The sequence below is a fragment of the Silurus aristotelis genome (assembly GCF_946808225.1).
Source record: "Silurus aristotelis genome assembly, chromosome: 12".
Taxonomy (NCBI): Eukaryota; Metazoa; Chordata; class Actinopteri; order Siluriformes; family Siluridae; genus Silurus; species Silurus aristotelis.
The window spans coordinates 25697218-25769306 of record NC_139585.1 but is presented as its reverse complement, the minus strand read 5'-3'; the positions used below and the strand labels follow the sequence as shown (position 1 = coordinate 25769306).

The following is a 72089-nucleotide window of genomic DNA, read 5'->3' as shown; positions in this document are numbered from 1 at the left end:
AAAGATTGGTGATTGGGGCAAATTGAAATGGCATGTTGGTAAGGAGGTGATCGGTAGGTATGGCTTTAAAGAGAGGAATGTGAAAGGGCAGATGGTGGTAGATTTTGCTAAAAGGATGGAAATGGCAGTCTTAAGTACTTATTTTAAAAAATTAGGAGGAACATAGGTTGAAGAATAAGAGTGGAGAAAGGTGCACACTGGTGGAGTATGTTCTATGTAGGAGATGCAACCTGAAGGAAATTGAAGACTGTAAGGTGTTAGCGGGGGACAGTGTAGCTAGACAGCATCGGATAGTGGTCTTCAGGATGGTTTTGGAGGTGAAGAGGAAGAGGAGAAGAGTGAGGACTGAAAGAAGATGTCAGGGGCACGAGAGGAAGGACCCAAATGCAGGACGTGTGAGAAATTCAAAAGGCAGTCTTTAATTAGGGAAAAAACAAAGAGGCAAAAAACAGCCCGAAAACAAAAGCACTTCCCTTAACAAGAGCATGGAAAAAAAACCAAAGAGCAGAAAAGGGCAAAAAACAAAAACAACAAACCAGAAGCAGGGCAGAAGAGACTGGAAGAACACAGAAAACAATAACAAACAAACGTCCAAAAACCGGCAGAAAAACCGGGGAGAAAAGAGAGACATACAAAGTGAAAGCAAAATAATCCACAGAGAAAAAACGGCAAGAAAGTCCCAAAAAAAAAACCATACACGAAGCCAAAAGACAATCTGGCAAGGGATAACAGGAGCCGGCGTCTATTTATACACACAAAAGATGGCCGTCGCGTTGTGCTGGCGCCGCACCGGAAGCGGAAGTTGGACTACCGGAAGTTGGATTACCGGAAGTGCGCACGCCGTCGGCTGACAGTACCCTCCTCCCCAAGGCGGCTCCGGACGACCGTCCAGGCTGCTCAGGATGGCCCAGATGAAACTGAGAAATGAGACTGCGGTCCAGAACATGCCGCGCAGGAACCCAGGAGCGCTCCTCCGGGCCATAGCCCTCCCAGTCCACAAGATATTGGAGGCCTCTACCTCGACGGCGGGAGCATAGCAAACGACGCACCGTATAGGTGGAACATAGGATGGATCCGAAGGGCCCTGGGCAGCCTGAGGCGCACAGCAACCGGGTTAATGACCTTGGAGATGGGGAATGGTCCCAGAAATCGCGGGGCGAGCTTGCGACACACAGCCTTGAGAGGGAGGTCCCGAGAGGAAAGCCACACCTTTTGACCAACCCGGTAATGAGGTGCAGGACAGGTTGCCGAGAGAGGAGTTGTAGTATTGTATGATGAAGTAAGGTGTGTCAGAGAAGTATGTGAGGGTGGTGCAGGATATGTATGAGGACAGTGTGACAGCAGTGAAGTGTGCAGTAGAAACGACAAGCCCTGCATCAAGCTCTGAGCCCTTTCCTGTTTGCAGTGGTGATGGACAGGTTGACAGACTAGGTCAGACAGGAGTCTCCATGAACTATGATGACTATGTTTGCGGGTGATATTGTGATTTGTGGTGAGAGTATGGAGCAGGTTGAGAAGAGCCTGGAGAGGTGGAGGTACACGCTGGAGAGAAGGGGAATGAAAGTCAGTAGGAGTAAGACAGAGTACATGTGTGTGAATGAGAGGAACGCCATTGGAGTGGTGCGGTTGAATGGAGAAGAGGTGGAGAAGGTGGAGTTCAGGTACCTGGGGAAAACAGTGCAAAGTAATGGAGAGTGTGTTAGAGAAGTAAAGGAAAGAGTTCAGGCAGGGTGGAGTGGATAGAGAAGAGTGACAGGAGTGATTTGTGATAGAAGGGTATCTGCAAGAGTGAAAGGGAAAGTTTATAGGACTGTGATGAGACCTGCTATGTTGTACAGTTTAGAGACAGTGGCAATGACTAAAAGACAGTGGGTAGAGCTAGAGGTAGCAGAGCTGAAGATGTTGAGGTTTTTGTTGGGAGTGACGAGGATAGACAGTATTAGAAATGAGTTTATTAGAGGGACAGAAGGGTTCCCTGGTGGTCTAGTGGTTAGGATGCAGCGCTCTCACCGCTGTGACCCGGGTTAAATCCCTGGTCAGGGAACCAACCCCAGCCATTAGGTTTGCACAAGCCTTAGTGCCAGTCCCAAGCCCGGATAAATGGGGAGGGTTGTGTTAGGAAGGGCATCTAGCGTAAAAACATGTGCCAAATCAAACATGCGGATGATCCGCTGTGGCGACCCCTAATGGGAGAAGCCGAAAGACTCATTATTATGACAGGGACAGCGCATCTAGGACGTTTTAAAAGCAAGATTGAGATGGTTTGGACATGTGCAGAGAAGGGACATGGTGTATATCGGTAGGAGAATGCTGAGGATGGAGCCACTAGGAAGGAGGAAAAAAGGAAGGCCAAGGAGGTGGTTTATGGATGTGGAGAGGGAAGACATGGATGATCCGCTGTGGCGACCCCTAATGGGAGAAGCCAAAAGAAGAAGAAGAAACAGCTTTCGTGAAAGCAAGTTTTATTGTGGCAGAGGAGATAACCAAATCAACGCAGTCATTTACCAAAAAAAACTAACTTGTTGCCAAAAAAGATGCCAAGCATCCAGCTCTGACAAAATGGCTCTGAATGTTTTGATTTGTTGTTATTTTAACTTTAGCTGAAAAGCACACAATTTATTTACATTTCCATGTTTTTTTTGCAGCATGTTCATCTTTTGAATTTGTCTAATTTTGACAGGAGATATTTTTATGGAGAGCAAAATATTTTAAGTTATTTTAAGTTTAGGTTTATTTATTCTGGAATAATATTCCTGTCTGTTTTTATTTAAAAAACATTTGGTTTTAGTGTTTTTTAATAAATGTTTATCCTGTTCAGCCCGTGACCTAAAGTGTGCTTTGAGTTTTGGCCCCTTGTGCAATTGAGTTTTGGCATCAAGAGTTTGATATTTATCTGGTTAAGGACATTTGAAGAAAATGAACTCCAAAAATAAACATGTCCTGTTGCATGGAAGTTAAATGTTCTAGTCTTTCTACTTACATAGTTGTGTTTTTTACATACAATAAATCGTTATCAAGTTTTCATGATAATTGTTAATCTTATATTTTATATTTTTTCATAATTTGTTCATATTCAACTTTTTTATTCTACTGTGTTTTTTTTAAGTTGCTTTGGAGCATTTCTCCAATCAATCTTAATATTTGCATATTTTTAACATATTGCCATCGAATAACAAATCCTTTTGTCACTGTTCATGAACATAAACGTCAAAATGTTTGCTCATGTTGACAGTATGAGGAAGAACAGTTTCAGTATTTCCTGATGTAAACTATGGATTGGATGACAATTATTGAAAATGCACAAGGCTGAATTTCTTCTGTATGACATTTATAAATGTCAACAGCACAAATGTACACATCACTGTATGTGGGATATTGATCGCAAGAGACCACACAGGATTCACACTTTAACTGTACTGACAATTGTTCGTTTATTTCCTGGTTGTTCATCCATTTTAGAAATTGTGATTCTGTGTTTTGCTCTGTTGCCAATCGAAGGTTAACAAGATTCACCTTTGACCTGTTTTAAAATTAATCAAACTATTTTGGTTGATTATTGGTTGATCTGTTGCCATACAATCACCTTCATAAGTGGCATTCAAGATTCATCTGCACAATTCCTAAATTCAAAACACATTTACAAAGATATTTTGAGAGATACAGTTTTTCTCAGCCACTTTGAAGCATTTCTCGAATCATCCTTAATATTTGCAAACCGGTAAGTGTGTTTCTCAAAACACTTTTTGTAAACAGCACAATACATTGGATTTCCTGCAAAAGCCTATACCATTCTCAAAATCCTCAGTTCATCCCTCAAAAGTAATGATTTGTGTCAATTAACATCTCATTCCCATCAGAATAAAATGTCCCTTTGTCATTGTTAACAAACAAAATCATCAAAATGTTGTATAATGATGCAGTTTCAGGATTTCTTGATATAAACTATAGTTTGGATCACAGTCACTGAAAATTCAGAAAATTTGACTTCCTGTTTGGCTTCTATGAATTTCAGCAGCAAAAATTCATTTATTTGATTGCAAGAGACCAAACAGGATTTACAATTTGACTGTACTATACAAGTGTTTGTTTGTTTCCTCAGTTGTTCATCCATTTTCAAAATTTATAATTCTTTGTTTTGCTCTGTCTGTATTCACTCTCCAACTGAAAGTTCACAAGATTCACCTTTGACCTGTTTTAGAGAACTAGTTGTTTATTGGTTGATCTGATGCCGGTCACTTCTCTTCATTAGTGACATTCAAGATTCATCTGCACAATTTATCAATTCAAGTAACATTTCCAAAACAAAGTTCAATAGAAATTTTAGATGACAGATGATGACAACTGGTTTAACCATTTTGCATTCAAAGACCTACAATGAATTGATGCTGAGATGTTTTGTGGGTTAAAACTATTCAGGTGAAACCAGTATAATATATTTTTATCAACACGACATAAACATCTGATAATGTAGGAAACAGCAGACACTTGTACACAATCCATTAAATGAATGTACCAAAGCATTCGCAATTTGATCAAAGCAACGAGAAGTTTTGTTATGATGTGCACAAATGACTAAATGATGTGGAGGTTAAACAAGTAGTTTTGGGAATTTCATTTCTGATATAAGTAACGCTCCAAAGCAACTGAGAAAAAGAATAAGTGGGGCTTAAGTATCTATAAACTAGGTTCATGTTGACTCTAAACAGTCAGTCACCTGAATAAGTTCTGTGAAAGTCACATGGTGGACTATTTGATGTAGATTGACAATGCTGGTAGATTTGAAATGATTGAATGATTGACGTGGAATGAAGTCACATTTTAGATGAAATCTAAATACCTTAACACTGACGCAGTGTGACTGTTTTTTTCTAGAAACAAGCCTTCAGGCCCTCACATCCAGAGTGTGTAACAAGTTTTTTTCCCTCAAGCCGTCAGGAACTGGAACTGCAACTCACACGCACACACTCACTTAACTGTGTGTTACTAAACTGCTACAAATCTTAACTTAAACACACACTCAGTACACAAATATTCATGTCTTTAGCACCACCCGTTTTATATTATTATTTTATTATAACTATATAACTGTTTACATGCTGTTTTGCACATCTACTTGATTGCTGCTGTTGCTGGTTTGCACAACTTTTCATGTTCATATTTACAATGACACTACAGTAACCCACTACAGTTCTCTTTTGCACATTGTACACTTTATGTGGCTAGGAGACCTTACTTTAATCCTAGCTCTGTGTTCTGTTATGTAGCTCTATGTGTCGTTTTATAAAGCACCAGGGATCTGGAGAATCGTTGTCTCATTTCACTGTGTACTGCGTCAGCTATATATGGTTGAAATGACAATAAAGTGTCCTTTTGTAAGTATGTCATTTTTGTATAAAGGAAGACTATGCAACACCCACATCAAATGTGTGAAAATGCCATTTTCACCTTAAATTTAATGCTTGTGCCATTAGCAGGAACAACTGTAAATGTGTCAGGGTTTTCTGGTTTTCTGGTTTCGCAACATGTGTTTCTGGGTCGGCGGCCATCTTGCAATTTTTCCTGCGCCACCCAGTATTTAAGCACACAAAGGACACATACTCGGGCCAAATTATCTCCTTAGTTTGTTTGCTTCTGAGAGTAATCCTGCCACTCTGCCTGTTCCTGTACCGGTTCTTGCTCATGTTCCTGTTCCTGTTCCTGTTCCTGTTCCTGCTCCTGTTCCTGTTCCTGCTCCTGTTCATATTCCCTACTCTGCCCTGCCTCATCTCGTTTTGGATTTTGGACTTTGTTTTTTGTTTGCCGGCTCATGGATTATTGGAATGCTTGTTGATTCCTGATTTTGGTTTTCCCTGCATTGCTCTGTGTCCTAGACTGGTTATCAGACAGTGTTCTTGCATTTGCCCCATTGCTCTGTCTGTCAGCTATTTTTGATCCAATTTGCTTTGAACCTGCTTACTTCATTCCTTAATTATTTTTTTTGTTTGTTTTCACCAAAGCTTTGGACTTAAACTGTCAAATCAAAGACACACTCAAGATGGTCGATATTTTGAAGTTCAGCCCCCAGCAGAGAATGAAGTCCATTAGGGCACGTCATGCCCAATACATAGGCTGGATGACATCTTAAGATGGCTGTCCATCCGGCCCCTGAGCCCTGCTGGGGGGGACTGCCAAAACTTCCTGCCTGCCTGGGGGCGTCGCCCAGCTCTCCTGACCTGCCGAGATCACCACTCTTAAGCACACTCATCATTTCTGACAAAATGAATGCTTACTATATCTGGGAGGGACCTTTGGACTACACAGTGAAAGACCTACAACCATGAACTGCCCATATTAGTCAGTGGGATTTAATTAAGGCGATCTAAAACCTTTCATTCAAAATGTTTTGGTTCTTTTGATTTTGAAGTGGACTTGTGTTTGTGTTTCAGATAATTGGCATTGTTGTATGACCTTGTATGAACTATACCTTTTATTTCATGCATATTTTGTGGTAATTGTAAATCACTAGACCACTGTGAACTGGATGCACCAATCAAGGATGGCAATGCTGTTAGGTTTTTAATAAAAGTGAAGAGTAGCTGTATTGACTGGTTGAATGCAGAATATATAATAGTGACCCATTTCATATTTTAAATGGAATTTGAGATACCTTCAGACCTCGGTAGTTCACCAATGTTTTCTATAAATAATCCAAATGCCCCAGATGTCCAAAACAAGGGTGTGTGTGCTATAAAAAGTGGGTTCTGTTGTGTTCTGCTTGCACTCTGAGACTAAACACACAAAGATGTTTGTAGATTCAATCATTTATAACTTGGAAAGGTGTTCAGGGTGAGATAGAGCGATAATTGTGAATGTAGAGATTATAGAAACAAAGGAAACAATTGATACCAGTGACTAGTTGCTGATGTCACGGTTTCTAGAGTGTTTTGCTCAAATGGGAGTAGCCCTTTATGATAATTTGACTTGTGTGTGTTTGTCTTGCAAGCTCTGCCAGCACTCTTTTTCTGTCTCAGGTTACAGCTATCACTAAAAGCTGTCTTTTTTGATTGAACAGATAAGAGCAATAGCTTGCTGAGGTGGTGGAATGAATTTCCACTAGATGTCCGAATAGCGGAGTCCCTGGCTTCAAGACTTTCAAGACCCACCTCTTCCTGAAATACTTAAACTAGCACTTTTCCAGGTTTGCTTTGCTTTTACAAAAAAAAAAAAAAAAAATCCTTTCAACAGTTTGTAATCTAGTGTACCAGTGTAGATTTATGAATTGATAGAGACTCAAAGCACTTTTATACGTCACTCTGGAAAAGGGCGTTTGCTAAATGATATTAATTAAAATGTAAATGCTATGAAATGAAATAAAGAGAATAGACTACTGGGAATAATTAAATACATATTGTTAGACAAAATATATGAAAACAGAAGTCAGTGATTATCATAGAGATTATACTAGCAGAAAATGCCTTGCTGGCCCTGTTGGCCCTCCACAATGTACATTATCCCTACAAACATAGGTTCTTTAAATATTCTGTATACAGTGATCCATCGCTTTGAAAAAATCTATGGTGCAAATATGATCTGGACAAAGGAACAAAATTATCTAAATGACTCCAATTAAAAAGGATTTTCCTTTACTATGTTGGAGGAAGTGACTGAAGCAATTTAGGATATGCCTGGAAAAAAAAAAAAGTACCCTATGGTGGTGTGGCAGTGAACCTAGCAAACATAGATGTAATCTGAGTGAATTTCCAATCACATGTGGAAACATTGGCGGAAACGCATGCCAAGCAGAACATAGGTGACCTATCAGATCAAATTCTGACACTAATGAATATGCAGATATTTTTCTTTTTTTCCTGTAGAATTCTGTAGAAAGCTCCATGTGCAGCAGATTGAGTAAGTTGATGACAGAAGCCTAACAGCGTGACAGGGTCATTGTGATAATGCACACTGGTGGTTGAAAATAACAATGCTTTCATTCCACATGCTGTACATTGTAGATTATCACCACGATCGCAAAAGCGAAATTTTATTTTCCGGTTGTTTTGAAGTTGAATGCAAGCGAGCCTACGGCACCTGGATCAGGAGAACCAATCACTGCATGAATTATTATTGATCTTGAAATACACACATCACACTGGTGATTCTTAGGTGTCCTTTATTGAAATAATTGTTCATTTTATCATAAAACAAAATAATGCACCCAAAAAATAAATAGTCTAGATTAAATTTGTGATCAAATGTATTTCTGTAAACAAAAAAAAGGTAGCATTTAAACAAACTTCTATTAAAATCTATCCAGCTTTCTCCTGCTACTATGAACGATTAAAGGCCTTGTTTCCATCATTATGCCGGCAATCACCGCTCTGCTGAAGAGCTGAACTTCTGCTGTCCACCACAGGATGGTCTAGGAGGAGATGTCAGATGTCCTCAGAGAAAGGAGGCGATCCTTCTGCAGGGACAGCAAAGCAGGAAATATGATTCATTTCGATGTGTGTTTGTGTGGCTGGTAAAGATGTAAAACTCGGGATCAGCAGAATATGGGTAATATTACTCACTGATACACTGTTCCTGACATTACGTCCACAAAGCCACCTGTGAAAAATGAAAAAGAGATGTGCTCATTTATTTTACTTTCTTTCTATGGATATAGTGGAAGAAACACAGTCATTTAATTAAAACGGGGCAAACATTTACTTTATTGATTCTTGTTTTGCTATCAGCTATAAGATTGAAAAAAAAATGTCTAATCAGGGTGCCATAGGATGAGCTTCATACTACAACAATATGAATGAATGAATAATTGAATGAATACAGTGATAATAATGCTTGTAAGATGAAAAATGTGATACCTGGCTCGCATATTGTCTCACAGATCACAGGGCATATGTAGCAGTAAGAGCATTGCTAGGAGAAAAAACAAAATTCAATTCAGTTTTAACTGTAGTGCACTTCTAACAATGGGTATTGTACCAAAGTAGCTTTACAGAGTTTCTAAAATGTATAAGTTAATGTCTATAAGGTTATGGTGGTGATGGGCATTTGAATGCAGAACTGTTCATGAAAAGAGTAGTTCTAAAATATTAGAGCAGTGATTTTGTGAAAAGGCTGTGAGCTCTATATAGAGGCCATGAATGTGTCTGTTACCTGCTTGGGAAAGGGATGATATAAATTATAAATGGATAGACGGTTGATGGTAAAAAGGGTGGATGGAAAAATTGCTGGATGGTAGAATAAGTGGGTTGATGAATGGATGGAAGGAAAAATGTATGTATAGAAGAATAGCTGGATAGAAGAATTAGTTGATGTATAGATGGATGGAAGAATGGAAAATGGGTGATCAAAAGAATGGGTTGATTGATGGACAGGTCAGGTGGATGGATGGATGGATGGATGGATGGATGGATGGATGGGAAAAGGGCACGATGGGGAAAAAATTGGTGGAAAGAAGGATATATATATATAGGATATATATGGGATATACCACTTTGTATAGACTTACATCACAATGTTGGCAATGTCCTGCCGAGTCTCCTGCGTAACACGGGCACATATCGCAACTACTGCAGTGCTGAGAAAGAAAAGGGAAAAAATAAAAGTCCCTTCTGGGAGTTGCTTTGCATTTTAATTTACATTCCTATGCAAATTCATGGATCTTCAAATCATTTACTGACATCAACTGCTACCAATAAGGAACTTCCTGTTTGCAGAACACCTGGGGCATCTAACAGTATGACAGGTATGAAAACTTACACATCAACATATTACATAAGAAAACACCCCTGAGTGCTCCTGTATGGAGTGGAGGTGGACCAGGGATGCTTTGGGCTTTAGATAGATAGATAGATAGATAGATAGATAGATAGATAGATAGATAGATAGATAGATAGATAGATAGATAGATAGATAGATAGATAGATAGATAGATAGATAGATAGATAGATAGATAGATAGATAGATAGATAGATAGATAGATAGATAGATAGATAGATAGATAGATAGATAGATAGATAGGTCGATAGATGGATGCATGAGGTATGTGTGTTTAATTCATGACAATACCTCACAGATGGAGCACAGGCCACATAGAGATCCCTTGTGATACGATGGGGCAGCGTCTGCCTCAGCTTCTTGAGGGTTTTCATCATCATCAACATCTTCTACTGAGCAAACAACAAACAATTAATCATTTACAACTTCACATGCACTGAAAAGGGTGATGCATGGAAGGTTTGTTTTACAGTGAATAAAAGATAGGACCCACCATTTAGCTATCAAATGAATTTCTGTTGTCATTTCTCTAATTTTGTTCATTTGCACAAACCAAATTCAGTGGCAAACGAATTATATTCAGCATTTATTAATTATATAATTTTGACACTTTGACAGTAAGGAAGAGGAAGAAGCACCACATACTTCGTGATTTTCATCAATGACATACAAATTAATTAAAGCTAATGATTGATTTTGATCCAGAAACAGAAATCTAACCAGTAAACTTGATTATAACGCTCATGTTGTGACGCAGCGGCTTGACCTGCCAAAGCATAAGCTTTGCGCATAAGTGACGATTTATTATGTAGGGGCTTCGTGGGTAGTGTCAGGGTCTTAAGGAAAGAGGCGATCCCGGCAGAAAGATAGCTGGCAAGCGTCTCAACCCGCGGTATTGCTCTGTACCCGTGTTCTTTCCTCCCCATCATGTGAGAATACACATTCGAGACAAGGGGTAAAGGGTGGGCCAAAAAGGCATAGCCCATGATCTGGACACCTCAGTGTGCAGATCGGGAAAGAACGGGAGACCCCGACACGGAGATTGCGACACTGGTGTCATAAAGCGCTCATCTAATTTCCTGGATGAAGGCATTTTCTGCTCATAAACCGCTCAAGTTGTAACGAGCTTGGCAACGACGTGTGTCACAACCTAAATAAGCTCCTTGCAGAGCGCCACCCCGCCCTCTTTGGAGGAAGAGAGGCAGAGCTGCATGCGCTCGTCACAGGGGGAAGAATTCTACCGAGCCTGCAAACGAACGCTAGACTGAGTAGGTGAGGTCGGTGATAGGGACAAGCCCATCTCATAACCCTCTGCATAACCGACTAGCATGCTCTGCTCCCAAGCAAGCCACACACAAGCTGTGCGTATCATAAAACATTATTTTATACAACTTTATAATAGCTTTCTTAAAATATTAGAATAATAGAGCAAAAACTGTCGAAATGTGCTTAATGTTCATGTCCCATTACAAATATCCTTATTTTTTATTAATGGAATGTGGAAGAATAATTGTGCAAATTTTATGGGGTTTTTTTGTTTGTTTATTTTGTTTTCCTCTATTTTCAGTATCATGGGATATCCATGGGGCACATATTTATGCCAGGCACAGTAGAAATGTTAAAACCACACAGATTTATTAATTGATTGACTGATTTAAGCATAAGTATTTACAGTCCAATCTTCTGTTTTGTAGAAGATCTTCTGTAGAACTGATCTGTGCATTAAAAAATAAACCTTTCAGACAAATGCTGAGGAATAAAGATGTTCAGGAGGAGGAGCCAATACGGATCCAGTAACTACATCCTATATATGAATTATTGAAGTTGTTTTTCTTATTAACCTGATTTTATTTCAGCTTTACGGTCATTTGGTGCAATTGGAGGTAGTTATTTTATTATTATTATTATTATTATTATTATTATTATTATTATTATTATTATTATTATTATTATTATTATTATTATTATGTTATCAGAGACATACTATTTCATTTCGTCAAATCCTTCCTCTAACATTTGATTCAAAACATCCTGCTTTTCTGGAAACGTCTACACTAGGATGCACTCTGGGAATGCATGGTAATGCTCTGGGCCATGTTCTACTGGAAAACCTTTTGGATCCTGGCGTTTATGTAAATGTTGCATTGATGCTACCTTCCACCTATCTAAACATCACTGCAGACCACACCCATTCCAAACCAGTTTTCCCAAGTGGCAGTTTGAGGTGTTGACTTGGCTTCCAAATTTCCCACATCTCAATCTGATCAACAATCTGTGGAACCTTCTGGACAAACAATCGGACCACTGCACAACTTAAAGGAGCTGCTGTTAACATCTTAGTCCCAAAAACTTTACCAGATACATTCAGATGGCTTGTGAACATCTACTCCATCTTGCTAATGATCAGATTAAGCAGGGTATTTCAGAACTTGTATGCAAACACACACTGTTCTAAACTACAGAATTATAATGAAAGGCTTTTTAATGGTTGATTTAAAAGTGAAGGTATTAGAAATAACTTATGGTAATTTAGTTGAAATCAATCCACTGTCTTTGAAATATAATCTATTCACTGATCTTGTGTTAAATGTAGCATGGATAAGGGTAAAAGTTCCCTTTTAGACACCTTGTGTCTGTAAATACTGTAAAAAGATATCTTCTGATCTTTTTTTAGTATCATCTGCATTTTCTTTATTATAATAGAGCACTGAATCTGCTTTGAAATATCCAACAAAACCAAACTTGGTTATGATGTGAAGCATATAATACTACTGAATTTGTCAGCATAGAGAACTAGGTCACCTCAAATAAGAAAATTCTGTGCTATTTCTAAGAAGCAAACATTACTATCCTAATGAGAGAATATTCTTAAATCACATCCCAGTCACCAGGTTGCAATTTGCATGAATGTAAAAGCACAGAAACACTGAAGCTCATGAACAATGAACTTTAGTAAGACCATATATTCAACATCCAGACTTCGTATTAAATTCACTAAATTCTAAAATAATAAACGGTGAAATTATTAACTTTTTACAGTGGTGGGGTCAGATACATTAGGCAGCAAATAAACGGTCATTTCTTGATGTGTTGTGTTGGATGCATGCAGGAAAAATGGGCAATTGTAAGGGTCGGGGTGATTCTGACAAGGGTGGAATTGGGATGTCTAAATTCTGATCCAATGTCCACTGTCAAAAGAGCATACAATGGCATGTGAGCATCAGAACTGCACCAAGGAGCAATAAAACAAGGAGGCCTGGTGTAATATATCACAGGTGGTAGAGCAGAGGTTACCGATCGGCTGGTCACAGGTTGAAGCCCCAGTATCTCCAAGCTGCCACTCTTGTGACATTTAACAAGGGGTGCTGTATTATGGCTGACCCCCAGTTTTTTAACCTTGCTGGGATATATGAAGTAAGAACTTTCCTGTGCTGCAATGTACATTTGACAAGTCAAAAGCACATTTTATTGTCTTTTACATCATATGTATGAAGGCTGCTTAACCAGAAAAAAGGCAAGTGCCAAGTGCACCTCTTTATTGAAGCAGTATTCCCTAATTATGAGTGGCCTCTTTCAGCAGGAGAACCCTCCCAAAAAGTTTTTATTTGAGAACATGACAAAAAGTTTTTGACTTGGCCTCAAATTTTCCAGATCCTAAATCTGATCAAGCATCTCTAGGAACATTCTGAACAATTATTAGGACCACCTCACAACTTACACAACTTACAGGAGCTACTATTAAGGTATTGATACCTGATACTGCATCAGATACCTTTAAATGTCTTGTGGATTTCAGACCTTGACGGTTCAAAGCTGTGACACAATATTAGGCATTTGTTTTAAAGTTATGGGAGTGCTTTCCTTTAGTTGTTTAAGTTATATAATTATTGTTTGTCTGCTGATTTCTAACCAATAATAGGTGTCAATAAGCTTGTGTATGGAGGTGGAGGTCAGGTGTTATCACCCAGCTCTCTGTATCAGCACGTAAGGGTACATTAAAAAGCAATATATGCACTTTAAACACCAAAAACACACCAATAATCTCAGCAGCCATGACAAAGCTTTCAGCAACTATTAATTTTATGTTTGTGTCGAGGGGAAACACCCGCTGAGGTTCCTAAAATGTTCCGAACGGTTTCAGTGCTTGCTTTTTGTACAGAAATGGGAGGCTATTTTTAAACCGTGCATGTCTATAATGAGACAACCAAAGCACCAACTGAAAAAAGGTTTTCTGATTATAATAAATTTTATCTTCCGGCTGGTGGTAATTTAGTTGAAATCCACACACTGCTTTTAAAATATGAGCTACTCACTAAACTATGGATAAGCGTGAGGTCTAAAATGTAAAACTGTAAATAGATACCTTCAGCTTCACCGTCTGTGTCTGTTTGTTCTTGCTCATCTTCATCGTCTTTCCCCTTATCCTCATCAGTGTCTTCCGCTGAAGAATGTGGTTCATCAACACCCTCCTCGCTTTCATCGTTGTCCTCAGGCTTGGTAGCTTGCTCCTCTTCTTCCTCTTCCTCGGCTTCTTCTTCGTCTGCTTCATTTACTGCATCTTCCACCTCAGTTTCGTCTTCCTCCACATCTTCAGTTGGATCCTCCTCTGTACCTTCAACGTCATGTTCTGAAGTGGCCTCGACCTCAGCCTCTTCCTCCTCTACATCAGCATCACCCTCCTCGTCGGTGTCCTCTTCCTCAGCAGATTCTTCCTCCTTCGCCTGTTCATCTTCATCATCTTTTGATACTTCTCCGTCCTCGTCATCATCTCCCTCAGTTTCTTCATTTCCCTCATCATCACTCTCTCCTCCTAGATCCTGTGCACCCTCATCAGCTGCTTCTTCACCTTTCTCCTCAGTTTCTTCTGTACTCCAGTCCCCTATCTCCTCTGCTTTATCCAGGTTCTCGTCCTCTACCTCCGTTGTGTCCTGAGTCCAGACTCCTGCACTCAGCAGAGCCAGCAGCAGCCACACTAGGCCATGACGCAGAGCTGCCATTTTCAACCCTTTACACAGGAAAGAACAGGATATTTGTCTGCACCCACACCCTAACGTTATTTCTTTGCACTAGATAGCAGAAAGCAAACAAGTTCTGGCAGCTGAGAACCTGCGGTAGGGCTGCTTTTTTTTTTTTACTCTGGTTCCTTTGCAGGCAGTGACCACTGCAGATCATTCGCATGTACACGTGCACGCTTATGCAAATACACTAGCGCGCACAATTCGGAGAACAAAATGGAGAAAGGAAGCACATGGAGATGACTGACAAGACCACATGTCTGTTGTCCTCTATTCAACCTGAGTGAGAATGATAGCAAACATAGGAATGTTGTGCATGCTAGCACAAGAGAAAAGGGCATGCACACATACACACACACTCACAGAATCACACACCCCACCCAGTCTCCAAAGCCTGTCGCAAGGCTTCAGTGAGCCTGACAGGTGATTGGGACGCTATATAAAGCAGCTCTCGATACACACCACAATCTAACCTTGACCTCTGAAACCGAAGCCAGGTTTCTCTGATCTACTGCTTTATTTCTTATTCAAATGGCATCTGTAGCATTTAATCACTTGCCAGGGCTGTAAAAAAAAAAAAACTCCTTTTCCCATGTGCCTTGCCACCTGTGTTGATAATAAAGATGATAATGATAATAATATTCTTTTTCATAAAATCTAATTGAATAATAAAACGAAAAAGAAAAGACATGTAAAAAGAACAAAATATAGTGATATATATATATATATATATATATATGGGACGGTGCTGAGAGGATTGGGCATCAGTCGAAGGCGGGGGCCTGCTTAGACTGCTGCCCCCGCGACCCGAATTACGGATAAGCGGGAGAAAATGAATGAATGAATATATATATATATATATATATATATATATATATATATATATATATATATATATATATATATATATATAGAGAGAGAGAGAGAGAGAGAGAGAGAGAGAGAGAGAGAGAGACTATATTCTATATATATAGAATTTATAATAAAATTTAAAATAGAATTATATTATTATTATTTGTGTATTTTATATATATTATATATAAATATTATTTGTGTATCTAGCAGACATATCAACCTGAAAAAAAAAGTGTGTTACAGTTTTCCTGGGGATTTGAAATGAAGGTCAATTGTGTGTTTTCAGCGACAGAAAAAGTTTAAACCATTCACGCAAAAGCTTTACAATTGTTTTCAACTGTTTTGGCCGACCCATCTGTCCTTCCAAATCACTTTCATCCTCTCCTTTGTCAGCAATTGTGAAATAAAAAAACAGTTATTTATTCCTAATACACCACCAGGCATAGCATTATGACCACCTGCCTAATATTGTGTTGGTCCCCCTTTTACTGCTCCCCATGTGCATCAATGAGCCTTGTCCGCACATGACCCTGTCGCCGGTTCACCACTGTTCCTTCCGTGGAGCACTTTTCATAGATACTGACCACTGCAGCCTGGTAACATCCTACAAGAGCTGCAGTTTTGGAGATGCTCTGACTCAGTCGTCTAGCAATCACTATTGGTCAAACTCGCTCTTTAAGGACAAAATGTTTACTTACTGCCTAATATATCCCACCCACTAACAGGTGCCATGATGAAGAGAAAGTGCAGTTTGAAATCTGATTGGATAGAAACTCCAACCCAGGAGAAACGCTATAAAATGAAGAGAGTAGACTATCGGGAATAATTGAATACATCTTCATGGACAAAAATATATTAAAAAGTAAGTTATTAATTCTGTTACAGTTTAGGCCAGCAGAGAAAGCCTTGTCGGCCACTGGTTTTACAAAAGTGTATCTCTTGCCATAATGTCTCCTAAGTTGCATTAAAGATAAACCTACCAACCTACTAAAAGCTTGATCTCTGTATCTTTGTCATCAACCACTTCTGAACTCTAATCCATTTGATTGTGAGCATGTTTGTTCATGTGTACAGATTAAGGAGATTAATGCTTCAAGCTAAACATGTTTATTTCTAACATCATTAAGGGAGGAAGGGAGGGAGGGGGAGAGGGAGGGGCATGACCTAGCTAACAGGTTGGAACTAAACAGGAGAAAAACAATGGAAAAAATGTTCCAATCTGTGAAATTACAGTCCAAGTCAATCCTCAATGTTCTTGAGTCTTTCTCCACAGTAGCTTCTTGGATCTAATGTGGAAATGTGGGGTTGAAACAGGTCAATTTGAGATAATCAAACAAAGTGTAATGTAATGTGCTTTAATGTAATGAAAGCATGTGTCTCTGTGATCAGTACATGTGATTATCTGATGACAAAGGGGATCATCATTCAGAGCTATCATCACCATCATCATCCTCATGCTCTTGAGATATGTTACAGCCGAGATGAATTCTTGATATTATTATTATTATGAATTTAATTCAAAGAAAGTTCTTCTCTAGTTCTTGTCTTTAGTTCTTTCTAAAGAGCTTTTTACAATGGACATTGTCTCAAAGCAGCTTTACACAATGTAAGATTTATAGAACGAAATACACATTTAAGTTAATGTGTCCGAAGTGGTAAACTGGTTCTGTTCTGTTTTTTTTTATCTACGTTTACACTCTACCACCTTCAAAATAGTCCCCTTGCACAGCAATACAGCACTCGAAGCGTTCTTCTGGAATGTGTCCTGGAAGTCTTCTTTTTGAAACATTCCAAGCTGGATCACCACAATGGTGTCAAAACGGCAACCTTTGAGCTGAGTCTTTATCTTTGGTAGGAGGGTAGGAGCCAAATCTGGCGAGTAAGGTGGGTGAGGAAGTGAGATTGTGTGGATTGTTCTCCGATGATCATCTTGCATGGGTTGCCGAATGGTTTAGACATTTTTGGGGTTTGAGTTAGTTAAAGGTCTTCCTGATTTCTCGTCTTTCAGTAATGTTCTTCCACTCTTGAAGCACGTGTGCCACACAGAACACCTTGAACGACTCTGCGTATGTCAAACGTATGTCATGTCAAACGTCTGTGTGGCAGACTTGCCTAGTTTCACACACAATTTCACATTTGCTCTTTGTTCTAACTTGTTGTCCATGATGAAATCGTTGACATGGTAACGCGCAACAGCACCAGTTAGAACCATTAGTCTCGAAACCTTTTGATGCCACCTGGTACTTATATCTGATGAGCAAGCCTGAAACAATTGAAGCAAGGAAAAAAACTCTTAGATGGTATGAGGAAAAAACCTCGGGAGGAACCAGACTTCAAACCCACCCTTATTTCCAAGAGTGTGATTTATAAACAAAGATTGTTGAGACCTACCCATAAGATTTTATATGTACTTATTGAACATCTCATTCCAAATTCAGTCTCCATTTGCTCTTATAAGAACCTCCACTCCTATAGCAAGATGTTCCACAAGATTTTGTGGACATTTATTTAACAGGATTTGTCTTTGTTTGGAAGCTGCAGTGTTAAATATATTTTAATAAATTGTTACCTCATGTTAGTGCATCTAAATTCTACATCCTGTACAAGTGTGTGTTTGTGGTAACGGTTTGCAGAGGAACCACATATCGACTGGAAATGTCAGGTATTCCAATACATTTCTCTAATTCTCCTATTTATAGTGACTTTTGGGAGGCCCTGTGCAATCTTTTTTATGTTTAAATAGGATTTTTGTTATTTTTTTGGAAGAAAGTTATATGGAGCCCAAATGTGACTTGACAGAAAAACTTGTGTAAGATAGAGACCAAGAGAGATGTTAACAGACCACCTCACCCCCACAGTCAAACATAGTGGAGGAAGCAGGGAAGGTTGGAGACTTATTCCAAAAAATGAAAGAAATTCTGAACCAGCATGGCCACCATTCCATACTTCAACATACACCATGCAATTCCGACTGGACTGCGGTTTATTGGAACCGACTTGACCATATGAGAAGATGACGAGCCAAAGAGTAGGTCCATGATCTGTAAGAGGTACTATCATGGAAAGGCCTGTCCAGTCACAGCAACTAAATCCTATTGAACTGCCCTTGGAAAAACTGCATCATAAAAAAACCTCCAACTAGCGAAGAACACCTTTGGCAAGTTTCACAATGATAAAGACTAACTGTCCAGGTGCTGAAACTGTGTAAGCTGTTCTTCATGCTAAGGGAGGATTTTTTAATGCAAATAAATTGGAACATCTGGACATTTATAGATTTGTTTGGACAAAGTAAATGGTTTTGCATAGAAACAAAAGGAATATGTAAATGTCTGTAAAAAAACACAAAAGTCTTTAAGTTTCCAAACTTCTGCAGGCACTATAATTTAAATAAGTCAGTGACAAAACTATTGGAACAGCAGGGCTAATTCATTTCTTTTTGTAGTAGACAAGGAAACATTAGGGTTTTGAGATCAACACATGAATATTAGAAGAAAGTTTTAAAGTTTAGCTTTTATTTCCTGGTTTTATATGTAAATTATATTTTTTATATTAAAAGATTTCAACAAAAGCAACTACGATCAAAAGAGAACCATCATTGAGGGATGACGAGCCGTTTTGAAGTTGACGAAAGATGAAAAATCGATCACAGGAGAAATTAAACACTGAATGGTTGGCCAAAAAATGAAAACCGAGAACTACGGTGAAAAAGCCAAAAATAGCATCAATAGCATCATGACATCAGTAACAACCGCAAGAAGGCAAGAGAGAAGGTATCACAGTCGGCTGTTCAAAGATAACTTTGAGAGCAGAAATATAGTGGGTAAACCAGAAAATTTTGAGAAACCAACATTAAGCTCAACCAAAGTGATGGAAAAACAAAAGTATGGAAAAGGAAAGAACAGTCTCAATCCAGCACAGTGGAGGGTGAAGGTTGGCATTTGGGGTAGAGTGTCATGGCTTCTGGAACAGAAACACTAATAGGTCTTATTAAAGTAACTAATAATCATAGCTGCAGAATGAATTCTGAAGTCTTTAGAAGAGATCTGTCTGGCAATTTACAAAGAAATATATCCAAATTAATCAAGAGGAACGTTATCCTGCAGCAGGAAAATTATCCCTGCCAAATAAGAGTGGAAACAGTGGTAGGTGTTAGACTAGACCTTAACTTTATTCAAGTAGAATTTCACCTCCTGGAAAGAGGATTGCAACGTGAACCCCGTCCACCCCACCACACATAAATAAAGTACAGCTGAAAGAACCTTTGGTAAAAGTCTAAAAAAGCATCACAAAAAGTCAATGCGTCGCAGGTTATTACACTCAAGAAATTTACACCCCTACATTACATGAAATTTATATTCATTTACTTGCTCAGCCCAAAATCAGGTTACCAGATACAAAAGTTTCTATGTTCTATGTTGTGTAACACATCTAGATATAAATACCAGGAAATAAATGATGACATTTAAACCTCTCCTCTCATATTCATCTTTTGATCTTGAACCCAAAATGTCTTTACAGGCAAAAATAATAATAATAAATAAAAAACATAAAATAATAAAAATCATGTATAAATGTAATTCAATTCAATTCATTTTTATTTGTATAGCGCTTTTAACAATGAACATTGTCTCAAAGCAGCTTTACACAGATAATGTGGTGATACAAATGAATAAGATGTTCTTTATAAGTAAGTTTGTCCATGATGAGCGTGCCGGTGGCGACTGTGGCAAGGAAAAACTCCCCCCGAGACGGCATAAGGAAGAAACCTTGAGAGGAACCAGACTCATGAGGGAACCCATCCTCATCTGGGTTGCACCGAATGTCCATTTATAGCAGATATACGATGTTGCGGGGTGCAGTGATGATGATCAGAAGCCAAAAGTAGTCCTGAGTCAATGTAAAGTCTGTTGAAATTAACTACAGTCCAAATTCATCCTCAAAGCTCCCGTTCTTACTCCGGAATTTCATGGAACCACCCAAGGTGTTGATGAGAAACCGTCCCAAGCTGCACAGAGTGCCTCCATATTTATGTATGTATTTTACACACACACACACACACACACACACACACACACACACACACACACACACACACACACACACACACACACACACATATATATATATATTCTCTAGCACTTTTTTCTGCACTCTTATCTCTTTTTTTAATAATAAAAAAGATAAACAGAAGAAGACTAAGACTGCCGAAGTGACAGAAGTACCACATTCTCATTAAATAGCCTGAACAGCAGGAATGCATCATCATCTACACCGCTATGTAAAAACGGAAGATAAGTGAAGCATTCTCACATCTCCGGGGTGGATGGGTTTACTAGAAAAGAAAATGTAAAAAAGAAAATTCCATTACATTTACATAGAAATATTACACTCTAATTTCAGGCTTTGGCACTGAACAAATGCAAACACGTGATGTCATCTGTGATGAACAGTCACCTTTGCGTGTAGGAGGAGGTTTGGTCGATTTTAGCACACCACTCTGAGAGAGAGCTTCAGCCATCCATAGCAGTGTCGATGAACAAAACTCCACCTGGAGGAGAAAAACAGCAAATAAGAAAACAATTGCCACAAATGATGACATCATATTAAGTTTTCTTTAATCAGACCACTAACCTCAGACTTGAGGTCTCTCACCATGCGGTCCAAATCCCTGATTTCGGTAGTCTGTTTGAGAACGCTATCCACTCTACACATGCAAACACACAGATGTACAGTAAATACACTATATGGACAAAAATATTGGGAGACCTGACTATGACTTTCCAAACTGTTATCGCAAAGCTGAAATTACAATTGTATATAATGTCTTTGGATGCAGTAGCATTAAAGTTTCCCTTTACTTGAACTAGGAGACCCCAAACCTCTTTCAGCAGGACAATACCTCTGTGCACAAAGCAAACTCCATGAAGATATGCTTCGCATGGGATTAATGGAAGATCTCCTGCTATAGAGCTCCAACCCTATTGAACACCTCTGGGGTGAACTGGAACACTAAATGCATTCCAGGCCTCCTCACCTCACCTACATCAGTAGCTGATTTTACCAACACCCTTGTGTCTGAATGAGCAAAAATCTCCACAAGCACAATCCAAATTCTAGTTGAACATCTTCCCAGAAGAGTGGAGGGAATTATAGGAGCAAATTGGGACTAAATATGGAATGTGATGCTCAAGGTGCATAGCATAATTGTGACCGTGTCCGCAAACTATTGCCAATATAGTGTATATAGTATAATAATATATAATATAACAAGTCCATGATTAAACTACAGAAGTTTGTGAGGTAAAAATTAAAACCCAGAAATTCTCATATTTGATTATTTTCAACTTTAATTCGATTCGATTCGATTCATCTTTATACTTACTGTGAAAAGTAGAAGTACAAAGCCAATGAAATGCACTGGTATAAAAAAAAAAAGGATGAATGAAATAAAATAATAACCATAAACAGGAAACTCTGTAAGAAATAAAAAAAACAATGAGGCCAGAGTGTGCACACAAGCGATGGTAAATCGAAAAAGTTAACGATGTGATGCGTCAAATTATGGCAAATTTATTGCCATTTGTATTGCGATGCATCGTTGTTGACATATTTGCGTGGAAAAAAAAAGATTTATTTACACATCATTATTAGTGGAAGCGTTATACTTTTATTTATAAACTTGCCAATGGTTTTTGACCGATATTTTCAACGTAGATCGATTTCTCCTCGTGTTTCACTGCTGCTACGTGAATCTGACGTGTCACAACGTTACGGAGACCGAGGCGTCTCCTGAGAGTCACATAGAATATACATTAACATGGCAGAAGTAGAGCTGCATCTTTCTTTCCATCGTATTGCATCGGTAGCTGCTTCATATGCATCTTCAATGAATGGCATTGGCCTCAGTTATGGAGTTATAGCGCAAACCCCTTTACTACTATTTACTTGAAACGGCTTTTGCCTATAATACATTGTATTTACACATAATTTGTGAAAAGTCTACCGAATTCCTTTGGTAGGAACTTTTTCATGGAAATGGAATGAAATTGGTAGGTGATAATGATTTGGCAATGAATATCACTGTGCTGATTTAACCTTAAAATCGCTCCAGGTTGATAGATTTGGAGAATCCCCAAGTGGGTGTCTTCCTTTATCCCACATTTTTCTTATATTAGGCTCGTCTGCTTCCATTTCAGTCCCTAGATTATTCTGTATATTTAAAACCAAAAAATGGTTTTAAAAAGATTGTCGGTCCCAAGCCTGGATAAATGGGGAGGGTTGCGTTAGGAAGGGCATCCAGTAAAAAAACGTGCCAAATCGAACATGCGGATCATGAATACGGATGATCCGCTGTGAGTGTGTAAAATTGTTCTTCCTTTTTCATCTAATGCAAATAAATTGGAAAATCTGGACATTTACAGACTTTTTACAGACAGAGTTTTTTGCATAAAAAAAAATTTACTCTCAAAAACCATAAAAGACTCAGTGTTTCCACTTTTGACAGGCTGTGTAGATGTAAAGAATGGTTCTCTATAGAGTATAATGACTATTGTCTGTAGAATAGTGTGTAGAATGTAAGGAAAACAGGTGGGAGCACTCACTTAACAGACATGCGCTTTAGTCTCTCCGTGTCACTTCCTCTCAACTTCTTTCCCTCCGCAGACAAGAAGTTCTCCTTCTGAATACGCTCCCATGTCATTAGCCGGTTGTTGGCTTTCTCCCTTAAGTCCACAGCTAGCGAAATAAAGTAGATGCTTTGTATTTGTAAAGAAAATACAAATAAATAAATAAATTATGTGTGCCCTCTTCTACATGGAAACGAAACAAGCCTACCGAACTGGTGCACCTTTTCCGAGGGCACCTTGCGGATGTTCCTCTTGATGAAGAGGTGAAAGTGTGAGATGATGATGAAGGGTGGAGCAAGACATGGCCGAGAATGATAGCTTACAATTACATTGTAGCGCTGGAACTTCCAGTATGTGTCACTCCGATCCTGCACCTTGTTAAAGGTGTAACTTAATAAAAGGAGGAAAAGGAGAGAAGAGGACTGGGGATGAAAAACTTGACCCATGAAGCAACATCTGTGTTTTAGAGATGCACCTTGATAATAAGTACAATGAGCAGAAGTTTGAAAGATGGATGGACAGACAGGCAGAAAAATAGATGTATGGATGGATGGACGGAACAGACAGACAGACAAACAGATGGATGGATGGACAGACAGACAGAGAGACAGACAAACAGATGGATGGATGGATGGATGGATGGATGGATGGATGGATGGATGGATGGATGGATGGATGGATGGAGACAGACAGACACATAGATGGATGGATAGATGGCTGGACAAAAACAGACAGATAAATGGATGGATGGACGGACAGACAGACAGACAGACAGACAGACAGACAGACAGACAGACAGACAGACAGACAGACAGACAGACAGATGGATGGATGGATGACTACCTGAACATAGCGATGAGAAGGTTAATGAGCAGGACGTTGGTGACCAGAAGGTAGATGACGAGTAAGGATACCACAAGCCAGTTATGGTGTGCTTCCCTACATGGTTCCATACCTGCGTCAATGAGTGTCGCATTGTCTGTGCAATTCAAATCCCATATATATCCAGCTGAACACACACAAAGATTAGAACCATCGATGAGCCTGACGCAGAACAATTAATTGCGAGAGTGTATGGGATTGCAATGAGTGTGAACATACAGTCTATCTCTTGCACGGGAATTTGTCCAAAAATGTGTAAATATGGTCTGTAGAATATACGGCGCAGTATCCTATCGGCGTCGGAGTCATAGGGATAGATCAGGGCCTGATTGGCCACTCCGTATGCCAACAACCACACAGCAAGGAAGAACAGAAAGAAGAAGATGTCCTTCATCTGGAAAGAAATAGAGGAAGGAGATTTGAAATGTGAACCTTAAGGATAACAGAATAATGCATGTTTGGGCTAACTGATCTATTTATTGGATATCATCATTTATTTCCTGATTTTCATGTCCCAAATACTCCAACAGGAGGACTTTTTTTTAGGGTCAAGCCAAATTTAGCTTGGAAAAGCCCTACTGAAATCGGACTACATTTATGAAGGTTCCTTAAGTCATTTCAATTAATTCAATCAAAATTATGTGTTTATCCGTAATGACCAAGCCAGTGATGCCAGGTGGCAAGAAAAATCTCCTTGAGACTTAATGAGGAAGAAACCTTAAGAAGATTCAGATTAAAAAGGGAACCCATCCTCATCTGTTTAACACCGAATGTTCATTATAATTCCATCCTTGTTGGAGGTTCACTGACAGACACTTGAATGTTCATAGCAACTGTTCAAACTATTGTAGAAGTCTGTTGATATTAATTATAGTCCAAATCCATGTCCATGGTTCCTCAGTTGCTGGATAACTTAATGGATCTTTAGACCTTTAGAAAGTTCCTGTGGAACCATTCTCAGAGTAGTCTCCAACTGACAAATACTCCAGAGGTGAGGCATCAGGATGAATCAGGAATATCTGAAAAAAAAGAAAGGGACAGCAACACTGGTACCAGGAGCCTCTGTGGGTTTTTTCCAATTTTGCTTTTGACTGATCTATTCGATCCAGTCTTTGATTTTCTATGCATATCTCCTGTCATTTTGGAAAGGGGTTGGATGGAGTTTTTTTTTCCAATTGGATTCTCTGTGCATCTGCAAATGGTTTCACAGGAACAGTCTACATTTCTAGAAGAGAGCAAGTAGCAGAAATCAAACGCTGCCCGAATAATGAAGCAAAACCGCAGGGTTTCTTTAAAAAATTTGGGATTACTGCTTTACAGTACTGTGATTTACTGCTTTTTTTTGTTAGAATGTTGCTTGAACTCTGGTTTGCCTCAAACAGAAATAAAAGCCAGTTTCTTTTCTGTCTTGGACACAATGTTGTAAACAAAGCATCATCTAATAACTGCATGAAATTTTTGCTGCTGTCCAAGGTCTAGAATTGTTCCACTGAAGAGTAAGAAAAAGTATTATAAACGGATAAACTAATCCAATATGCATTGGGCATTTGTGTCATGTTGAGCTGTGCTAAAAGGATTCTGCCATTTGCCACACAAAGACATTTTATCCAGGGGCCATGTGTGGGGCAGCAGTGCCGTGATTGAATATGGTTTTGTAAATGGAGGGCGAGCCAGAGGAAATAGGTGGTATGCACCTATGCATGGTTTGACTATGTGACAAGAACTTTAAGAAAACCAGAGGTATTTCTTGGAAAAAGCACTTGGTTGCACTACCCTCTCCAGTTTGTATCTATCAGATGACAGGGGAGCGTTATCTAGTAAGTGGATGTGAATTGTCTAAACCAAAGTAAAAAAGGACGTCAGAGCTTAAAGGAGTAAGGAATGTTCTCAGGAACAACTTGTTAAAATGCCAAATTCTGGGCACAAGGCTTGATGGGGTTATAATATAAATGAATGTAAAAATCTATTGGATCTTGAGTCTACCCAAAAGACACAGGCTATCAAAAAAATACACTTAACATCAATTCACCCCCTATTTTTTTGTTACGTGACTGGAAACCTTAGATCTACAGCAATACAAATATATTTGTTTCCTGCCATAGCTTACCATCTTGCCCACTATGATAATTTTTGGCCCAAGCTGCTTATGAATGGCAAAGATGTGGATAAGTCGTAGGCTGAACACCATGTAGTCAAAGCACAAGGCTGCACGGCCTAAGGAAAACGTCTCGGCGAACATCCTGAGACAAAGAAGCCAGCAATTGTTGTGTGAATGACATGGACAGAAATTCCTTTTAAAACAAAAAATATATATATATATACTGTACAGTACAAGAAAATCTAATCAAATTTTATTTATAAAGCACATTTAAAATCAACTTTAGTTGGCTAAATTCCTGTACATGATAGTAAATGGCAAGAAGTAAACCAATAATACAAATTCTATATGATTAAAAGAGTTTTAATCGAGGATTTAAATTCAGCTAGTGTAGAAGCTAGGATTTCCTCTAAACTCCTTTTTGGTCCTTTTCATCAGAACCAACATCTGGCAGCAAAATTTCACCCCAAAGCATAAAACGTACTTTTTTCCCTTAATTTGTCACACAATGTTGTAAATCAAGCATCATCACATGACCGCATGAAAAGAAGTAAAAAAATATTATTACAGATAAACTAATCCAAAACTAATTGGGCTTTTGTGGATTTATGGATTATGATATTTGCCACCCAAAGATACAGAGGCAGTACCTTGTCACTTGAATGCATCAGTCACATGTGCCATAATTTCTTTTGCATTTAAATTTAGATCTACTGAATAAATCAAAAAGACCTTCATCTCGTTTTCAACTGAAATGACCAGAAGCGGCCATACAACATACAGTGGGTACGGAAAGTATTTAGACCCCCTTAAATTTTTCACTCTTTTTTATTTTGCAGCCATTTGCTAAAATCATTTAAGTTCATTTCTTTTTCTCATGAATGTACACATAGCACCCTATATTGACAGAAAAACACAGAATTGTTGACACTGTTGCAGATTTGTTAAAAAAGAAAAACTAAAATATCACATGGTCCTAATTATTCAGACCCTTTGCTCAGTATTTAGTAGAAGCCCCCTTTTGATCTAATACAGCCAGGAGTCTTTTTGGGAAAGATGCAACAAGTTTTTCACACCTGGATTCAGGGATCCTCTGCCATTCCTCCTTGCAGATCCTTTCCAGTTCTGTCAGGTTGGACGGTAAACGTTGGTGGACAGCTATTTTTAGGTCTCTCCAGAGATGCTCAATTGGGTTTAAGTCAGGGCTCTGGCTGGGCCATTCAAGAACAGTCACAAAGTTGTTGTAAAGCCACTCCTTCGTTATTTTAGCTGTGTGCTTAGGGTCGTTGTCTTGTTGGAAGGTAAACCTTCGGCCCAGTCTGAGGTCCAGAGCACTCTGGAGAAGGTTTTCGTCCAGGATATCCCTGTGCTTGGCCGCATTCATCTTTCCCTTGATTGCAACCAGTCGTCCTGTCCCTGCAGCTGAAAAACACCCCCACAGCATGATGCTGCCACCACCATGCTTCATTGTTGAGACTGTACTGGACAGGTGATGAGCAGTGCCTGGTTTTCTCCACACATACCACTTAGAATTAAGGCCAAAAAGTTCTATCTTGGTCTCATCAGACCAGAGAATCTTATTTCTCACCATCTTGGAGAACTCCATGCGGGTTTTCATGTGTCCTGCACTGAGGAAAGGCTTCCGTCGGGCCACTCTGCTATAAAGCCCCACTGGTGAAGGGCTGCAGTGATGGTTGACTTTCTACAACTTTCTCCCATCTCCCGACTGCATCTCTGGAGCTCAGCCACAGTGATCTTTGGGTTCTTCTTTACCTCTCTTACCAAGGCTCTTCTCCCCCGATAGCTCAGTTTGGCCGGACGGCCAGCTCTAGGAAGGGTTCTGGTCGTCCCAAACGTCTTCCATTTGAGGATTATGGAGGCCACTGTGCTCTTAGGAACCTTAAGTGCAGCAGAAATTTTTTTGGAACCTTGGCCAGATCTGTGCCTTGCCACAATTCTGTCTCTGAGCTCTTCAGGCAGTTCCTTTGACCTCATGATTCTCATTTGCTCTGACATGCATTGTGATCTGTAAGGTCTTATATAAACAGGTGTGTGGCTTTCCTAATCAAGTCCAATCAGTATAATCAAAAATTTCTGGACTCAAATGAAGGTGTAGAACCATCTCAAGGATGATCAGAAGAAATGGAGAGCACCTGAGTTAAATATATGAGTGTCACAGCAAAGGGTCTGAATACTTAGGACCATGTGATATTTCAGTTTTTCTTTTTTAATAAATCTGCAAAAAGGTCAACAATTCTGTGTTTTTCTGTCAGTATGGGGTGCTGTGTGTACATTCATGAGGAAAAGAAATGAACTTAAATGATTTTAGCAAATGGCTGCAATATAACAAAAAGTGAAAAATTTAAGGGGGTCTGAATACTTTCCGTACCCACTGTATATATAACACTCAATGCACTGGATTTTAAAGCAGATTGTTTTCTATCACATTGCCACTTAATGATGTTAAACTAGTAAACTCATCTGTATGTAGTGGCAAAATCTGACTTTTTGATTGTAGGTGAAATCTCATGCACTGCAAATGCAAATGAGATGGGTTTTACCTGCAGCCAATACCAATAAGGAAGAGGGTGATGGCAATGAGGTCTAACTTGTGCCACATGTCCTGAGAATACTGTCGTATCATCTGCTTGAACGGCATGCTTCCCACGAAGAAAGTCTAAATGAAAAAAGGAGCAAGAGCAAGAGAGAGCGATAGACAGAGGAGAGCGAAAAAAAAGGACTTTTCCTCTATTTTACAGACATTTAAACACACATAGGAGCTTATAACACCAACAATGAAATGCCTATGAGCACATAAACATGCACTTATTATTGCAACCAGTTATGTGTTAATATACAGACTGAAGTCATGATTTTTCAGACACATGCATGTTTCTTTGGTTTGTAAAAGGCAAAAACATACAAGAATTAGACAGTGAATGAGTGAAGGAAAGTCCTTAAGAGTCCAAATGGAAAATTTTCGTTTTAACAGACGAAGAAAAAGAGAGATGTTTTTTGAGAGAAGATAGATTTGTTTGGTCAAAAAAAATCTTCATACGAATACATGAAAACAGTTAAAACAAAAGGAACATGCATGTGTTTCTGCATAACCATTATAAAAAAAACATAAAACCATTATATCTTCTTTTGCTCTGTATACTGTTGCATATATATCACTGGTTGTGGAATACTGCTAGAGTTTTACCTCACGAATTTCCTCACACATTATTGTGAACACCCAAAAATACAGCAGGAGCTCCCAGAAGGCCGGGCCCTCTGGTGGAGGAGGCTTGAAGTCCATCAACAGCACGTAGGCAAAAAGAAGCAAGAAGAGGAAGTACATCAGCACGTTGCCAAGGAACGCAGTAACCGGGGCGTACCAGAACTGTCTCCAGCGCGAAAATACGTATGGCAACTTGGGACGGACTGCTCCGACTGAGTAACCTAAACAAATATATAAATAAATATATAAAACTGGTCCGTAAATGAGAAGAAATATCATTTGTTATGGTGAATGACGTGGTTGTTCATGAACAGACCTTTTATGCTTTGTCGAACAGGAGTTGACCCATCTGCTTTCGGACTGGACATGGAGAAAAAAAAAAAAAAGTCATGCACAGACTAATAAAACATTCTGCATTTTATTTCTCATGGTCAACATGGGTGATTGTGCAATGCACAAATGAAAATGGAAGATAAAGTACACCTTCGCACCTGGACTGGATCTATTATATTATAAAATATTAGCTTTTCCTTAAGTCAAAACGTCCCATGCAATCCTATGCAATCAGATTTTATGGACCAATGCACTAACAGCATTTTTTTTATTTTTTATTATTAAGACCCCAGATTAACCCCAAAAGGAAACCCATGCGAGTAGATTTATTAAGATTCTTCAATATAGATTATTGAGGATGTAAGGTATAGGGTATGTAGTGTAGGTTGTAATGTATAGGGTATAGATTATAGTGTATAGGGTGTAGAGCATACTGTATAAGTTGTAGATTATTGTGTATAGGGTGTAGGGTATAGTGTAACTGGGTTTAGGGTATAGGGCATGTATTACTCTAAACCCTAAGGTGAAGGGTGTATTGTATAGGATATGTGGTGTGGGGTATAGGGTATGTGGTGAAGGGTATAGTGTATAGTGTGTAGGGTACAGGGTGTGGGGTATAGGGTATGTGGTGAAGGGTATAGTGTATAGTGTGTAGGGTACAGGGTGTGGGGTATAAGGTATGTGGTGTAGGGTGTAAAATGCAGTGTGTAATGTATTGGGTATGTGGTGAAGGGTGTAGGGGGTATAGGGGTGCATATTTAATTGGGATTACATGCGTTTCATGTCCGAGAAAGAGAAGACGGTTTCGGCGTAGAGCCAGTCTATTTCCTTTTGCTTCGAGACTTCTTCAGACGTCCCCTCCACCTCCTCGTCCTCAACCCTGAAAACAGGACAAAAATTGCAAAATAAGCAGCAAATTAATGGAGAAGGTTTCGAATTACAAACAACAAAAAACTCAATTTTGCAACATGTACAATTTATTTCTGAATAAATATAATGCAAAAAAGAACAAAGAGATGGCTCAGGAGGTTCATAGGACGACATGAGATCTACAATGCTAAATGGCATCGCTGAAACGGATTTAGAGGACAGAATTTTGAGCATTTGTTACCTGAAAGAGATGAGGTTGGTGTAGCAGAGAGGAGGGACGAACAGAGTGAGGATGAGCTTCCATATCTCCGTGCTCCTGTCCATATCCCCCCACCAGATCTGAGACAATAGACTCTGAGACACACACATACATACATCCATACATTTTAGAGGCAAAACCAAAAAAAATTCACTTCCTCAGATCCTGTTTTGTAATTTCTCCAAGACATAATCAAGTCCAAGTCGACATTATTTATAAGCTAAATTGTTGTGAATAGATATACCATTATACATGAAAGTGTAAAAATGACTCCTGCAACAATTTTGTCAGAGCCACACATTTGTATTTGACATCTCTGAATGCAGTGGCATGAAATTTTCCCTTAATTTGAATTTGGAACATAACCTGTTCCCCAAACCCAACTCTATGAAGATATGGGTTGGAGTGGAAGATCTACTTCTCCAACCCTATTGAACAATGAATGCAAATGCTGACTGCACCCCAGGCCTCCTCATCTTCTCAACTACATCAGGACCTGACTTTACTAACACCCTTGTGGCTGAACGAATCTCTACAAGCACACTCCAAAATTTAGTGGAACATCTTCCCAGAAGAGTGGGGACTCGACGTGGAAAAAGGACAAACTTTTCAAACCATAAAACAAAGAATATTTATGGTCAGGTGTCGACATACTTTTGTCCAATTTAGGAAAGCAAATCATTTTGGTGAACTTAAAGTTTGCTTAAAGTTTACTCCAAACTTAATGAACCCTCCTTAACTTCTGAACCCTGCCATGTATTCATGGAAAAGCAACAATGAAAACAGTGAATTTTGGTCTCAATATTTTCAAACGTGAGAAAATAAAAAAAATCACCAAACCTGCACACCATCGTGACTAAAGAAGAGGCGAGCGTCTGCCTCCATGGCCATCTTCAGACATGTCGTTCCTCCCCAGACTAAGGATTTTTTCTTCAGCAGGATGAAAGAGCGACTCTCACTGCTCTCGTAGCACTTACTGAACATATCTACACAAATCAGAAGAACAGAAATAAAAAAAATGACAGTAGTTTAAACGTTTCGGAGTCACACACAAAGCGCACATACAGTACCATGGGCCAAGTTCTCAAATCTCTGTGCCAGTTCCTTCATGGAGTGCTTCATCTCAGTCTCTGTCTCTAATTTAGAGAGAACTCGCAACAGCTTACAAGCTCCCAGAGCACTCAGCACTGACTCTGTGGACTGGAGAGAGAAACAGAGAGAAGGTAAGGATCTTTATTGTTTTCATCAATATTTATTTTTCAAATTCAACTTCATGGATCACCTGGACAAGGGAGTGAAATGGAGAAAAACTAATATCAATTACTGCTACTAAACATTACTGTACACTATATAGACAAAGGTATTAGAAAAACTGACTTTTTCATCTATATGTGGTCCTTCCTCAAACTAAAAGGTGGAATTAAAAAGTTTTGAGACTTGTTTTGTAACAGGCCAACAGATGGCAGCACACTCCTACATGTACAGTCATAGGAAGCACCGACCTTTATAAGTCAGTGTGCCAAAAGACATCATCCTTTGTACATCAGGAGTTGTGCAACTGGTACTATGCTGACCCTGTGTATTACCAGTTCTGCTTCTCTGACCACGTGTGCACCTGTCACCGAGCTCTCCTCACATGTGAGTTTCTCGCCAGAAACAGCACAATCTCACTTCCGCACCCACCCTATTCGTCAGATTTGGCTCCTCCAGACTTTCCCCTTTTCCTGAAGATAAAGATGCAGCTCAAAGGTCGGCATTTTGGCACCATTGTGAAGATCCGGCATGAATCACAGAAGGTGCTTGAAATGCTTTGAATGGAAGACTTCCAGCACACATTCCAGAAGAAAGCTGGGAGCATTGTATGGCTGCGCAAGGGGACTATTTTAAAGGTGATAGTGTGTAAACGTAAATCATTAAAGTATTTTCTTGTAAACAGACCTAGTCTCAAAAACTTGACACCACCTTGTATTACCACAAACTTGGACCCAAACAATTGTTTAGGACGTCTTTGGTTGGTATAGCATAAGATTTTCCCTTCATTTGAACCAGACATGTTTCAGCATGACAATGTACAAAGCCAGCAAGCACCAAATCTCCTGCTGTACAGTTCTGACCTCAAGCCTATTGGGATGAATGTGAACGCTGACTGCACCCCAGGCCTCCTCACCTTCATCAGTACCAGACATTACTAACTGGCAGTATCTCTACAAGCACACTCCAAAATCTAGTCGAACATCTTCCAGAAGGAGTTGCAATTCTCATAAGAGCAAACGGGGGCTCGTGTGAAATTGGATGTTCGAAAAGGTGTACACTTTGTCTACATATTTTGGCCAAATTCCATAAATGTAAAAGTAAAACACACGGCCCACTGGCATTGTTTTACCATTTCCCAGAAGTAGACAGCCATCTCGCTGCGGTTTTGAAGAACAGCCCAGATGAGGAGCGAAGCCCATGGGTAAGGGCACCTCTGCTTCCGATATTCAGCATCTTCTTGCAAGATTATAGCCAGTTTCTGAAACAAAGTTAAACAAAATCACATCAACAAAGTAATATCAATAAGATCAATTTGTTTTGAATACTGAAAAGGTCCTGAACATGCTTTATCTAGAATGGTTTACCTTGATGGTTCTCCTTTTGGATGCAATAACCTCCAAATCCAGGCATCTATAATAGAACGGCTGACACACGTCACCTAGCAAGTACTGCAGGACCTGGGACACCTGGGAATCATTGACCAAAGTGGAAATGATAAACACTACAAAAGAACTTTTGAAATTGTTTTTATGTAGGAAGAATAAAGCTATCAGTACATTTACATTTATGGCATTTGGCACACACCCTTATCCAGAGCACTTATTGTATTCATACAACTGAGCAGCTATGGGGTTGAGGGCCTTGTTTAGGAGCCTAAGAGGGGCTGCTTGGTTTGACTCGGATTTAAACTCATTACCTTCACATCCAATGCCTTAACACCTACAGTAAGCTACCACTTCCCTCAGATTGGTATCTGAGTAGTGAACTTAAAAAAGTTATTATTTTGTAGACCGTACTCTGGACAGAGAGAACTTGTTCGTAACAGTAGCCATTGTGGATACGGATGGATAAACAACTTCATTTTTCTTGGTCTGTATTTGTACATCAGACTAATTTATTTCAATCCATTTTTTAATAGAACTTTTAACAATGGACATTGTCCCAAAGCAGTTTCACAGAGATAAAGTAATTGGAATGTATAAGTTTAAACTCCCTAAGACTTCATGAGGCTCAAAATGGAACCCATCCCAATCTGGGTGCCACCAAATATACATTCATTACAGTCCTACCATTGTTACAGTGAACTGTTCAGTGACTGGTGCTGAAATGGGGAAATGGTAGCTTAGTGTTTAAGGCATTGCCGTTGGATCTGAAGGTCATGAGTTCAAATCCCAGCCACACCTAGCTGCCGCTTCTGGGCCCCTGACCCCCCAAGCAAGACACTTAAACTGCTCAGGGTATAAATCAGATAAATGGATGTTGCTCTGGATAAGGGCATATTCTAAATGCCATAAATGTAACTACAGAACTGTTCATACAAACTGTGACCCTGAACCAAGACTTAGGACTACACTCTATATGAATGCTGTGATAAATAAGAAACTTAGAGAGAGAGAAGGTTGGATGATGTGGAGCATGTGAAGCAGGAAATGGATAGGATTAGTAAGGAGGAAGTGAGAGCAGCAATTAAGAGGATGAAGAGTGGAAAGTCGGTAGGACAGGATGACATACCGGTAGAAGCATGGAGATGTTTAGGAGAGATGGCAGTTTTTAACCAGGTTGTTCAACAAGATTTTGGAAGGTGAGAGGATGCCTGAGGAATGGAGAAGGAGTGTGCTGGTATCAATCTTTAAGAACAAGGAAGATTTTCAGACCTGCAGCAACTACAGGGAATAAAGTTTATCGGTCACACCATGAAGTTATAAGAAAGAGTAGTGAAAGCCAGGCTGAAGAAGAGCACCACAGACGCATTATTTGCTTTTAGAATGTTGTGGATTTAGAGAAAGTGTATGACAGGGTGACGAAAGAGGAGTTGTGGTATTGTATGAGGTTGCTTGGTGTGGCAGAGAAGTATGTGAGGATGGTGCAGGACATGTATGAAGACAGTCTGACAGCAGTGAAGGAACGAAAGACTGGTTCAAGGTTGAGGTTGGATTGCATCATGGATCGGCTCTGAGCTCTTTCCTGTTTGCAGTGTTAATGGACAGGTTGACAGACGAGGTCAGACAGGAGTCTCTGTGGAATATAATGTTTGCGGATGATATTGTGATTTGTGGTGAGAGTAGGGAACAGGTTGAGAAGAGCCTGAAAAGGTGGAGGTACGTGTTGGAGAGAAGGGGAATGAAAGTCAGCAGGAGTAAGACAGAGTACATGTGTGTGAATGAGAGGGAGGACAGTGAAGTGGTGCAGTTGCAGGGAGAAGAGGTGGTGAAGGTGGATGAGTTTAGGTACCTGGGGTCAACAGTGAGTTGGTAGAGAAGAGTGGCACAAGTGATTTGTGATAGTAGGGTATCTGCAAGGGTAAAAGGGAAAGTGTATAGGACTGTGGATTCTGTATGGTTTAGAGACAGTGGCATTGAGTAAAAGACAGGAGGTGGAGCTGGAGGTAGCAGAGCTGAAGATGCTGAGATTTTCATTGGGAGTGACGAGGATGAACAGGATTAGAAACAAGTTTAGGAGAATGCTGAGGATGGAGCCACCAGAAAGGAAAAAAAGAGGCAGGCCAAAAAGGAGGTTCATGGATGTGGTGGAGGAAGACATGCAGGTAGCTGGTTTGAAAGAGGCAGATGTAGAGGACAGAGTAGTATGGAGTAGTATGATCTGCTGTGGCAACCCCGAATAGGAGCAGCCGAAAAAAGAAGAAGACGACTCAATATGAATGCTGATGGAGATGAGTTTGACCGAAAGCAATTTCCAGCCTTCTGGTGGTAATAATGTTTCCTATAATTCATCAAATTAATGAATACTTAAAAAATACCCAGATATTTTTCCCCAATTCTCACCTCAAAAAGTGTCAGTTGTTTGACCGGACTGGAAGTGAGGTTTACAAAATTGCCAACGGAGCGAGATGTGCCAATGTTAACAGCACCAAGCCGTTCTGCAAGGTAGCGCTGTAGCAGCGTGTGGGCCTGACATCCATCTGAGATCGAGCGATACAGATCCTCCAGGCGGCCGTATGTAAGATACTCCAGAATATTCAGGCCATTTTCGGTGAAGAGGCGAACGAATTGGGGCTTATCGTTCACCAGAGCATCAGTCATGAAGCTCTCCAAGTCCTCGTTCTGCACTCAAGATGATATTTCAGCATTTATGTGTGTGAAATGTATTAACTTCAATCCTGTTAGAGAAGTCATTTCCTACCTTCCACTGGATGTTTCCAGAAAAGAGCTCAGTCTTGGCAATGTCTACTCTGTTCCAGGTAACAGCCAGCCTCAGCTCCTCAGTACTGGGGCCAGCGTCAGTCGAAAGACGTTGCTTACTCGCTGTAGCACAGAAGCACACAAAACTCCTTTAGACCTGTCAAGGCTGTTGGATTTTTAAATAAGGAAAGCACAATGAATGGTCAGTGAAATTTCTCCTTCACATGTCCCAGCTGATCAGGAAGTTTTAGTAAGCACCCAGGGGGTTAAGAGCCTTGCTCAAGGACCCAACAGTTACAGCTCAGCAATGCAGGGGCTTAAATCCACAACCTTCTGGTCAGTAACCCAAAGCCTTAACCATTGAGCAAGCATTTTCCTGTAAATATATGTACTGATCTACAAGATCTAAAATAATTTAAGTAATTAAACTTACAATTATCTCATTATAAAACTCAGCGGTTATGGGACTTGCTCGAGGGCCCAGCAATTGCCGTGTCATGTTGCTGGGATTTGAACTCACAAACTTTTGATCATAAGTCTAACATCTAACACTGAGTCACCACCTGCACTAAGTACTGAGGAGCAGCATGTTCTTCTAAAATGTAGTAAAAGTAAAAACATTAATAAAAACAATGATATTTGAAAAATTGAAAAATTTACTTAAATATATTGACAATGTGAAAAAACTCTGTTCCTGTACCCCTGATGATTTCCACCAGTAGAAGCAGTAGCACAGAAGTACAAAAACATATGGTGGGAATAGGACTGGGGCACGGTGTTGGGGGATTGGGGCACATAAGGCATGGACACAATGGCATGGGGATAGGGATAAGGTTGACATAGGGTAGAAACACATTAGGGGATTGGATTGGAGCCTTGGGGTAGGGAAAGGGTTGAGGAACATTGTGTAGGCACACAATGGGGTGGTGAGAGGGGTTGTGGCATATTAGGTAGGGGATTGTGTTGGGGCACATAGGGCATGGGTACAATGGAGTGGGGATGGAGTTGGGGCACATGGGGTAGGGACACATTGGGTTGGGGATAGGGATAAGGGTGACATAGGGTAGAAACACATTAAAAGGTTGGAGAACATAGTGCAGGGACACACTGGGTTGGGGATAGTGTTGGATATACAGTAGGGTATAGGCAAACTGTTCTGCAAATAGGGTTAAAAGACACTTAGAGTATAGACAAACTGGCGTGGGGATAGGATTGAAGCACATGGTGTAGGGATGCACTGGGGTGAAGACAGGGTTATAGGGTGCATAGGGGGGGAGGTACACCCTGGGATACTGATTGGGTTGGGTACATAAAATAATTATTCACTGAAGCAGGAGGAATGAATAATATGAGTATAGTGCCACTTACCCCTGACAAGAGCCTTTAGCAGCACAGTGTCAAAATCATCTAAGCCCTCATGCTCTTCATGGTAGATAGAGATCAGATCTTTGCACTGACAAATGCTCAAAACCTGTCCAAATTTAACACAGTGAGACTGAACTCCTGGGATATGGAAATCCCTGTACACCATGTTACCACACTGTGAATTTTTTATCCCATTCCAAACAAAACCATGTACCTTGTCCACTAGTTTGTCCGTGTCCGGCTCTGAGGGAAAGTGTTTCAGCACTCTCTCAGTCACTCTCCCCCTGAAATCTGTTTTAGTTGCTGCCTCTCCCTCGGTTTCCAACCCCGGCCCAGGAAGATTCGGTGCAGCTGATACGTTGTCCAGGATGTCGCTTACCAATTCAGCCAGTCCCCCTGAACCTGCCAGGACCAACCAGGGCATAGATTTCTTCAAGGAGAGATCCATTCTCTAAGATGTTTAGGGAGTAGTGATGGGAAGATCGGATCATTTAAGTGACTTGGATATACAAACCTCATAAAAAAAAATTTGTAAATTTTTATTAATCATTTAGTTCATTTCGTTCCTTTGATCAGAAATAAAATAAAATATGACATTTTCAACATGCCCACATACACAAACGTTGATTATAGTTCCAAAAATTCATATTAGGGCTGTCAAAATGAAGGCGTTAATAACACGTTAATGCAAATGCCTTTAAACGGCGCTAATTTGATTAAAGAGTGATTATTGCAGCGTGCATTAATTATTATAAAAAGAGGTAAAATAAAAACTTTTAGCGCAACACATTTATTCCTGACGTCCTTTCCTACCTCAGAGAAGAAAATGAATAAATAAACTCCAATATATATATATATATACTGTAAATATACACAGTGAGGAAAATAAGTATTTGAACACCCTGCTATTTTGCAAGTTCTCCCACTTAGAAATCATGGAGGGGTCTGAAATTATCATCGTAGGTGCATGTCCACTGTGAGAGACATAATCTAAAAAGAAAAATCCAAAAATCACAATGTATGATTTTTTTAACTATTTATTTGTATGATACAGCTGCAAATAAGTATTTGAACACCTGAGAAAGTCAATGTTAATATTTGGTACAGTAGCCTTTGTTTGCAATTACAGAGGTCAAACGTTTCCTGTAGTTTTTCACCAGGTTTGCACACACTGCAGGAGGGATTTTGGCCCACTCCTCCACACAGATCTTCTCTAGATCAGTCAGGTTTCTGGTCTGTCGCTGAGAAACACGGAGTTTGAGCTCCCTCCAAAGATTCTCTATTGGGTTTAGGTCTGGAGACTGGCTAGGCCACGCCAGAACCTTGATATGCTTCTTACAGAGGCACTCCTTGGTTATCCTGGCTGTGTGCTTCGGGTCATTGTCATGTTGGAAGACCCAGCCCCGACCCATCTTCAATGCTCCAACTAGGGGGAGGAGGTTGTTCCCCAAAATCTCGCAATACATGGCCCCGGTCATCCTCTCCTTAATACAGTGCAGTCGCCCTGTCCCATGTGCAGAAAAACACCCCCAAAGCATGATGCTTCACAGTGGGGATGGTGTTCTTGGGATGGTACTCATCATTCTTCTTCCTCCAAACACGTTTAGTGGAATTATGACCCAAAAGTTCTATTTTGGTCTCATCTGACCACATGACTTTCTCCCATGACTCCTCTGGATCATCCAAATGGTCATTGGCAAACTTAAGACGTGCCTGGACATGTGCTGGTTTAAGCAGGGGAACCTTCCGTGCCATGCATGATTTCAAACCATGACGTCTTAGTGTATTACCAACAGTAACCTTGGAAACGGTGGTCCCAGCTCTTTTCAGGTCATTGACCAGCTCCTCCTGTGTAGTTCTGGGCTGATTTCTCACCTTCCTCAGGATCATTGAGAACCCACGAGGGGAGATCTTGCATGGAGACCCAGTCCGAGGGAGATTGACAGTCATGTTTAGCTTCTTCCATTTTCTAATGATTGCTCCAACAGTGGACCTTTTTTCACCAAGCTGCTTGGCAATTTCCCCGTAGCCCTTTCCAGCCTTGTGGGGGTGTACAATTTTGTCTCTAGTGTCTTTGGACAGCTTTTTGGTCTTGGCCATGGTAGTAGTTGGATTTTTACTGATTGTATGGGGTGGACAGGTGTCTTTATGCAGCTAACGACCTCAAACAGGTGCATCTAATTTAGGATAATAAATGTAGTGGAGGTGGACATTTTAAAGGCAGACTAACAGGTCTTTGAGGGTCAGAATTCTAGCTGATAGACAGGTGTTCAAATACTTATTTGCAGCTGTATCATACAAATAAATAGTTTAAAAATCATATATTGTGATTTCTGGATTTTTTTTTTTAGATTATGTCTCTTACAGTGGACATGCACCTACGATGACAATTTCAGACCCCTCCATGATTTCTAAGTGGGAGAATTTGCAAAATAGCAGCGTGTTCAAATACTTATTTTCCTCACTGTATATATATATATATATATATATACACACACACACACACACACACACACACACACACACACACACACACACACACACACACACATATATATACACTCGTTCTTTACGTCACATTAAAGACTCGTTCAAAATGAATGAATCGTTCATTAAAAGACACATCGCTAATAAAGAGAAGAAACATTAAATACACACACAGTGAGGTTTTAGATTTGTCGTGATTATTGTGTTGATTACACTTATATTTATTATATGAATCATATTTTCTGAAAAATGATGACGCTCTTAGGTAGCTTTGAAACAATACAGTACAAATTTCGAATGCAAGCAAATTTTAGACCCAATTATAACTTAGAAACAAAAAACTTTTTCTGGAATTTTTTTCAGAAGTTACAAACGAGGTCTACTACCTCAATTGCCTGACCAACCAGACCTCCCTGGTACCTTCAAGCACTGTCAGTCAAAGAAAAGAAAAAAAAACGGGACCAGTTTCATGTGTTTGCAAAACTGACCGTTAGCATGTACGGCTCTCCTGACACCAGCATACACAGCACTGGGATTTCCATACTTCCGCTTCCTGGACACAACATATACTTTCAGTTTTTGAATCCGTACAGTTCAATAAAGAGATATGAAATCTAAAAGACAGACTCTATAATAGAGAGTTGCATGGAAATGGGAACAGTGTTTACAAAAGAAACCAAAATGTAAAAAGATTCAAAAAGGAAAGAGGATATACCTTGTATCATTCCTAGGAAAATCGCAAAAAAGATGAGAAATCGAAAAATTTCATATGAGATGTAAAATCATCTCATATGACAGATCTTTAGCATCCACTTTCAAAAACGAGTCTCATTTAATATACTTTAAATTTTAATTAAACTTTCTTTTCGGCTTCTCCCGTTAGGGGTCGCCACAGCGGATCCTCCGCACGTTTGATTTGGCACATGTTTTACGCTGGATGCCCTTCCTAACGCAACCCTCCCCAATTTATCCGGGCTTGGGACCGGCACTAAGAGTGGCTGGGGATGGTTCCCTGACCGGGAATCGAACCCGGGTCGCAGCGGTGGGAGCGCTGCATCTTAACCACTAGACCACCAGGGGACCTCATACTTTAAATTTTAATTGTTACACTTTAATTCTGTCAAGGTTTAAATTTGTCTTGCCACTAGAGGTCCCCATTGAACCTCTTGTGATCATCTTGATTTCTGCTCATTATTAAGCACTGCTCGTTATTACTGCCACCAGTGTGGACATGTGGGATGGGGATAGTGATAGGGCACATAGATTTGCAGCACATTGGGCTGAGAATATGGTTGGGGCGCACGGGGTAAAGACACAGCGGGGTGCTGATAGTGTTTGGCATAAGAGGTAGGGAACGATTTGGGGGTGATATTGATATGAAATATGGTTGAAACATTGGGCATTGTGATGGTATTGGGGCACATGGGGTAGGGACAATGTGGTCTCACCCCATTTTCCTGTGCGCTGATGGGAAATGAAATCCTCTAGACGGGCTCTAAAATCTGCCTCCACACCATTATGGCCTACGCTCCCATCATCCACGAGGAGAAACGCCTGGTAGTTGTTATCCAGAAAGCAGGAGTCTCGCGACGTGTTTGGAACATAGTAACCGGCCGGAAAACTGCCCTGAGAAACACCCAGAGAAATCGACAAGGAGCTGATGGGTATAATGTCAATTATTATGTAATAATGTCTATTATTATGGTCAAGGTCAAAATGTCAATGAGATTTCGTGTCATTTTCTCTTATACATTAACATGCATATTTTATAACTTGCACATGTCTATTAGAGTGCTTATTATTTACAATCCAGAAAAAGGTATACAATTAAGACAAAAGCCATGCAGGCAAACTCAAAACAGGTTCATCGAGTAGATTTCAACACCTCTACCTCCTACATACGCATTTACACAGTGTGAAGGAATGTGTTAGGAGAGCATACAGCAAGAGATCAGGATACTACCTCAGGATTGATGAGCTGTTCTCGATTGCACACCAAACCCCAGGGAGCTATGCCTACGGCCACTACTTTAGAAAGAGCGAGTGAGGAGGCTGCCAGAGAATGATCCCTCACAGCCTCCCCTAGACACCTGCCAACCCCCTCACGCAGTCCTCCTGATAAGATCCATGCCCCTGTGAGTTAGAGACAAACAGTGAGACTGAGTGGAAAGCAATCAAATTGCATTAAATCAGTGCTTCTCAAAGTGTGGGGCACAGCCCTCTAGTGAGGAATAAAGACTTGACAGGTGGGGCACAATGAATAGCAGGATTTATATAATTTTTTTGTGTTCTTCATAAATCTTCATTTATGAATTTCTGTATTAAAAATAAAGTTCATACACTCAAAGCAACCACCAACAATTAGTTCATTAATGCAAGTAAATTTAAATTAGTGAGGGTACCAAACACAACTAAATTTTAATTTTCTCTACTTTTGAACCAGATGCTAATCGATGTTATTGATTTAGAACTTGATATTTAAAAAAAAAAAAAAATATATATATATATATATATATATATATATATATATATATATATATATATATATATATATATATTTAATTTAATGTATTACTATATTTGGGGATAATGGAGGACAGGTGGGGATTAAAATCCCACCCCCTCTAAAATGTGAATGGCAGAAAAGGTTTGAGAACCAAACAACTTAAACAAACAGCATTGCCTTTTCTTAATGTCGTGAGAATGACATGCCATAATGAAAAGTAGATTATTGCTTTTCAAATTCATGCTAAGCCAAGCTTTTCTCCAGACAAGTTAAACGTTAATGTTTAAGCATTCGTTAGTCATTTTCTATACAGAAATAGGATTCTAGCAGAACAAAATGCCACGTGTTTTAATAGAAAAGACAGACAGACAGACAGACAGACAGACAGACAGACAGACAGACAGACAGACAGACAGACAGACAGACAGACAGACAGACAAAAATTTTCTCCAGTTTGTCAAAATAATTTATCAAAAATCGCACACAAATCTTTCATTTAGCTCAAGACGGATGATGGGACGTGTCTATAGCAGCTGTCTTACTCTGTATATACCTTTGAGGTGGTACAAGACTAATGGTGCTAACTGGTGCTATTCTAACCATATGCGTTACCATGTCTGCGATTCCATAATGGACAAGTTAGAACAAAGAGAAAACGTGAAATTCTGTGTGAAACTGGGAAAATCTGACGTTTGACATAAGGCGATGCTGCAAAGAGCTGTTTGAGGTGTTTGAGGTGTTTTGATCGGCACGTGTGCTTCAAGAGCGGAAGAGCATCACTGGAAAACGACGAGAGATCAGGAAGACCTTCAACAAGGTCGACCCCCGAACATTTCTGTAATTTTCGCATAATGTTCGTCGGAGATCAATTCATACGATCTCACTTCCACACCCACCCTACTCGCCAGATTTGACTACCGTGGACTTCCCAATCCACCTAGCAGCATGTTTTTTTGTTTTGTGTTGTCTAGTGTAAATTTGTTGTTCTATTTTTTTAGCACCTTAGTACTGGAGGACCACTGTTTAATTTTACGGTGTACTGTACAGCACCAACTGTATACGGTTTAAATGACAATAAAAGCCACTTGACTTTGGAGTTTCCTAATAAACATATGGATGTGATGATCAGGTGTCCACAAACCTTTGCCATATAGATAGACTATAATACAAGAATTCAACTTACCTAGAACATATAAAAACCCTCAAAGACATAATAATGGTTTCCTTAGTAAAGCATCAGCTGTTAACCCATTCAAATTCAAATAGTTTCCATTAAAAAGTGTGTTTGTGTACATAAACAGTGTTCTCCTGATATTTACAGACCCATGTTGACCATTACAGTTTCCATTAAAACCTAATATATTTTTTATATAGTTTGAAACCATTCCAGATTCTAGGAGAGTTTCCATTTTATGGTTTTATTAAAAATGATGTCAAGTTTGCAGGGAGATTCCTTTTACTTTCAAAAGCAATATATTTTTGCACAATATTTGCAAAAGAAACTTGGGATAACTCCTGTGGCAGCGGGGGCGTGGCCGAGCGCTGGTTTGTGAATGAAGGGCGAGGCCGGGAGCAGGTATACACAGAATGCCTCACCTGAAGCAAATAATGTCTAATAAGTGTTCTCTCTCTTTCAGTGATCGGAGGGGGCATTTAAAGAGGAGCGCGAGGGTGTGTGTGGGTGTGTGTGCTAGAGACGTGCGATTGAGGCACTAAGCACCAGAAAATAAATTGCCTTCTAACCTGTCCTGTCGTGGTGTTCCTCTTTCCCAAGCTCATACGCTCTCCCACAACTCCATTCTAAAAGACTTACCAAACTTTTTCCAGGCATGTACGTATACTGTATACTACATGTGGCTCTTTATAAACTAGACCAAAAGAGTGACTGTCAATTATAAAAAAATATATAATTCATATAACTCATTTATTGAGTTTGTATAGCATGGGTTTTTTTTTTCTTTTTCTTTTTTCTTTTTTTTTTTTATACCGAAATATATGTAAAGCAATATGTGGCTATAGTTTGTGTTATTTCTAAAGATACACTGTTTGTGTTTGTACCTGTGCTCTGGGCTGCTCTGACCAATCCCTGGCTTAAAACATCTCGCACCCAGGTTTTGACTTTACACTTCCCCACACCACCAGTCACCGACACCACCAGGTTTGGAGTTGGCAGGCCCCAATGGTTGGTCAAGATGGAATAAACAGTAGCAGGAGGAGTATCCCAGGAAAGACGTACAAACTGTGGGACAAAAAAATTTAAGCTTAATAAATACACAGTCATATATTGGTTTGTGGACACCTGTTCACCACACTCATATGTGATTCTTCCCCCAAACCATTGTTACAAAACTGGAAGTGCAAAGTTGAATAGAATGTCTTTTATATGCTGTTACTGGTAACGCATTACTTTTGACAGTAACTAATACTGTAACGTGTTACTTTTAAAAATAAAGTAACTCCGTCACCGTACGGTGCGTTACCCGTTACTTTTTTTGATGAATGAATTTGGGCTGAAGTGTAGCCTACAGTCTAACCTGTTTACAGGAGCGTCGCATTGTAGGATTGGTGGATAAACCACTGTAAACACGAAGAAGACGCACTGTGGGCGTGTCTCCGTTTATTCAGGTCTGACAGCAAGACGGGTTTCTCAAAGGGGAAATATGCTCATTATTTCACTTTAGTTGAGTATAAAGACAAAAACCTTTGAGTCAAATGTAAGCTGTGTCTTTCTGGTTCGAAGGTCGTATCTACTGCGATAAACAGCAACTCCAATCTATTGAAGCTCCTCCAGGAACCCATGCTAGAAGCTAGAAGCTAATGCGGTGTTCTGTTCTACATTGTTGATAGTTTTCATACATCAGCTGTGAAAGGAACATGTTTAAGAGCTCAAAACAACAGGTATTATGATGCAGAAGCCACTTTAGTTTTTGATTGTGAATATATTATTCAGCTTGTTTTGTTATTTATTTCAGAAATCCTTGTGATATATTCAGTTTGTGCTGCTCTGACTTACATAAAATAGTGTTTAAAAATTACTCTGTGTTTAAGTCAGTTTTGTGTTTGTAGAGACCATAACGCATAAAAGGGCATTAATGGGAACATTAAAGAGGGTTCTTTAAAAAAGTAACTGAAAAGTTACTTTTAACAGTAACGCATTATTTTTTGGTGTAAGTAATCAACAAAGTAACCAAGTTACTTTTTGAATAAAGTAACGAGTAACTGTAACTAGTTACTATTTTTTAGTAACGAGCACAACACTACTGTCAAAATGCAATTTACTGGAACTTAAAGGCTCAAACCTGTTCCAGCAGGTCAATACTCCTCTGCACAAAGCTGGACTGGACTAGAAGAACTCAAGTGGCCTGTACAGAGCCCTGACCTCAACCACACTAATCAGGGAACTGGAACATCAGCTGCACCCCAGACCTCCTTACTCAGTGTCTGATGTCAGTAAAGGCTTTGGGATGATTTCCAAACATAAATCCTTCCCAAATAAATGGGGCCTGTTGTAACAAAAGTCCAAAATATCACTGCGATTATGTTCTTACCGTGTTGTACAATTTGTTTTATACAATTGTTGTGCACTTTATGTAGTTCTGTGTGTAGTTTTGTGTTGTCTACTGTAAATTGGCTCTTTTTTGTTGGAGCACTTTGGTCCTGGAGGATCACTGTTTCGTTTCATGGTGCACTGTATCAACTGTATACATTTAGATCGACAATAAAACATGCTGTTTATTTCTTCTTCTTCTTCTTTCAGATTCTCCTATTAGGGGTCGCCACAACGGATCATCCGTCTCCATACCCACCCCCTGTCCTCTACATCTGCCTCTTTCACACCAACTACCTGCATGTCTTCCCTCCCCACATCCATAAACCTCCTCCTTGGCCTTCCTCTTTTCCTCCCTCCTGGTGGCTCCATCCTCAGCATTCTTCTACTGATATACCCCATGACCCTCCTCTGTACATGTCCAAACCATCTCAATTGTGCCTCCCTCACTTAGTCTCCAAAACGTCCTATATGCGCTCTAATAAACTCGTTTCTAATCTTGTCCATCCTCGTCACTCCCAACGAAAACCTCAACATATTCAGCTCTGCTACCTCCAGCTCCACCTCCTGTCTTTTACTCAATGCCACTGTCTCTAAACCATTCAACATCTCAGGTCTCACCACAGTCCTATAAACTTTCCCTTTCACTCTCACAGATACTATTCTATCACAAATCACTCCTGCTATCACTCTGCTCCACCCACTCCACCCTGCCTGCACTCTTTTCTTCACTTCTCTAACACACTCTTCATTACTTTGCACAGTTGACCAGATACCTGAACTCCCCCACCTTCTCCACCTCTTCTCTCTGCAACTGCACCACTCCATTGCCCTCCCTCTCATTCACACACATGTACTCTGTCTTACTCCTACTGACTTTCATTCCCCTTCTCTCCAGCACGTACCTCCACCTCTCCAGGCTCTTCTCAACCTGCTCCCAACTCTCACCACAAATCACCATATCATCCACAAACATCATTGTCCACAGAGACTCCTGTCTGACCTCGACTGTCAAAGTTCCACTTTTATTCATTTAGGAGGAAAGTGTTTATATTTATTTGGAGTGTTTCAGTTTGAATGCATGTTTTTTTTATTTTTCTTCAATATTAGGATTTCTTTTCGGCTTCTCCCGTTAGGGGAGAAGCCACAGCGGATCCTCCGCACGTTTGATTTGGCCCATGTTTTACGCTGGATGCCCTTCCTAACGCAACCCTCCCCAATTTATCCAGGCTTGGGACCGGCACTAAGAGTGGCTGGGGATGGTTCCCTGACCGGGAATCGAACCCGGGTCGCAGCGGTGAGAGCGCTGCATCTTAACCACTAGACCACCAGGGGACCTATTTTTCTTCAATATTAATTAAGTTAAATAAAATAAATATGAATATATTCATTAGCACATTTTCATGATTCAATGCTGTTTTCATTTTCTTTTTTTTTTTGTAATAAAGTTCAGTACTATTTTACATGGAGTGATTTTTTTATATACAGTATATACACAGTATCCATTGAAAAAATTATCAGTTGATTAATCGGTTATCGACAAGTACGATCCACCATAGCTATTGTTATCGGTAAAATCAAGCTCTAATTAAAACCAGCACAAAGTGATGGTTTCTATGACTTAGTGTGTTTGTGTACATCAAAGTGTTCTCCTGATTCTTAATGGTATCCACAAGACTTGCAGTGTTTAATAAACTTTCATTTGGCTTCTCCCATTAGAGGCTGCCACAGCGGATCATCCGTATTCGTGATCCGCATGTTTAATTTGGCACGTTTTACGCTGGATGCCCTTTTCAAATGCAACCCTACCCATTTATCCGGGCTTGGGACCTGCACTAAGAGTGCTTGTGCAACCCTAATGGCTGGGTTTGGTTCCCTGACTGTGAGAGCACCGCATCCTAACCACTAGACCACGAGGGAACCCAGTGTTTATTAAAACCCAATAAATGTATTATATACTTTAAAGTCAGTACAAATTCTAGGAGGGTTTTGATTTTAAAATGATGAACTTTGCAAAGGCTCCTTAGAAAATAGACTGAATAGTGACTGTTATAAAGTATAAAAAAAAAATAATAAATAAATAAAAATTTCCAGTGGTGAAACACCTACATAGCTGTGCCTCTTGCTGGCTCCTTCGAACTCCACCTCACCGAAAGCGTCCGTAGGAGACTCAGATGTGTGCTGAGAACGTTCCCAGTGACTGACAATAGCCGTGCTGAAGTAATCGTTCAGGGTGACTGAGGCATGGCTGTCCCTAGCATTCCCGCACTGACACAGGGCTCCATTGCTGCAGGAGGACAGATATTACAAACAACAAATCACCAGTGATATCTTCATCGCATACTGATACCTTCATTCAGGATTTAAGGATTTTTCAGGATTAAGAGATTATTTAATATTTTAGATGTAGATTGTGATTAAACCATCTTCATTTTCTGGATAATAAGCAAAATGTTCAACAGGTTTGGCAGAAAATAAAGAAAAACAGACAGTAGAAAATGTCAAAGAACACAGTGAAACATTGTGGTAGTGGCATGTTAAGGACAATGTTAAAGAACATTGTATTTGGAGTGAAACATGGTGGCGACAGCATCATTCTATGGGCCACATCTATTCAGTTGGGACTGGAAATAAAGAAATCATGGATCTTTTGTCAATGGGAATCCGATCTATTCAGTCATGTTTGGTAAGTGGTAGCCCCAAGATGGTTTGTCTTCTGGTCATGAGTTCCAACAGCACCAAGCTGTCACTGCTGGACCTTAAGCAAGGCCCTTACCTCTAAACCTTTTAATTGTATACATGAGACAAGTTGCTCTGGATATTTGAAACACTTTATATTCTGTCCAATTTTGTACAAAAGCTGCAGGTGCCAATAAAATATTACCTTCCAGCACAAAGGAATCACATTAAATTGCTAATTAATAACTTGCAGACAAAACACATTTACAATTTGAAAGATGTAGAGAATTTTTTGCAAGGAAGAAAGAAATAAAACTGTGTTAAACAGATTAGGACCTAAAAACAAACAGTACAGTGGATTCTGTATTACATGCCAAAGTTGTTTTAACAAGTTCAAGGGTGTGTACACTTATGCAACCCAATAATATATAAATATATACATATAAAAAAAAAAATTATAATAAAATATATATATATATATATATATATATATATATATATATATATATATATATATATATATAATTTTTATTTTTTATTTTTTCTTAAATTTTGTTGATTATGTCACTTTAAGTAAAAAAAAATTATTCAATAATTTATCTTGTTTTAATTCTTCATCTTATTTCAAGTCTCAAAACATTTTATTAGATTTGCACTCTCTGAACAAACTGATAATGCCTACAGAGGAACAAACAGATAAATAGACAGAAAAAGTTGCCATGTGGTGCTTGTTGAAAGTGGAAACATAGCATAGTTTTCATTTTGGCACTTTAAAAGTGAGCCATCAGGACAGAACCCCAGGAGAAAAAGCCAGGAATTACTCAGTCTTCCAGCCAACAAGACCAGACAAAATCACTGGGACTGTTTAAAGAGATGTATACCCATTGCAGGCAGGATTGGGCAGCACAAGTTTCTGAAGGTTTGTTTTTTTTAGCTCTCGGTTTTTGTACTGTGCAAATATTTGCCATTAATAAAATACAGTAAAAAATTTTACAGTTGGTTAAAGTCAAAGCCATTTGATAAAACCAAAGTAGACATTTTTGACCAAATTTGAAATGGATCAGTTTGTGAGGGTCAGTGAGGGTCATAGTGGATCTAGAGCTTATCTGTGGAACAATCCCTGGTGAACTGGTTATACCAGAAGTTTAGAACACCTTGTCCATTACAGGGTACCATGTACACACACTCACATCCTCATTCATACCTAAGGGCAATGCATCTTAGCCAATACACATCCCTGCCTTGTTTTCTGGTAGGTCAAAACAAAGCAGAAGACCCAGAAGAAGACAGTAGCCTGAGCTCAAACCTGGGGAAGCGGACTAAAATATTCCACATAACGTATTGTCCTGAATATAATATATGAATATAATATCAAAGTGTACCTTTTGGAGAAAGGCTTATGAAGAAGAAAAATGCTTTAATTTGAAAATACTTTTAATATGGCATGTCATATATAAACTGCAATTTATCTGGATTTAATAACAATTAGCCTAGGCTGTCCATCTCATTGTAAAAAAACATGCCAATACCCATGGCTAGAGTATCCAATCGTACTGGCACATTTGCCGATCAATTTCATGGAATCAGCCATTTTTGGGACTTTTGTAACTTTTGTAAGCTTTTCTTTGTCTTTGAGCTTGCCATCTCGACATTACATTCAGACACGCCGTATTTCTTGGCTGGTCACCAATGGCCATTCCAATACATGTAATAATCTATTAGGAAAAAATTAAAACACTTTCAACAATGTCTGAAAATTTTATTAAAATTAAACATCAGTTTATTTTGCTTATTTTAAAAAAATATAAAAAAACTTGTCTAAAGCACCTAAGGCTTAGCCCAGATAGATCCTATTTGCTTAGTTATATATATTCCCTATTTATCATAAATCACCTTTAGTGCTGCGCCCAAATTCGAACTCCATGCTAGATTACTAAATGAGAGGTGACAGGAGGAGTACGCCAGGTAACAGAAGGGGTATGCAAGGTGACAAAAGTGGTGCACAAGGTGACAGAAGAGGTAAGTGGGGTGACAGAAAGGGTGTGCAAGGTGACAGAAAGGGTACGCGAGGTGACAGAAGGGGTAAGCTAGGTGACAGAAGGGGTACATGAGGTGACAAAAGGGATATGCTAGGCTAAAGAAGGGGTAGGCAAGGTGACAAAGGGAGATATGCAAGTTAACAGAAGTGGTACATGAGGTGTCAGAGGGGGTATGCAAGATGATGCACAAGGTGACAGAAGGGTTATGCAAGGTGTCAGAAATGGTAAGCTAGGTGATAGAAGGGGTAAGCCAGAAGACAGAAGAGGTATGAGAGTTGACAGAAAGGGTATGCCAGGTGACAGAAGGGGCACAAGAGGTGACAGAAGGGATATATAAGGTGACAGAAGGGGTCCATGAGGTGACAGAAAGGGTATGAGAGTTGACAGAAAGGGTACACCAAGTGACAGAAAGGTAAGGCAGGTGACGGAAGGTGCACGCAAGGTGACAGAATGGGTATGTTTTGCAACAGAAGTGGTATACAAGATGACAGAAAGGGGTTGGCAATTGACAGAAGGGGTACATGAAGTGACAGCAGGAGAATGCGAGGTGACAGCAGGGGTACACAAGGTGGCAGAAGGGGTACGGCGGTTGACAGAAGGGATATGAAGTGACAGCGGGGGTACACAAGGTGACAGAAGGGGTACACGAGGTGACAGATGGGGATTTGCAAGTTGATAGAAGGGGTAAGCAAGGTGTCAAAAGGGATATGCAAGGTGACAAAGTTTACGACAAAGTTTACGCCAGGTGGCAAGAGGTAAACGAGGTGACAGAAGGGGTAAGCAAGGTGACTGAAGGGGTATGCAAGGTGACTGAAGGGGTATGCAAGGTGACGTAAAAAGTATGAGAGTTAACAAAATGGGTATGCGAGGTGACAGAAAATGTACGCGATGTGACAGAAGGGGAATGCAAATTGACAAAAAGGGTACGCAAGGTAACAAAAGGGTTAGGAGACCAAAATCCTAAAATGCGCCATAAATATAATTATACTCTTCTATTGCATCCAAACCCATAAAGTATTTCTCACAAGCAAAATATAAATGGTCCCCTCTATCGAATATACACAGCAAAATATAAGTGCTATATAATATCAAATCCATGACATCTAATCAATCCATTTAAGTGTCTTTAATTGATGACAGCACTGAGGTAATAAAGCAAAGCTCATGAAATAAAATGGATAAGTGGCTACAACTTTAAAATTGTTGAGCAGCTTTACTAGTATTTATGTGAACCAGATTGTGAAAGGACTATCATAAATTTAGACTTATATCTTTTTTTTGTTTAAACACTTTATTTCCATATTTAGCCACCCTACACCATACAACAAAAAAAAAAGTTCTGTATTAGTTGCTTACAAAGTTTTTGGATTTTTTTCCCACACATCTTGACAACATTGCTTCAGTTCATTGGGGTTTGAAGGCATTTGTTTTTGTGCAGTTCTCTCATTGGGGGTTTGAGGTCTGGAAATTTGACTCAGATGTCGATTTGCTGGTGTGCTCAGGATCAGTTTTTTGCATTTCACTTAGACTGCTGGACAGTTGGCCTTATATCTGTATCACGCATATGTTTTTATATAATGTGGAATTCATCCGTGTCTGCAAGACTACATCATGAAATCTCTTGTGTGCTTTATTGCCATCTCGTGTTATGTGTATGTTGCTAGAAGTTGATGTTAGTCCCTAACAAAAAGAAAAACTAAAAACGTAGAACTAAAAGAGGATTTTATTTTAGAATATATCGGTCGGGTTCATCAGGACAGGAAGTGGAGGGAGAAAAAGTGAAGCAATGAACTACTGAAAGTCAACACAATTGTTTCCTTGTTAGAGAAGTAGTAGTTCAGGAGGTTATCTTGAGTCAGTGCGGTTTGAAAAACTATGGCTTGCATGTTTGGTGAAAACCAACCGCTGTGTTTTCACCAAACATGCAAGCCATAGTTTTTCAAACTTTACATCTAAACAAATAATGTGTAGGTCACATGCTGTAGCCTTTAAGTTTTTCTGTCTCTAATAAATGGTCCAATCATGGAGCGAATATGGTGGGACATTATGTGCAGAGAAGGTTGGTAAATTTCCATTTGTAAACAGTAATGAATTTTAAAATGCTATGGTATGCTTTGTAACCCTTCTCGGATTCAAAGCACCAATAATCGCTTTTCTTTGCATCATGTAGTCCAGTGGTCCCCAACCCCCGGGGTCAATTGGTACCGGGCCGCACAGAAAGAATACATAAATTAACATTATTTCTCTATTGTTTCATTTATTATCTGATTCTGAATGATGTTTTATTTTGGAAAATGACCGGATTCTCTCTGCCAAATCTGTCTAGGACCCACTCTTGATGCTTGTCAAGATGCCTCGGTCACATGTCTTACCTCCATCCACAACCCTTTCAAAGGGGCTGCTTCGACCTCTAACACATAATACATTACCGCTAAATTCAAACCCCCAAGCGAGCAAAATGAACAAAAAACAACACGGTGGATTCACGTTTATTATTATATTTGGAAAATAAATATTTTTTTGCCGTTCGAATAATTTTATTTTGTTGTATTTTTCCGCCAAACCTTAAAGGCCGGTCCGTGAAAACATTGTCCGACATTAAACCGGTCCGTTAAAATTTAGTCTGACGTAAATCCGGTCCGTGGCGCAAAAAAGGTTGGGGACCACTGATGTAGTCCCACACCTGAGTACAAAAGAACACCAAACGTTTTTCTTTATTACTCATGGCTGCTAATACCTCTCTAAATGAGAAAGTAGTAGTAAAAGGTCTAAAATGTTTCCATAATGTAAGATTTTTGTAGGAACAAATGACTAAATCATGAAATCTCATGTGTTTAATTGTCTGAGGTTTTATGTATGTTGAGAGAAACTGGTGATGACCACACAATCGTTATTTACTCTCTATTGTCTGGTTTGGTAATGGCCTTATAACCCTTCTTAGATGGTATAGATCCACACATGTGTCCTCCAGAACACAAACCTACCAAAAGTCATGCTTTTCTATAGACATACTCAGACTTAATGATGATTACCTAACCTTTTGCATTTCTTTAGTCAACCCTGGCTGCTAATTATTCTCTCTGACCGATAGATAGTGTGATCATGAATTCGTCGATTCATGAGAAGATTGGTAACTTTTCTGAAGGCTCTCTATTTGTAAATCATGAATATGTTAATGGACTTATAACCCTTCTCAGATTCCTGAGCATCAAAAATTGCTTTCTTTGTATGATATGTTCATGAAGTCCTGCTTTTCTTTTAAGATAATCAGACATGGTAATTACCCAATTTTCTTTAGTAACCTTTTAAAAATTATTGTTTGATGGCCTTATAACCCTTTTTCCGATTCCTGAGCGTCAACAATTTCTTTCTTTGCATGTTTTATTGTGAAAGAAGAAAACTTAGAAATCCGGTATATAAATCAAAAAGTTAGCCAATATGAGGTCTATAAGACTTCACTGCATATGAATAAAAATGAGAAATGAAAGTAAAATGCGCATTGGTGTAGAGGGAGGGCAGTTTGCAGAAGACGCATTGGGGATGAGTGTCAGTGAGTTGGAGAAAACAGGACCAGCTCACCTGAAGGAATCCTCCACAAACGTGGTGCACACTCTCTTCTTGATCACAGACGGAAACCAGCTCTGAAATTACACAGTACAGATTTCATTATTTGGAAGAAACCAGGTTTAGTGCATTTTCCCTTACTAAACCTGGGGTGGGAGCTCCAGCCCTGTGCGCGTCCAAGACGCAACAGCTGCATGTTGCACCATGTTGTTACATCTTCTAAGCATGGACACCTAGCTACATTATATTCCCAAGCCATTTCCGCATGCTTACGTTCTTGGTGTCTCCTGTCCACCCACCTACCAGGTCTTTCTCCGATTTGGTCACCGCGTCTCCTGCGTCCGCCTCCTTCCCGATCATGTCCAAACGATTCGGGTTCGCCAGATCTTAAAACTTTCTCATGTCGCCCTACATATCCTAGTCGGAAGTCAGGAAGTTCTGTAGCTCAGGAAACCTTTACCTGACACTTCCTCGGGCTAAAACTCCGGTTTCTGGGTGTGGCCAAAGCAGGCAAAAGACAGAGGAATCTGTCAAAAGCGCACTTTAACTGCGCACGGCTGTGTCCCAAACCACCACTTCCTACAGCATAGTGTGTGTGTGTGTGTGTGTGTGTGTGTGTGTGTGTGTGTGTGTGTGTGTGTGTGTGTGTGTGTGTGTGTGTGTGTTCCTCTAGTTGTTGCATGAGCCTACAAGCTTCAGTCTGCTTACCACTCCTACCATCATATTATAAATAATATCAGATGATGATATTTGTAAAAGATGATGATAGATAGATAGATAGATAGATAGATAGATAGATAGATAGATAGATAGATAGATAGATAGATAGATAGATAGATAGATAGATAGATAGATAGATAGATAGATAGATAGATAGATAGATAGGTCACATGCTGTTTGAGTTTTTCTTTGTGTCTGATATAATGGAGTGAATATGGTGGGAATCTCCATTTGTCATGTCAAACAGACATGAATTTGTAATTGTGTGGCGATGGCCTTATAACCCTTCGCAGATTCGTGAGCAACAATAGACTTTAGACTTTAGACTTAAGAGACTTTAGATACTTTATTGTTATTGTAGTGAAACTCGTTATTGTACAACGAAACTCGTTAGCTGTCAGAGACCAGCAGCAATAAGTAAATGTAAGAATAAACAAAAAAATATACAAAAGTAATTAAACTAAAATATAACAATATGACAATATGTACAATGAAATATATGTGCAGTGGAACTTGGATCTTAGTGCAAACAGCAGAGTGCAAAACAGTGCAAACAGGATTGTGAGAATAAGGAAATATTGCACAAGTTAATACTAATAACTGCTTACTAATATATATCAATAATAAACTTTCTTTCAGCTTCTCCCATTAGGGGTCGCCACAGCGGATCCTCCGCACGTTCGATTTGGCATATGTTTTTCCGCTGGATGTCCTTCCTCACGCAACCCTCCCCATGCAACCCTCCCCATTTATCCGGGCTTGGGACCGGCACTGAAAGTGGCTGGGGTTGGTTCCCTGACCAGGGATCGAACCAACATCCTGGAAAGTCTGGAAACTGTCTTGAAGACTCTCATATTGTTAATCAGGAATGTTAAATTGGCCATATAACCCTTAGATTCCTGAGCATCAACACACACCACACCAGAGTGATCCAGAACACCAACCTACCAAAAGTCCTGCCTTTCTCTAGAAATAGTCACACTGTTTATGATTACCTAACCTTATTTAGTAACCTACCTAAACTCCTCAATTGTTTGGTGATGGCCTTATAACCCTTCTCAGATTCATGAGCATCAATAATCTCTTTTTTTGCATGATGTAGACACACAAACTTACAAAAAACTCTATAAAGAGTGCCTTTATATATATTTATTTATCTATTTATTTATTTATTTATTTATTTATTTATTTATTTATTTATTCACTTTATTTATTATATATTTTAGACAGTTTTTTTTTTACAATTTATAATAAAATACCTGATGGGTATAAAACAAATACAGATATACATCTACATACAAAATATATACATATACAGATGTACAATTACAGCAGCATATACCAACATACACACACATGAGTCAATTTGTGAATTGGCGACGAGTGTACATTCCACGTTTTTTTGGTAATAATACTGATATCATCCTTTAGGAAAAGTTCAGTCCACTAGCCTTTACAGAAAAAAAACGTACCGATCAATTGAATCAGCATTTTATCTTCTTGCAGGCACATGTAGGAGTAATGCTAGTCTAATGCTAATATATTAACATATTGGTCATTTCCTTTGGTGTGTTTTGAATAAAGTTTGGAATGAACACACCTGCGGTGCACATGGGTGTGGTGGAGAAAGGAACTTTGACCCAGAAAATGTGCCGGGGCTTGTCTGTGAAGGAAGGCATTTACAAACACACTTGAAATAACAGGTTTAATGTCTTTGCTTGTCTTATATAGCAATTTTGTAGGAGTAAGCTTCTCTATTGCATGAACTTTAAAAATAAAATCGTAGATGTAATTATTTTGAAGGGCGGTTGTTAGTTCAAATCCCCATAATGGCAGGCTGCCAGGTGAGCAAAGGCCCTTATCTATCATCTGCTCAGTTGGATAAGGGCTTCTACCAAATGACATAAATGTATTTCTTTGAATTTGAGGCATTTTTACAATTCTGTGGCTCACGGCTAGAGGACAGCCTACATCACTCATGAGAATAAACAAAGAGCACAGGCTTTATTTTCACTCCATGTTTTGTGCTATCTGGATGTGCATGTTCAACTATGGTGATATCTGCAATTCAGAGGGATTTTTCTTTGCCTTTTTCTACAGCAGTCCACTTTTTTTTTTTTTTGCTTTGCTGGTTCTTGGATTTAAACCCATGGCCTTCCAATGAGAAGTCCAACATCTTAATCATTGTATATCCCTTGTAGATTGTGTGTTTGTTAGAATTCCTATACATTGTTATGTGTTAGCTTATTTTCACGGTCTTGAATGCAATCCTGAGAAATCTTTGCCGCTACGGTCACTTAGCGACCGTATCCATTGGGGTCTCCTGCTCCTTTGGACTGGTCTTTGTTGTTGGTCTGGCCCATTCTATACAGCGTGCTGGCCAGGTTGTGCATCTGACACGTGCCGAACTGGCAACCTTTGGATGGTGCACGCCTTCTCCTTAAACTAGCCTGAGCGCTGCAAGTTAAACAAACATAACAAACCTTGACATTTTGTCCAGAAGAACAATGCAGTCAATTCAAGTTTTCTGCTTAGAGGATTAAAGGCACACATATTCATTTCAAACTTTTTCAGTACAGGGCTTTCGATTCGGTGCACATGTGTACTAAATGTAATCCTTTTTATGTAACATAGTTACAATCTGAGTTCCCTCACAAAAGTATTAAGTGGTGAACCGCAAGTTTGTTTAGTCGCCGCCTAATACTTTGAGCTCATTTTCACTGGTTTTTTTTTTTGTTTTTGTTTGTTTTTTATTATTATTTGTAAACTGAAAAACATACATTTTATGTCCAGCTTCAAGAATTTTACTTAAAAGCAGAAAATCCTGACAAATCCACATATCGAGGGAGTGAATGAATGAAGGATGGAAGGAAAGTAGAACAATGTAAAAAGTATCTATCACATATCTAAAAAATTTAATATTAAATGTGAAACACACACACACATACACTTATATATGTATATATATATCTGTCTTACCGAATCTAACAAACAATTCAATAACATTTTTCCATTAATTAAATATAATTTGATCAAATAAATTTGTGCCATTTTAATCAATTATTCAATTGAATCAATATAATAAAAGTGTATTGCATTAATTTGACAAATTGTATTTTATTTATATATATTTTATTATTATAAAATATTATAAAATATTATTTTATATATTATTTATCCAAACAGGCATTTTGTTTAAAATTGTTTTAACAATTTTAAATGATGTTCACAAATGGTAATAATAAATTATGTTAATAAAAAACAAAATTTTATGTTTTGCATTTCTTCCCCCAACTGTACCAATGAAACTGAACCGTGACTTAAAAACCGAGGTATGTACCGACCAATTAAATCTGATGTACCGTTAGACCCCTATTACAACTTAACATTTACAGGGTTGAACGAGTTCTTGCAGTGCTTCGCTCAAAAAATCATTTCTGTAACCCTACATTTTCTCTTTATCAGTATAGTACTTGCTATGTGCATTATTTGGCAAATATTTGAAAGTACAACATACTTCCTGGCTTGCATGAGAAAGCTTTGCAAGAGCATATCCGACGTCGACTTGCGAAGTGGTATTGGTTTTGACGCCTGCCGTTCAGTTGGCAACCCTATTCTGTGTTCCAGGGAAACAGTATCTGGATGTGGCCTGGAAAAAATTAACATCAGTGTCAATGTAGCATTTCTCTGTGACCTTTAAACTAATGCTGCGGTAAAAAAGCCAATTTATAGAGAAATTCCTCTAATCCCTCTAAATTAATTAAACATCATTATACAGCAAGAAGCCGACTCACAACCTTTCCTAAACACTGTGTTCTGAGATAAACCAACATAAAGGGCAGAGAGACATGAGAGGAAGATAAGTAAGCTAATTTGAAAAAGAGAGAAAAAAGGTGAAATTGATCAGGGTAATATACTCTACATCTTTTCAGCAACCAGTGCTTATCCAAGGTATGTTTAGAAAGAGATGCTGGTAAATATGCCAGTGAACTTGGGGGCACATATTTGAATCAGTCCAAATATTTGAATCAATATCCAACACAATGTCTTTGGACTGGTGGAGAAAACCAGAGTACCTGGAGCAAATCCCCAAGGCACAAAGAGAATAAGCTCTGTACACACTGGTGGGATTCAAAATACTATCGCTGGCTCAATTCAATATGTAGTACTATTTGGCTGATTACAGTAATGAGTTTGAATCAAAATATAAGGTTCAGGCTATGTTTTAGGTCTCTTAGGGTTTGTTTCTTATACCATAAGTTTTACATTTACGGCATTTGGCAGACATCTTTATTCAACTGAGCAGGTGAGGGTAAGGGCCTTGGAGCTTGTGATCTTCCTATTCAAAGTATAATGACTTAACCACAGAGATTTTCCATCTACAGCCACCTCAAACACTTTAAAACACAGTCAACTCAACCACATCTAGATATGAATTCCTAATGTTACGAGCGTTACACAAATAAAAATCACACACCTGTGCTCGTCCCGGAGCGCCACGGCTGCTATCAGAGGCATTAAGAGCAACAGCATCACAGTCATTTCCATGACACAATAAACTGAAAGGCAGACAGTTAGAAAACGTTATAAAACACCAATTTATTTCAGACACACTGCTAGCCAAAAGACGACTCATGATCAAGTATGTGTGTCATATTGAATATGATAATTTCAAATATATAATAATCAATTATTATATCACAAATAATAGCAGTTAGGTCCAATGATAAAAAATATAAACCTGAAACCTTTTTCTGGTCTAAAAACCACTCACCGCTCCTCATAATGCTCTTAAAATCTGCTTGAAATGAAGGGAAGATATTATCACTTGTCCTTGCAATTAAATCCCCTCCTTGTTCCTTTGGTTGAAGCGCTACATGTTTTAGATCTGGAGCCAAATTTATATCCGAGATGGAGGGCGAGGGAGGAGTGTTGGGACGGAGAAGCAGGGAGTAACCCAACCACACACATGTGAACGTTTTTTTTTTTTTACAGGTTATTAAATACATATAAAAGTGTCATGTTCATTGTAGACTTGTAATGATATTTATAAAATATAATTATACAATGTAAATATAACAACGTGGAATGAGACAAAAATTTGTGTGGAAAATGTGTGTAGAAAAATGAATATGTCAATTTTGTGTGGATTGTGCCCTCTGTGCTATGCTTCGAGATTTCTCAATTCTCTACTTTAGTAAAATACTGAAGATCAGAGATATTAATGGTTCCATAAAGTCCTAATAAGCTACTTAAAGCTGAGAGAGATCTTAATAGGTTGAAAGTTTTCAGCAAGAATATAAAAATGGTAGGAAATATAATTTAAAAGAATAAGAAAATACAAATGCTTGCAGTCAATAGTGGAAAAAATAGGCGTATATATATATATATATATATATATATATATATATATATATACACACACACACATGCCTATTTTTTATATATTTTATATTTTTGTGTGTGTGTATATATATATATATATATATATATATATATATATATATATATATATATATATATATATATATATATATATATATTTTTTTTTTTTTTTTTTTTTTTTTTTTTTTTTAACATATATATAAAATGTACAAAAAATAAAGATTTAATGATTTTCAGATTTTTTTTATTGTAAACATTTTACAGTTTTCTACAACTCTTGTATTATTTTATGATCACACTCTTGATATCCCCTAGGATGGTTCCCCTTTTGAGTTTGGTTCCTCTCAAGGTTTCTTCCTCATAACATCTAAGGGAGTTTTTCCTTGCCACAGTCACCACGGCTGCTCATGAGGGATAAATACACACCATTCACCTTAACTGTTGATTTCTGTAAAGCTGCTTTGAGACAATGTCTGTTGTGAAAAGCGCTATAGAAATAAACTTGACTTGACTTTTGTATGGTGTAACAGACTGTTTCCTGTAAATATGTTAATAATAAATATGGCATATTGGGTCTGCCACATTGCAGACCTAATATGCTAATAGATATTTTTTACATACATATATATATATATATATATATATATATATATATATATATATATATATATATATATATATATATATATATATATATGTATGTATGTAAAAAATAAATATAATATATAAATAAATATATACGCTGTTGGCATTTTGGCTGTTGGCAGTATATCATTAATTTTCCTCAAAATTATATATGATCTTAATTATAAATTATAGCAGTACTGCAGGATAACACAGATGCAAAAGCTTATAACTGGGGAAAATAGTTTTTTAGGTAGAAAGAGTATTTATATGAGTGATTATCTTATGAAGGTTATTTTCTTCTTATTGACTTAGTTTTCCTTTTAATCCATGAACATTGTGGGAACTTTCATCTCAAAATCTTTAATAAGGTTCTACATTTATACAATACAAAATGGCTAATACATTTCCTATAACTCTACTAATTGCTTTGCCTCAATAACTGCCTCAATAACTAGCTCTGAATTCATATGACAGATTGGGATTTACTACAGTGTTTGCTCATGTGTACACTGCTTCTCCTGTGTGTATTGCTTTCCAGCAGTTTCTCTGGAAAGATCACTTCACATCCCTGATCTGCCGGAAAGCCAGCTCTTAATATAGTCTCATTTTTTCTCTATCGTACCCTTTTTCCTGCCCTGTTTTCCTCCCAAGATACACTATAGTTTATCTGATCCTTGGTACAAAAACATCACTAATGCCATATAACATCCTAAACACTCCTACTGAGTCTTTTTGATGACAGAATTTGTCAAAAATAACCAAGGCCATATCTCAGACCTGCAGAAAAATGTGGACCCACTGTACCCGAATCTGAAACTTCCCAGGTTAAGGAGAACATTTTATCGCCTCCTGCCTCCTACGCCTGGTCATTTCTTTCCCTCCCTCATTCTATTGTGTAGTCTTCCTGCGCAGGCCATCTGGAAGTGTTTCCGTAAATCCAAACAACAGACCATATCAGAACGAAGCATATTCAGATCTGTCTTCATACACGGTCAAAATAATACTTTACAGTTACACAGAAGATTATGATTAAAAGATGGCAGAGGGCCACATCTGATACATTAATCAGAAATAAGCTATGCTTGGATGTTAAACATGACCAGGTGCCTGGATTTTTTTGTTTTTTTGTGTGTGTGTGAGGCAAGTGAGGCAAAGTTTGGAGGGAAAAGCACAATTTTTTAAGAAGAAACAATCAATTTCTTGTATAAAACTACAATTTCTAAAACGTAATCTAGAGTCATATAGCTTTCTTAGCTGCAACACAATAGAAAATGTTACAGACCTTCAAATGTCTTGTACAGAAACATTTATTTATTTGGTGAACGCTTATATGCAAACAACACTATCTGAATCCAATCCAAGCACTAAGCAGAAAGGCCTTGTAGAGGAGCATTCTGGCACTCAGGGTTGCTGAACTAACAGCATTCCACTGACTAGCACAGAAGTTTAACCACTGAGGTCCTGTGCTGCAGGTCAGTGCTGCATGACTCTGAGCCTTGCTTTGAAAAGGTGATGGAGATCAAGTCTGTATTGAAGATGGGTTCATTATTGATTACGGATTATGTATTTAGTCATATATTCCCTTCACGTTTTCTTGAAAATGGCACCTCTCGTTTGACACTACCTGTTTTAAATATTCATTAGAACATGTTTAATATCAGAACAAGTGTTTATTGGCCATTAATAGGATAAATAAAGATATATATGTATATGTGTGGTTGCTTAGTGGTTAAAGCATTAGGCTTTAGATTCGAAAGGCTGTGAGTTCAAATTGCAGCCACACCAAGCTCCCACTAATGGACCCCTGACCCCCTTAACCACATAGCTGCTCAGTTTGAATGAGATCAATTGTAAGTCACTCTGGATATGCCAAATGCCATAAATGTTCATGTAAATGAGTAAGGTAAAAAAAAAACTATTTTAAAGGGGAGCAAAAAAAAGGAAAATTGATCAAGGTCAATCAATGGAAATGTGATCAAAGGAAATCCATCTAAGAAATCCATCTAAGCCAGGGGTGTCCAATCTTTTTTCACAAAAGACCTGGGGTGGGTGCAGGTTTTCTTTCCCACCAATCAAGGGTCACAACTAATAATCACTAAAAATGAAAATAATTCGATTTTAGAAGGTAGAATTTGGTGTGGACTTGACTGGTTGGAAGGAAAACTTGCACCCACACCTGCCTTTTGGGAAAAGATTGGAAACCCCTGATCTAAGCCATCTAATTAGGAGTAATCAAATAGCAATCATTATACAGCCAGAAATGTACCCAAAACACCTTACCAACACAAGTAAGGACTTTGTGAGTAAGAAATAAACATAATGTAATGTTAAAGATAAGCCAAGTTTATTAGAAAATATTAACCAGATTGAGCATGTATTTGACATCCCAATGAGGTGATTGATGGGAAAAATCCTTTCAAAACAAACAACATTGGAAGGTAGTTGTAGTACAAACCTGGAAAAGCATGACAGAAAAAGAATGAATAGTTTTTCAGTTGGTCAGTATTTATTGTTTTTCACTTTCATTTCCTTTAAGTAATGTTCCAGTACTTTTACTTGTCTAAAAATTGTGTGGTTTTCCATTAAGGGTGGCATGATGTAATTTAAGTTAAGTTAACACATCTAGATATAAAAATGTAAGAAAGCTGAAATTTGTATCTGTCAAATTCCTCTTTTTTCCTCAAACACAAAGGAAGGTGCTGTATTGTGTTGGGTGCTTACACATGACATTCTTAAATCTCTTTGACATAATTCAGTTACAAAAGACAAGCCTAATTTGTTTGTTTGCAAGTAGCTGAGGTCAGGTGGGCAGGGTGGACATCTCAAATCGAAAATGTTATGTATATATATAATGCCTGTTATATATAAATGTCCAGATGTTCCACTTTATTGTAATTGAAAAATCCTCCCTTATCATGAAGAACAGCTTTACACACAATTGCAGCATCTGGACAGTTCTTTTCTCCAAACATTCAGCTGAAATCCTTTTCCCTGTAAAAACTGTGCCAAAGGTGTTCTTCCCTAGTCAGAAATGTCTTGTTCATCCAAGAACAGTTTATTAGGATCGAGGTGTGCTTCAATAGAATCAAACCAAGCCATTCCATGATAGATAACACTCCAGGCAATTCTCTAAAAAATACTCACAGAGCTTTGGACACACACTCTGGATTTTGATTGGCAAAATCGGTTCAAATGAGCCCAGTCTAGACAAAATGGCTGTATGAGTATGCTGAAATATGTATTGGTAGCCATGTTGGTTCAGGATTTTTTTTCCCTTTCCAGAATAGGTCTCCAATCTTCCATGCTCCAAAACTATTAAACTTCCACCTCCATCTTTGACTGTGGGGGTGAGGCAGTCTGATAACGCATTCTTCTCTTGAAGACGAAAAATGTGCCATTTGGACTCCACAGAACTTTCTTCCACTTATTCACTTTCTAATTCTGGTGTGTTTTTGCCTTTTACTAAAACTAAAGAAACACGCATGTGTCTCAGAAACCATAAAAGACTCCTCAAATCTCAGATTTTAATAGTCTAATAGTCAAATCTCAGATATTAAATAGTATTTATTACATGAGGCATGAGTTAAAAACAGTCACTCTACATATAGATGTCTGAAAACTTTTGAGTTTGTGTAGATGTGTAGTTGTAGTTAGATTGAAAATTTAAATTAGTTTTTATTTATATTATCAAACTTATTTTAATCAAAATGTTCCTTCACAAGAGTCATTATTTCCCCTACATTGAAAAACAAGCAATATATTGAGCAGATAACATTCAATCAGATATATTACGAAAACATTCCACAATCTTACACACAACCACACATTTTTTTGTATGTTATAACAAACTATTGAAGACATGATCTGAACTAAATTGTTTGACCAGAAGTGATTTCAGACCTTTAACATGCGTATTACATAGCTTTACATAGCCTTTTGTTAGGCAAAACTATGACGAGTGCGGTGCGATCACTTCATAGAAAACAGAACAGGTCAACAGGATACGCTAAGATCCCGTGCAGGATAGCCGGGACCCTTTGGTTTATATAAAACCCTCAGGTGCAGGTTTATTGTTTGCGCATTGGCTGCAGTGTGAACGTCAGGACGGAGCGTGTGACCAACGAGACGAGGAGGGCTCTCGTGTGAATTGTTGTGCATAAATCCTGAACCTTTTGCCTATCTTTAACACACATCCTGTTGTGAAAAGGCTGCTAGTGCCAGTGGGGACTACAAGAGAGAGAGTGTGTGTGTGTGTGTGTGTGTGTGTGTGTGTGTGTGTGTGTGTGTGTGTGTGTGTGTGTGTGTGTGTGTGTGTGTGTGTGTGTGAGATCCGACTTCTTTGTTCTGCCCAATGGGCATTACTGTGTATCCTGCCAGGAAACACACTGATTCGGTCGCATGACAGATTCATACACTTTCGCTCACCTTTACTGTTATTGCTCTGGCTAGACACACGCGTGTGTGTGTTTGTGTTTGTGTGTGAACATAACAGCTATGTTTCCACATGGACAGTTTTAATTGCTGGATGTGTTCATGTGTGCATGGATTTTGGTGCTTGATTTGGGACTTGGAGCATCAGTAAAAAAAAAAAGGCTAGTGATTATAAATAGTTTTTTGGCTGTGTTTTAAAGAAAGGACGTCATAAATAAATGTGTGTTGCATTAAAGGTTTTCATTTCGCCTCTTTTATTTTTATTTTTTGTACAAAAATGCACACTGCATTAATCGCATGTTAATAAAACAAATACAGTTAAAATTAATTAACGTTAACTTGTTATTAAATTGTAAATTCTTAAAGCAGTAATAGATAGATAGATAGATAGATAGATAGATAGATAGATAGATAGATAGATAGATAGATAGATAGATAGATAGATAGATAGATAGATAGATAGATAGATAGATAGATAGATAGATAGATAGATAGATAGATAGATAGATAGATAGATAGATAGATAGCATGAATGGCATTTGGCAGACACCGAATGCCAGTGAGATACCTTCACCTCTCTTCCAACTCTGCCACTGAGCTACCACATTCCATCATACCCATATACAGTACACATATGCATATACTGTACATATACATATACATATACTGTACATATACATATACTGTACATATACATATGCATATACTGTACATATGCATATGCATAAACAAATATCAAAGAGGCCAGTGGTGGTTTCAGTGGTGGTACTGATCATAATGCCGTAGGTTTAAGCCCCAGCCCTGCAACTGTTCAGCCCTTGAGCAAGTTCCTTATCTCTGTATGTTCATGGCTGACAGTGTGCTTTTCCCCAGCTTCCTTCCTAGCTAAGACAGAAGATCTTTTCCTCTCATTCAATCTTTAAAGACGATTTATTATTAAAGGTAGTCTTTTCGGCACTGTATATTTTATCCTTAAATGTGGTTTATTTATATTTATTTATATCTGTCCAGCATAATAGATGAATGAAAAAGGCAAATGATCTTTCGGTATTTGATTTGTGATCATGAAGTGTTCCTGAACAGGTGAGAAGTAAGACTGGTGTTCTGTGGGTTGTAGGCAAAATGAAATTATAGTTCTCTTTCAGGAACTCGAGCTGCGTCAAAACGCTTTGGGAACGCGCCCGAGTGTTCACGTTCTGAAATAATGTGTAATCAGTCAAAAATTGGACTCTGGCCTTCACCGGCTGGGTGACGTTACGACCATTAAGTATAAAACGCATATCGAGTGAAGGCAGCGCCAGCTTCTGTTTGTTTCCGAAGCCCGAAGTGTGTTTGTGTTGTCTGTCAGATTGTTTGTTAAAAAAGAAAAGATTAAATAAATGAAAGGAAGCAAAAAAGTGAAGCACACTTTCCGGCTGTGCATTCCTCCTTGCCCCCGCTATATTACGGGGGGATACGCACAGCTTGTTTTCAGCTGAACGCCGAGAAGAGTGTGCTTTCTCCATTACAGAGAACCACCTATATCGGTGTCATATGGGATTCGAATACTTTGCGCGCGCAGCTTTCTCCTGCCCGCGTTGGGCTATCCTTACGGCCGTTAGGAAGGTCAGAGAGAGGCAGCCTCTCACTGTCAAGCAGTTCCTTAAACTGCTAGGGCTTATGGCAGCTGCTGTACATGAGACCCCTTTAGTGGTGGCTCAGGACCCATGGGTTCTCACGGAGGGGCAACCCCCTCCGCACCATCAAGGTCATGTGGCGATGCCTACGTGCCTTAGATGTTTGGAGAGATCCCTGGTTCCTATCTCTAGGCCCCATGCTGGGAGTCCCCGGTCATCGCTTAACGCTAACGATGGATGCGTCCCTCACGGGGTGGGGAGCGATCATGAGTGGTCGCTCTGGCCGAGGTCTGTGGGAAGGGCCCCATCTACGCTGGCACATCAACTGCCTAGAAATGCTGGCTGTGCTTCTAGCACTGAAGCATTTCCTCTTACACCTCAGCAGTCACCACTTGTTGGTCCGTACAGACAATACTGCGGTGGTCTCCTACATCAACCATCAAGGAGGTCTGCGTTCGCGCCCCCTGTGCAGGCTGGCACACCAGATCCTGTTTGGACCTAGGGGAAACTCCTCTCTATGACAGCAGTGTACATCAGAGGCCACTCTGTGCAGCTGGGGACGGTTTCTCATCAACACCTTGGTTGGTTCCATGAAATTCCAGAGTAAGAACTGTAGTTAATGTCAACAGTCTGCTACACTGACTCAAGACTACAGTTTGCTTATAATCACCATCACTGTACCCCACAACATCGTATATCTGCAATAAATAGACATTCGGTGCAACCTAGATGAGGATGGGTTCCCTCTTGAGTCTGGTTCCTCTCAAGGTTTCTTCCTCATGCCATCTCTGGGAGTTTTTCCTTGAGTTTTTCCATGACCCCCGTCTTGCTCATCAGGGACAAATTTACACTTAATAGGAACATCTTATTCCTTTTTTATTACCACATTATCTGTGTAAAGCTGCTTTGAGACAATGTTCATTGTTAAAAGCGCTATACAAATAAAAATGAATTGAATTGAATTGAATTGAATTGAATTGAATTGAATTGAATTGAATTGAATTGAATTGAATTGAATTGAATTGAACATCCCGGGCCGGTTAAACGAGGCAGCAGACACCCTGTTGACCTGGGGAATGGCAGCTCCACCACATCGGGTGAAAAATACCTACAGAAGGCATAACTACACTGTGTGCACAATTATTAGGCAAGTGATTATTTTGACCATATCATAATTTTATCCATAATTTCCAAATCCAAGCTGTAAACATTTGAATGCTTATTGGATTTAATGGATATCAGGTGATGTGTATTTGTGTTACGACGGCGGGTTTGGCCTAAGGAAATCAACACCCTATATCATGGTGTGCATAATTATTAGGCAGATTCTTCTCCTCAGGAAAAATGGGCCAAAAAAGAGATTTAACTGACTCTGAAAAGTCAAAAATTGTAAAAAGTCTTTCACAGGGATGCAGCACTCTTGAAATATCTAAGATATTGGGGCATGCTCACAGAACCATCAAACGTTTTGTAGCAAATAGTCAACAGGATTGCAAGAAACGTGTCGAGAAGAAAAGACGCAAATTAACCGCCAAAGATTTGAGAAGAAACAAACATGAAGCTACCAGGAACCCATTATCCTCCAGTGCTGCCATATTCCACAACTGCAACCTACCTGGAGTGTCAAGAAGTACGAGGTGTTCAGTTCTCAGAGACATGGCCAAGGTAAGAAAGGCTGAAACACGACCACCTCTGAACAAGACACATAAGTTGAAACGTCAAGAATTGGCCAAGAAATATCTAAAGACAGATTTTTTAAAGGTTTTGTGGACTGATGAGATGAGCGTGACTCTTGACGAACCAGATGGATTGGCCCAGATGAAAGATGAAGCAGATGAAATAAATGTCTTTTCGACTACCATTTCAAAATCTGCCCAGAGTGCAGCCCAAGACTTTGTTAAGCTTTTTAGCATCTTGATCACTGATGCTGCCTCCCCAGAAGACGATTGCACTAGCTACCACAGCCTGCTAGACAATCTCCCACATCTTGTTGCAAACATGAACCTTACCTTTCTTCTGCCTGCTCTGTTCATTTCTTTCGTGTGTCTAACCTCTGAGTTTACCTCTAAGACCTAAGGCAAAGACTCTCATTAGATAAGTTTTTTATGACAAGTTCAAAGCTGTAGTACAGGAATTGTGTAAGGTATGTGGTAATACACAAACCTTTATAAAAATAAACTATGACACCCCTGAGGCCTTCCATCAAGCTTTTCTAGTTTAGACAGGAATCACAATTAATAAGCAGATTAATGACGGTGTATGCTGATATGGGTGGCTGCTTACAGTGCTCCTGATTTGGTTTTGTTGTTTGTTGCCTAGGTAACTGTTCACATAATCTGGGTTGAAATATCCGTCACACCACCTATGTCTTATGGAAGAGCCTGCTGCAACAGTGTCTCCCTCCCTATTTGGAGACCCAGGAACTGGCTAAACCTATGCATGTATAGCATAGAGCTACAGTAAACTTACATGGCAAAATAATTGATCTGGAAACAAGGGGTTGCATGAGGGGGTGGTAACACTGAAGCAAGCATCCTTGCAAGGTTCTTGTGGATTTAAGAAATTAATATTAATTATTTATATATATATATATATATATATATATATATATATATATATATATATATATATATATATATATATATATATATATATATATATATATATATCAATCTAATAGTAAGGTATATAAAAAAATTTTATATTGGTCAGGACATGGTATGTTTACATTTAGCAACACCAACCGACTTCTCTATCAAGAACACATCTGACTTCTCCTTCTGACTTTCTGACTCTCTTCAAATCCCACAAAATGAGAAAGCTGCAGTTTCTGCAGGTGGATAGATTCTGTTGTGGAAACACCAGCTCTATTGCCAGCTGTGGTGGGAAAAATTTAAATTCTTTATATAGAATAAGTCGTTCTGCAACTTTCCGTGCGCAGACAAACTTACTACTACATTTCCGTATACACGTCTTTTCAATGTGTATGTACACAACATCCGGGTACAGGTCGTATGTTTATGCCAAGAGTAAACATAGCCCAAGTCTATGCCAAGTTTATTAAACATGACAAACAATACAGATTATATACAGATACAAAGCCTCAATGTATCAAGTTTACTTAAGTCTAAATCACATAACATATTCACAGAAACAACATATAAATCCACATATCGATGGACACCGACAAATGCGATGTTGTAGCTGTATAAATAGGTGTGACTTACACCTTACTAGGAAAGTAGGTCCCAACACAACACAACACAACACAACATATTCTGCACAACGTCATTCTGCAGCAGGGTAACATTTTCATATGCAAATTAGCCTGTGCGGTACAATTTCATTTTTTCAAGTTTTCAGACAAACCAATACATTTTAAAATCACACGACAATTAACCCAGCCATTAGGGTGGAGATGTGGAGACGTGTTGAAGAGGTGCTGGATGATTGGGAAACTACTGCAGAAGTGATAAGGAAGACAGCTAGATAGATATTTGGTGTGACATCTGGAAATAGAAAGGAAGACAAAGAGACGTAGAATGAGGAAGTGCAGGAGAGCATAAGGAGAAAGCGGTTGGCAAAACAGAATTAGGATCAACAGAGTGATGAGAAAAGTAGGCAGGAATACAAGCAGATGAGGCAGCAGGTAAAGAGGGATGTGGCAAAAGCCAAGGAAAAGGCATATGAGAGCAATAATGGATGGAGATGGAAATGTGTTGACTAGTGAGGAGAGTGTGTTGTGAAGATGGAGGGAGTATTTTGAGCAGCTGATAAACGAGGAATATTAAAGAGAAAGGGTTGAATGGTGTGGAGATTGTGAAGCAGGAAGTGGATAGGATTAGTAAGGAGAAAGTGAGAGCAGCAATTAAGAGGATGAACAGTGGAAAGTTGGTAAAACCAAATGACATACAAGTAGAAGCATGGGGATGTTTGGGAGAGATGGCAGTGGAGTTTTTAACAAGATTGTTTAACAAGATTCTGGAAGGTGATGGGATGCCTGAGGAATGGAGAAGAAATTCGGAAGATCCCAGGTGGATCTGTTCGTGTCTCGAGAGACGTCGCACTGTCCCATCTGTTTCTCACTTACTCCTCCATGCCCGTTGTGGCTGAACGCCATGGTTTAGGCATGACCGAGGCTGCATCTGTACGCTGAGTGCCGCCAGGTGGCGTTTTTTATGGAGAGTGTGCTGGTACCAATCTTTAAGAATAAGGGAGATGTGCAGACCTGCAGTAACTACAGGGGAATAAAGTTTATCAGTCACACCATGAAGTTATGGGAAAGAGGAGTGGAAGCCAGGCTGAGAGAAGAGGTGACCATCTTTGAGCAACAGTATGATTTCATGCAGAGGAAGAGCACAACAGACGCATTATTTGTTTTGAGAATGTTAATCGAGAAGGTCAGAAGGAGTTGCATTGTGTGTTTGTGGATTTAGAGAAATTATACGACAGGGTGCTCAGAGAGGAGTTGTGATATTGTATGAGGAAGTCAGGTGTGTCAGAGAAGTATGTGAGGGTGGTGCAGGACATGTATGAGGACAGTGTAACAGCAGTGACGTGAGCAGTAGGAATGACAGACTGGTTTAAGGTGAAGGTTGGACTGCATCAAGGACTGGCTCTGAGCCCTTTCCTGTTTGCAGTGGTGATGGACAGGTTGACGAACGAGGTCAGACAGGAGTATCAGTGGACTATAATGTTTGCGGATGATATTGTAATTTGTGGTGAGAGTAGGGAGCAGGTTGAGAAGAACCTGGGGAGGTGGAGGTACATGCAGGAGAGAAGGTAAATAAAAGTCAGTAGGAGTAAGA

At 39.1% G+C, this 72089-nt stretch overlaps 3 protein-coding genes across 5 annotated transcripts; all 3 read right to left on the bottom strand.

The window, feature by feature from the left end:
- Positions 1-8132: 8132 nt before the first annotated feature.
- LOC310734303 (uncharacterized protein) lies at positions 8133-15080 on the bottom strand. The gene is made up of 6 exons (XM_083556174.1): positions 14126-15080; positions 10054-10154; positions 9494-9562; positions 8844-8898; positions 8550-8586; positions 8133-8443 (listed from the first exon to the last, which is right to left on the bottom strand). The coding sequence occupies exons 1-6, from the start codon at positions 14757-14759 to the stop codon at positions 8422-8424; spliced, it is 918 nt and encodes a 305-aa protein (XP_083412300.1). The 5' UTR covers positions 14760-15080; the 3' UTR covers positions 8133-8421.
- A 5684-nt stretch (positions 15081-20764) lies between these two features.
- On the bottom strand, positions 20765-55085 carry LOC310734701 (transient receptor potential cation channel subfamily M member 4-like). 3 transcript variants are annotated; one of them, XM_083557069.1, is made up of 28 exons: positions 54776-55084; positions 54518-54579; positions 48330-48507; positions 44732-44912; positions 42131-42300; positions 41616-41793; positions 40656-40720; positions 37895-38131; positions 37684-37786; positions 36317-36438; positions 35959-36237; positions 33541-33642; positions 33306-33434; positions 31993-32122; positions 31763-31908; positions 30905-31017; positions 30566-30673; positions 29777-29820; positions 29443-29681; positions 28799-28914; positions 26247-26379; positions 24359-24533; positions 24101-24266; positions 23466-23647; positions 23234-23366; positions 21264-21336; positions 21087-21180; positions 20765-20964 (listed from the first exon to the last, which is right to left on the bottom strand). In XM_083557069.1, the coding sequence occupies exons 1-28, from the start codon at positions 54860-54862 to the stop codon at positions 20939-20941; spliced, it is 3771 nt and encodes a 1256-aa protein (XP_083413195.1). In that variant the 5' UTR covers positions 54863-55084; the 3' UTR covers positions 20765-20938. The 3 variants fall into 3 exon arrangements, 2 of the variants coding, with proteins under 2 accessions (XP_083413195.1, XP_083413196.1); XM_083557070.1 differs by having other exon boundaries at positions 54806-55084; XR_014536118.1 differs by lacking the exons at positions 20765-20964; positions 21087-21180; positions 21264-21336 and having other exon boundaries at positions 24213-24266; positions 54776-55085.
- A 1329-nt stretch (positions 55086-56414) lies between these two features.
- LOC310734781 (uncharacterized protein) lies at positions 56415-60116 on the bottom strand. Its single transcript, XM_083557219.1, has 4 exons — positions 59997-60116; positions 59700-59781; positions 58740-58871; positions 56415-57679 (listed from the first exon to the last, which is right to left on the bottom strand). Exons 1-4 carry the CDS (start codon positions 60004-60006, stop codon positions 57520-57522), a joined length of 384 nt encoding a protein of 127 aa, XP_083413345.1. The 5' UTR covers positions 60007-60116; the 3' UTR covers positions 56415-57519.
- Positions 60117-72089: the final 11973 nt, after the last annotated feature.

Bases quoted from the DNA above. Each gene is read 5' to 3' on its own strand.
- LOC310734303 (XM_083556174.1), bottom strand. From the start codon at position 14,759: ATGGCAGCTCTGCGTCATGGCCTAGTGTGGCTGCTGCTGGCTCTGCTG. The intron at 9,563-10,053 runs GTATTGTCATGA...TTTCTTTCTCAG, and splicing joins GCCTGTGCTCCATCTGTGAG to CACTGCAGTAGTTGCGATAT. The intron at 8,444-8,549 runs GTGAGTAATATT...CTGTCCCTGCAG, and splicing joins ATGTCAGGAACAGTGTATCA to AAGGATCGCCTCCTTTCTCT.
- LOC310734701 (XM_083557069.1), bottom strand. From the start codon at position 54,862: ATGATCGGGAAGGAGGCGGACGCAGGAGACGCGGTGACCAAATCGGAG. The intron at 28,915-29,442 runs GTAAAACTCTAG...TTTTTCATTTAG, and splicing joins TGTGTGAGGAAATTCGTGAG to ACTTTCTTCGTGGGAAGCAT. The intron at 21,337-23,233 runs GTGAGTGCTCCC...TTGCATGTGTAG, and splicing joins CTAAAGCGCATGTCTGTTAA to AGTGGATAGCGTTCTCAAAC.
- LOC310734781 (XM_083557219.1), bottom strand. The intron at 58,872-59,699 runs GTGTGTGATTTT...AATTTTTTCCAG, and splicing joins GCGCTCCGGGACGAGCACAG to GCCACATCCAGATACTGTTT. The intron at 57,680-58,739 runs GTATGTTGTACT...TTTAACTTGCAG, and splicing joins TTTCTCATGCAAGCCAGGAA to CGCTCAGGCTAGTTTAAGGA.